The following is a 69,473-nucleotide window of genomic DNA, read 5'->3' on the forward strand; positions in this document are numbered from 1 at the left end:
CCCTCACGCTGAGCCCCGCCTGGCGCAGACCAGGCCCCGGAACCCTCCGCTGGCCGGCGGCTGGCGTGGGAGGCCGACGGGCTCTTTGTAGCTTGAAAAGCCCCGATGCGAGCGCAGCCGTCCTCACGTCCGATCCCGCGGGCCAGGGCGGCCGAGGCAGCGGTTCGTGCCCAGCGAGCCCGCGGGGACTTGGACACCCCGCTACGATTCCGGGCGACCCCGTGTGGACGGTGCGGTTTCAGGAGGAGCCCCCGGCAGGACCATCACCTCCCGACACTCCGCCGGCGGCCGGGAGGGAAGGAAGAGACGCACGCCAGGGCGCAGAGCATGAAGAACTTTAATAGCTGCGTCGGTCACTCGCCTGGTCCCGGGTTCCGGGAGGCGAGTTCTCCTGAAGCCACGGCCACCCGCCCGCGGTCCCGGCCGCGCCTCCTCCGGGCGCTGACTGGGAGGACAGCATGGAGGACAGCACGCACGTGCGGCTCCCGGGCCGCCCTCTCCTCCACGCGGACCATCGACGGCCTTCCTGGCACCAGGACGCTGAGCAGGTAGAGAGGCGACCCCGTTGACGCTCGAAGCAGGCACCGCCCAAGCGGCAAGAGGAAGGGCGCGGCGTGCACGCGGGCAGGAGGCGGGTCCCACGCGGGCATCGGTGTGGCCTGAAACACCCAGGAGGCGTCGGCCGCCCGCGTCCCGGCCGAGCCAGCAGCAGGGCGGCCCCGGCCCGGCCCAGGCACCGGTCGGGCGCGGAGGGTCTGTGAGGAGCACGCGCCGCTCCCGCTCCCGCCGGCTACGGGTCGATCTCCTCGGGGACCACGGTGAGCATGACGTCCTCGTTGCCCCTGCGGACGACCATGTTGAGGGTGCTCTCCTTGCGGATGACGTCGCTCACGTCGCTGGCGGAGGCCACGGGCTGCCCGTTGATGCTGATGATGACGTCCTGCTCCTTGAGGCCGCCGCTGCAACACGGGGACAGCGTGAGGGTCCCGCGCTCCAGCCGCACAGCACAGCCCCAGCTCTCTGTCCGCCCAGACGCCGCCACGGCCCCCATTCCCGCTCGCAGGCCCGGCCGCGTCCCAGCAATCCTCACGCGGACGCTGACGTGCGAATGGCACGTCCTTTTCATGCATCTTTTCAGCTACTAGTCTCCTTACAAATGTTTTCCGACATTTAAAAACGCAAAACCGACTGTTAGCCTACGGGTGGCCCAGACGCAGGCGGCCCACCAGGCCCCGGGCAGTGTGCTGGCCCGTCCGCACCTCCCTCTGGGCCCTGGGCGGTGAGGTGACACCCGCCGGCTGCCGGCTGAGCCGTTTCCTCAGCGGGACCCCTGCCCGGGGCCTCGGGACCCCCCACCCGCCCAGGAGGCTCCTAGCGAGTGGACAGCCCTCTCCACCCGACGCCGGCGTGAGGCCAGGGCTCCCGGCGGCAGGATGCCCCTTTCACGGCGGAGTCCTGAGCTGCTCCAGGTCGGACGGCCCGACCAGCAGGACAGACCAGGGACGGCCCCCATCCTGTCGGGGACCCTCACAGTCGCCTGAGCTGACAGGGCCCCGGAACCGCAGGAAGTCAGGGAAAGGGAGAACGCTCGGACTCACGCTTCCGCTGGCGTGTCGGGAATGACTTCGATGATGTACGCCCCCGAGAGCACGTCCGGGAAGTCCCGGTGGTGGTCCCTCAGCTCCTTGGCCTTGCTGCTGGGGGGAGGGGGGGTGGGGAGGGACCTCATAAGCGAGCGACACTGCTCCCCTCCCCACAGCCCCCCAAAACCTCCGCCCCAGACTCCTCCTCCGTCCCCGATTCTAACATAAAACCCCGGGAGTTCTGGCTCTGCTCCCAGCCGCCCGTCTACAAGACGCAAAGATTTACTGGGTAACAAACAGCAAGAGAGGTTTCATCAGTCCGTCAATCGTATTTATTTATTTTCTTTTCTTATTACTGATGTCAGAGAGAGAGAGAGAGGGAGAGGGAGAGAGAGAGAGAGAGAGAGAGAGAGAAACATCAATGATGAGAGAGACTCATGGACCGGCCGCCTCCTGCACGCCCCCTTCTGGGGATCAAGCCCACCACCCGGGCCTGTGCCCCTGACCGGAATCAAACCGTGACCTCCTGGTTCCTAGGTCGACGCTCAAGCCCTGAGTCACCCGGCCGGGCTCCACTGATTTGAGTCATGAACTGGCAGCCGCTGCCACTGGAGGAGTCGGCATGGTAAGCGGTCGGCTGGCTGGGAGCCTCGCCCTGCCACCTGCTCTGTGTGATCTGGGCCTCACTTTGCTCCAATGCGAAACAGGGACGATGCCTTGCCCCTCGGACACGGTGGTCGGGAGGCAGGTGGGGTCCTCTGGCTGCGGCACGAGGCCGTGCCTGGCACAGCGCGGGCCGGAGACACGCGGCGGCTGGCGTCACCGCGGCCAGATCAGTGCCGCCCACGTCCCAGCCTCGACGCCCACTGAGTCACTCGGCCCTCACCCCTCGCCCGGTGCCTGCGGCTGCCTCGCCCCGACAGCAGGAAACCGAGGCCACCTCGTCCCAAAGCCACACGCCGGCGGGAAGCAGCAGAGCCCGGCCAGAACCCCGGAGGCGGCCGGCTCACGCCTGCTCCCCGCGGGCGAGGCCGGACGGGTGCACCGTTCGTCGTGGCTGAGAAGGGACCGGCCTCCGTAACACGCATCTAACCTACAACGCGGGCGCACAACCCACGACTGTGAGCCAGTTCCAGCAGGAACATGTTGGCGCTCAGACGCGTTGACCCAGCGTCAGCCACACCCCTGGTCACGGGGACGCACGCGATGACGTCAGACCTTGTCACCGAGGGAGGCAAACCCCAGCCTGTCATGGGCCCGGCGGCCACGTGCCCCGACCTCCCCCGGCTCCGGGAAAACACACCTCGGGCGAGGGCTGCCCGCATTCCAGAGCCACAGCCACGGGCAGCTGGCGGCAGGGCGCCGGGCGGAGGGCACCTGGGCCCTCCCGGAATGGAATGTGGGTGGCGGCCCGGCCTGTGGGAGTGACCGGCGCCCGCCATCCAGGCTGCCTGCAAAACAAGGCGGAACTTTCCAGAAGGAAGGACCCGCTCAGACACAGAAACAAACTGAAAGGTGAAAGGAGGGGTCACCCGGCCGCCCTGGCTCAGTGGCTGAGCGTCGACCTAGGAACCAGGAGGTCGGGGTGCGATTCCCGGTCGGGGCACAGGCCCGGGCTGCAGGCTCCATCCCCCGTGGGGGGCGTGCAGGAGGCAGCCGGTCCGTGATTCTCTCTCATCATGGATGCTTCTCTCTCCCTCTCCCTTCCTCTCGGACATCAATAAAGACATATTTTTATAAGAGGGGCCCCTCCTCTCTCCTCAGGCGACACACGTCCCACCAGAGGCGGGGCCTCCTCGGCAGCGTGAGCCCCTCCTGCGGGGGCGCCGGCGGGCACGTCTGAGGCTCCGTCCTTACAAGCAAGACACACACCTCCCGGGACCCACCTGGACGTGAGCGAGAGCATCCGGATACCGATGTACTTCTTCTTGGTGACGGCTTTGCCTGGGGACAGCGGAGGGCAGCCCGTCAGCCCAGGCGACGGCTCGATCAGCCCTCCCCGCCCCCGTCTGCCGGACTCGCTTAGAAGACGTTTCGGCCTCGGGGTCTCCCCGCTGCCCCTCCCCTCACCCCCTGGCCGGCTCCTGCCTCATTTTCCGGGAAGCCCTGTTGCCATCGGAATCACATGGTTTGTGTGTTTCCTGTCCGCCTCCCCGCCCAGGTGGAAGGTGAGCATCACACCTTCAGGAACCCCTTGCTGGGCCCGAGCAGGTGGGCCCCCCATTTGTGGATGAATGACACCCCCAATCTCAGCAGAAATGGGACTAAATCCCACCGGCAGGGCCAAGGCCTCACAGGACACACGTGAGTGAGGAGCTGCATGGGGGGGGGGGGTCCCCTGGGATCCGGCCGGCACCCGTCACCCTCACGGACGCTCATGGGCCTTGGGCCGCGACCGCAAATCTCTGCGATCGAATCCCGGGGCTCAGGACACGCGCCCCGTCCCGTCCTGAGTAACAGCGCTGGGGTCCTCGGGGTCCTCAGGGTCCCATCCCTGCTGGGTCCCGGGGAGCGGCGCCTCAGGCCTGCACCTCGCCCCCCACCCCGGCCGTCCGCTCGCGTCACCTTTGGCCTGCCGGTCGTGGGACTCCGTGAGGAACTTTTTAATCTTGTCCGATGGGATCGCAAAGGCGATGCCGGCTGTCACCTTCAGGGTGTTGATGCCGATCACTTCGCCGTCCTGAAAGGCAGGACAGACATGGCCCACGGGCCCACAGGTTCCCCCGAAGATGCTCCCGGTGGAGGGGGGGCAGGTGGGGTTCATGGAAGACGTGGGGGTGGCAGGAGGGGCTCTGGGCCCACAGGTTCCCCCGAAGATGCTCCCAGTGGAGGGGGGGCAGGTGGGGTTCATGGAAGACGTGGGGGTGGCAGGAGGGGCTCCGGGCCCTGGGGGTGGGGGCAGGCGTCATCGGGCAGCGGAGTCTCGCTCAGCAAGGGGACCTGCACCCTCGGCCCCCCTCGGGGACCACCGGCGTGAAAACCGCCCCCGGTGCAGTTTCGGGACACAACCCTCGGAGCGCTGAGCGCATCCACACCCCTCTTCTCCATGGCCAGTCCCCTCAGGTGCCCGCTGGCGGGAGGGTGGGCTGGCCCCCCGTTTCCAGAAAATGCAGCTCAGGCAGCAGCCTTGGGGCCGACGGGGGCGGGGGTGAGGGGCACCATGGCCTCACTCCCCTCGCTTAGGTCATGGGAGAGGCCGTCACAGGGCACTCTGATGCCAGGTGAGCCGCCGTGGAGCCAACGCCGCTTGTGGGAATGGCCTGGGCCCTGGGGTAACGGGACCCCTCACGCCGGGCGACCACTGTTCCCGCACCATCCTTAGGGGCTGTTCACCTCGGGCTGGAGTGGGGAGCCGGCCCAGAGCACACACACCCCGCCTTGCCTCTTCCCGCAGCCGGAGAGGTCAGCCCCCAGCCACGGGCCTCGCCTGTGAGGGGTGAGGGGTGGCCCCTGGAGTGAGGGGTGAGCAGTGACCCCTGAAGTGAGGGGTGACCCCTGGAGTGAGGGGTGAGCAGTGACCCCTGGAGTGAGGGGTGAGGGGTGACCCCTGGAGTGAGGGGTGAGCAGTGACCCCTGGAGTGAGGGGTGACCCCTGGAGGGGGAAGTGAGCGGTGAATGAGGGGTGAGGGGTGAATGTGGGGTGAGGGGTGACCCCTGGAGTGAGGGGTGAGCAGTGACTCCTGTGAATGAGGGGTGAGCGGTGAACGAGGCAGGATCGTGTCGGGAAAGAAAGCGCAAACCACAACGCTGGAAACCGAAGGCCTTACCAGGTTCACCAGGGGGCCGCCCGAGTTCCCGTACTGCAAGCAAACACAGGAGGGTCAGAGCGTCCCCAAGGCCCCCCTCCCTCCCTGCCCGCGGGCGCCTGAGTGCGGCTGCTGTCGCCTGTGCCTGTCGCCCTGATGTTCTCCTGGGAAAGAGGGGCCTGAACCATTTCCGGGGAGTTTTAGATTCGCCATAATCGGGATTGTTTCCCTCAAAGCTCAGAGGCTGACTCTGAACTCCCTACCACACCCACACAACCTTCCCTCCGGGGTCTCAGCCTGCACAGCCCCGGCTGTGGGACCCCTGAACCCCGCCCGGCGAGTTCTAGTCCCACTGCTCCGTGCAGAGCGGGAGGGAGCTTGGGAATGAGCCCGAGGCCACCAGGCCGGAAACGCTGCGTTCCTTATTCACACACAGATGTGGGGGTTCCCTATTCACACAGATGTGGGGGTTCCCTATTCACACACAGATGTGGGGGCTCCTTATTCACACACAGATGTGGGGGTTCCTTATTCACACACAGATGTGGGGGTTCCTTATTCACACACAGATGTGGGGGCTCCTTATTCACACACAGATGTGGGGGTTCCTTATTCACACACAGATGTGGGGGTTCCTTATTCACACACAGATGTGGGGGCTCCCTATTCACACACAGATGTGGGGGCTCCCTATTCACACACAGATGTGGGGGTTCCTTATTCACACACAGATGTGGGGGTTCCCTATTCACACAGATGTGGGGGTTCCTTATTCACACACAGATGTGGGGGTTCCTTATTCACACACAGATGTGGGGGCTCCCTATTCACACACAGATGTGGGGGCTCCCTATTCACACACAGATGTGGAGGTTCCCTATTCACACACAGATGTGGGGGCTCCCTATTCACACACAGATGTGGGGGCTCCCTATTCACACACAGATGTGGGGGCTCCTTATTCACACACAGATGTGGGGGTTCCCTATTCACACACAGATGTGGGGGTTCCCTATTCACACACAGATGTGGGGGCTCCCTATTCACACAGAGATGTGGGGGCTCCCTATTCACACACAGATGTGGGGGCTCCCTATTCACACACAGGTGTGGGGGCTCCTTATTCACACACAGATGTGGGGGCTCCCTATTCACACACAGATGTGGGGGCTCCCTATTCACACACAGGTGTGGGGGCTCCCTATTCACACACAGGTGTTGGGGCTCCCTATTCACACACAGATGTGGGGGCTCCCTATTCACACACAGATGTGGGGGCTCCCTATTCACACACAGATGTGGGGGCTCCCTATTCACACACAGATGTGGGGGCTCCTTATTCACACACAGATGTGGGGCTCCCTATTCACACACAGATGTGGGGGCTCCCTATTCACACACAGGTGTGGGGGCTCCTTATTCACACACAGATGTGGGGGGACGTGGCTTCTACCAACGTCAGCCCTTCGGGGAGACACAGGAGGTGGGGAATGTGATTTAGAAAACATTTCACACGTGACAGTGAGGAGCAGCCCCGGCCTCATCAGACGCCGACTAGGGCAGGGGTACCGCTCAGGTGCGCCCCGCGGCACAGCGAGCCCCCCCACTCCCGGGCACTGCAGGGTCTATGCGGGGGAGGGGGACCTCTGGCGACAGAGCTTGGCCGATCTAAAGTCCCCTGCAGCCCGGCCGGCGTGGCTCAGGGATTGAGCGTCGACCTGTGAACCAGGAGGTCGGGGCTCGATTCCCGGTCAGGGCACAGGCCGGGGTTGCGGACTCGGTCCCCAGTGGGGGGCGTGCAGGAGGCAGCCGATCTGTGATTCTCTCTCATCAGTGATGCTTCTCTCTCTCCCTCTCCCTTCCGCTCTGACATCAATAAAAATATATTCTAAAAAATAAAAATAAAGTCTCCTTCCCAGCAGTCCCTGCGGGTGGCTAAGGGCCGAGCCTCCTGCTCCCGGGAAACCCTCGCAGGACACCTTGGGGCTCAGACCGCACCCTGGTTCCCAAGCCTGACCCCCGAGCCCCGCAGGACCCGCCGCCGGCTCACGTTGATGATGGCGTCCGTCTGGATGTAGTCCATGTCCGAGTTGCGCAGCCCCAGCTCCTTGCCGCCGCGCTGCGTGGTGCTGACGATGCCGGTGGTGACCGTGTTCTGCAGGGAGAACGGGCTCCCGATGGCGACCACGAACTCGCCCGGCCGCAGCTCCGAGGAGCGGCCCAGCAGCAGCACCGGCAGCTTCCCCTGGAACACAGGGCGGGCGTGGTGCTGCGTGCGGTCGCGGGGCCTCCCCGCCTCCGGCCTGCACACCGGCTCAGCCCGTCCCTCCCTGGCCCGGCCTTCCCTTCCCCACCCATGATCCTCCCCACCATGATCCTCCCCGCGCTGCCTCTGTGGAGAGCGCCGAGGCGCCGAGGCCAGGGAGCACCTGGCAGGGTCGCTGGCGGCACCTGGGGTCTCGGCCCATCTCGGAGCGCTCAGCGCGGACCCGCTCGGAAACCCTGGGACCAGGGGACGGAGGGAGACGCACTCCAGATGAGGGGCCACACTGCCTGGGGTCCCCCGAGAGCACACCCAGGGGAGGGCCAGGCTGGAGCTGCCCACAGGCACACGCTCCGGCCGGCAGGCAAGCAGCGAGGGCCAGGCGCACTGACCCGGTTTGGCGCCTCCTGTGCGAAGCACCCGCCTCCTGGTGAGGGGCGGGGGCGGGTGGGGCGGCCAGGACCCCCGGATGCCAAGACAAGGGGGGCTCTCTCCTGGTCGGGAAAGGCCCCTGATCAGCTCTGCTCCTGGCCGGGCAGGCTGAGCACAGCCGATCCGGATGCCCGTGAAGGCGGCACAGCCGGAGCCCCAACAGCTCCACACGGACAGAGTGAAGGCAGCTCAGGGCATCGGCTAAAGAGAGCTCGACTCCCATGAGGGGGCACTGGGCCCCCACCTCCCACCCCCCCACCCCCAGGGCCAAGGAGTCCTTTCCGCCTCTGTCCTCTGGGTGCAAGCGAGCAGCGGCCCCAAACCACGTGGGCCCAGGAAGCCACGCCCAGCCCGGCCGCGTGCCTGCGAGTCACCACCTGGGTCCTCACATCTGTCCACCCCCAGAAAGGCAGAAGCGAGGGGGTCCGGAGGGTGGGCTGGGGCAACCAGCTCTGATTCAGCATGTCCTCCGCCGGGACGGAGCAGACACCGGCTGACAGGCCCATTGAACAGACGGAGAAAGTGAGGCTCTGGGCACTGGATGGCGTGAGACAGAGGAGGGCGGACCCCTGGGCTGTGGCCTGGCCCCAGACCCTCTCCCTCCACACACAGCACCTCACCAAGACCTCCCACCCCAGCAAGGAGGGCGATGCCCGGGGAGCCGCTGGGCCAGCAGGTCAGAGAGGAGAGGAATGGGGGAGGGAGGACCCAAGACCTCACACTGAGCCCTGGCCGGTGTGGCTCAGTGGATAGAGCGCCCACCTGGGGACTGAAGGGCCCGGTTTTGATTCTGGTCAAGGGCATGTACCCCGATGGCAGCTCGATCCCCAGCCCTGCGAGATCCTGGCCTGAGCTCACAGCCACCGCGGACTCGGTGTTCTCATCTGGCCAATGGGCCCGAGCCGCACGCCCACCTCCCCGTCCGTCTGACGCTCCGGTGGCCTCAGGCTGAGCAGCTCTTTGGAGAGGGCCTGGCTCGTTTTAAGCATCGCGCTGGGCCAGGGAAGCCTCACGGGGGTATTGTTGTGAGTCCTGGGTCTGGCAGACCCAGCGGGGGAACCTCACCAGCTGAACTCCGGGCCAGCGCGGGCCACCCCACCTTGCACGGGAGAAGCCGGGCGGGGTCGCCTGAGGCCAGAGTGCACGGCGCTGCCGGGAGGGGCAGGCTGCAGCGCTCCCCAGCTCGGCTCCTCCGCACCAGGCACAGCCGCCAGCTCAGCCCGCCTGTTTGCCCTGGGCCCTCGCCAGCCAGCCCTGCCAGGAGTGACCTCATCCGCCGTCGCAGTGCGGCGGGCGGGAGCCGGTCGGTGATGGGAGGCCCACGGGGACACTCCTGCCCCCTCGGGGCCTGGGACAGCCTCGGGGCTGGGCCTGAGGGGTGAGCAGGGGGGAGGCTGGGCCTGAGGGGGGAGCAGGGGGGAGGCTGAGCCCGCCTGGCCGCCCACGATAACAGTTGCTTCTCACCAACTCAGTGCACGCGATCAGTGCACGCCATCAGGCTGAGCTACAGAAAGGTGGGCTGGGCCACTCCGCTCAGCCACAGGCTGGGGTCCCATCGGAAGGTGACGTGCCCCCCCTCCAACCCCCCGCCCAGGCTCCCGGGTCTCGGGGTGTGTAGGAGGCAGAGGGGCCTGCAGACAGCTCTGCTCAGTCTGAGCTCAGGCCCAGAGACGGGGAAGGAGGCAGACACGGAGGGAGGGGGGGTGCAGACGCAGTGAGGGCACAGAGGGGGGGCCCAGGGGCCTGCGTGCTGCTCAGGGGACTCGCCGAGGACAAGCGTGTGCCGTGCAGTGAGGTCATCCACACGCGGGCGGCCACACGGCTTGGACAAGGGGACACCGGCCATCCAGCCCACAGACCCCCAAGACCCCTCCTCCCTGAACAGAGGGGGACACACAGGGCACAGGGCACAGCCAGGCCTGTGGGCAGCGCTGAGGGCACAGGGCACAGCCGGGCCCGTGGGCAGCACTGATTCCCACCTGTGCAAGCTTTGCTCACACACATTTCACAGACTATGAAGGACCAACATCAGAAAAAGCAAATAGATACACAACAGGGGGCGGGTCTGACACGAAGCCTGAACTCAGGTGACAAAGCACTTCCATGACCACCTGGGGCCTGAGAGCCCGTTTCCCCCCATTTTACAGACGTGAACCCTGAGGCTCGCAGGAGGGGCTTCCCAGCTGAGACCTGCTCTCCTGCTCTCACCGCAGGCGGGAAGCTCTGCAAGGAGTGACTGGGCCGAGAGGTGGCGGGTGCACGGCTCTCCGGGACCTCAAGGCGCCTGAGGCCAGTTTTGGGGACCGGCTGGCCCCACGGCATCAGGCTCCCGTCTGCTCCAGACCCGAGTGCAGCCCATTCTGCACCTCCCCTCACCTCCGGCCTGTCTGCTCGGCGGCCATACGTTTGCTGGCCAAATGCCCGCACAGTCAGTGAGCGTCTGATTCCACAGCCGTCTAGACAGACGCTCCACGGGGGACGCGGGGAGATGAAACGCAGATACGGTGGGAAGCGCAAAGCCACGCCCGCCTTGACCTGCAGGCAGGAAACACCCCCTGCTCTTACCAGTCTAACCCTGCGCTGTGTCCCCGGGCTGGTTCCCGCGCCCCCACATCAAAGCACCCCAAGGCTCCCGGCTGCAGACGCGATCTGATCTCCTGAGACGGCCCAGCCACAGGCCAGCCCTTCCCACATCTCGCCATCTCGCCATCTCGCCATCTCGCCAGAGCCTCTCCAAGGCAGACAGCCTACCCTACCCCCCCACCCCACCCCGAGCTTGGCAGAAGGAGAGCAGGGGGCGGGGAGAATGAGGCCCGTGGCCTGTGCCTCACTCCGCTGCCCCAGCCACTACGGGGATGAAGACGCGATCCCTGCACAAGGCAGGGAGGCGGGCGAGCTCCGAGGCTCAGGGTCAGAGATGGAGCCCTCGGCCGCAACCAGAGAGCCGGCCGCTCAAGCTCAGCCCAAGTCCTTCTCGCACCCGGGACATCCCCATCCCCAAAGTCACGCCCAGCTCGTGAGGGGGAAGCCAGGAGGCCAGGACGCTGACATGCCTGCCGCCCGCAGTCCGCACGCTCACGAATGCTCAACGGCATCCCCACAACCCACCCAACGAGAGTGAGTAAAAAACATGACCCACCCGGCCGGCGTGGTCAGGGGCTGAGCGTCGACCTAGGAACCGGGAGGTCAGGGTGCGATTCCCGGTCGGGCACAGGCCCGGGTTGCAGGCTCCAACCCCAGTGTGGGGCGTGCAGGAGGCAGCCAGTTCATGATTCTCTCCCATCATGGAGGTTTCTCTCTCTCCCTCTCCCTTCCTCCCTGAAGTCAATAAAAATACATTCAAAAAAAGAAAGCACGAATCCCTAGACCTGAGGCCAGCCCACTGCCAGTGAGTTGATGGCGAAGGAGCCGGGAGGGTGCTAGGCCCTGGGTGTGGGCTCTGGACTCCCCACGCAGGCGTTCACGTACCTGCAGGCCGGGTGCTATCTGTGGCCGGGGAAGAGGCTGGTGCCTGCTGTATTAGGGCTCTGATGGCAGCCGGCCGGCCGGCGGCCCAGTTCCCAGGGACACTGCCAACAAGAGAGAACTTTCTCCACCCCCTTCACGGGGCATCTCCAAAGGGCCTGGCACAGTGAGCAGGAGATGGGTGAAGGCCACCCGTGCCCTCCAAGCTTCCTGTCCGATGAGTGGAGAGCCACACAGCCTCCGGCCCCGCAGTGAAGAGACAAAGTCCCAGTCCGGCCGGCGGGGCTCAGGGGCTGAGCGTCGACCTGGGAACCAGGAGGTCACAGTTTGATTCCTGGTCAGGGCACAGGCCTGGGCTCCAGGCTCCATCCCCAGTGGGGGGCGTGCAGGAGGCAGCTGATTAACGATTCCTCTCTAACATCAATCTCTCATCATGGATGTTTCTGACTCTCTCTCCCTCTCCCTTCCTCTCTGAAACCAATAAAAATATATTAAAAAAAAAGAGAGAGAGAGAGCTGAGGCCCCCGAGGGCCCAGCACATGCCTCCTGTGGTCACTGGCAGCCCGGGCGTGCGGCTGCCCTCGGCCCCCACTGGCGAGGGGAGTGTGGCCCCCTGACGCCTTCACCGGCTTGGGTGTAGCCTCCCTAGGAATGGGGTGCACGGGAGGGAACCTAGAACCAGCTCAGGGCTCTGCCCGCTGGGGTACCCAACTGTTCAGAAAGGGCTCCGGTGAGTCTGCTCGCTCATGCAGGTTTTGGGGGGCGGGGGGTGGGGAGCAGGGGCAAGAGGGGAAGTCTGCGTCAGAGGAAAGCCGCGGCCTCCACACCTCCGCCAGCTCAGCAAGACGCCAGGGGCCCGTCCGTGCAGAGCCACAGGGAACCCGGCCCTGTGTGACCCCTGCCTGGGGCTCTGACATTCCCTCGGCCCTTACAGCCAGCCCCTCGGGGACAGAGGGCTGAGCATCGTGCCTGGGCCCCTCACCAGGGACTGGGGGTCCCCCAGCTCGGCGGTGGCGTCCCCGGGACCAGGATGCTCTGCGCCTACGAGGTGCCAGGTGTTCCGTCCCAGCCCACGCTGCCCGCAGCCCAGTGCTCACACAGCTGGCCAGAGAGACAGCCACTCGGTGCCCGACCGTCCACAGGAACAGGTGACGGGGCAGAGGTGCCACCACCAGGGCGATGGGGACGCGAGGAAAACTCAGACGAGAGGCCAGGCAGAGGGAGCCAGTTCGACTCCTCCAGGGCCAGGCGGCTCCTGCAGGGCCAGGCGGCTCCTCCAGGGCCAGGCGGCTCCTCCAGGGCCAGGCGGCTCCTCCAGGGCCAGGCGGCTCCTCCAGGGCCAGGCGGCTCCTGCAGGGGTGGGACAAGCCCGGGCAGGGGAGTGCGGGGCAGGCCTGGGCGCACCACCTGCTGCGGGCTCTGCGGGCGGGGGTGCCGCTGGGTGAGTCACAGCTGCGGAACCTCCCGGGGAAGAGGCTGAGCTGAGCAATGGCCTGGCTGAGGCTGCTTCCGGCTGCTCCCCAAAACAGGCAAGGGGGGTGCAGATGAAGACAAAGTAGGCACACACAGAGGCACGCACACACACACAGAGGCACGCACACATGCACACGCAAAGGCACGCACACACATGCACACAGAGGCACGCACGCACACACAGAGGCACGCACACACGCACACGCAGAGGCATGCACACACATGCACACAGAGGCACGCACGCACGCGCACACAGAGGCACACACATGCACACAGAGGCACGCACGCACACACAGAGGCACGCACACACGCACACGCAGAGGCATGCACACACATGCACACAGAGGCACGCACGCACACGCAGAGGCACACACATGCACACAGAGGCACGCACGCACGCGCACACAGAGGCACGCACACACGCACACGCAGAGGCACGCACACACGCGCACACAGAGGCACGCACACATGCACACAGAGGCACACACGCACACACAGAGGCACGCACGCACACACGCACACGCAGAGGCACACACATGCACACAGAGGCACATATGCGCACACAGGCACACACACATGCAGAGGCACACACGCACGCACACAAAGAGGCACATGCACACAAGCATACACAGAGGTGTGCAAACATACACACAGAGGAATATGCACACACACAGATGTGTGCACGCTCTCACAGAGGCACACAGGCACACACACACACACATGCACAGAGGCATGCAAACATACACAGAGGTGCACACGCACACACAGAGGTGTGCACTCACACACACACTGACACCCCAGCCTCCTCACATCGGGGAGCACACTGCCCGGGGCAGCAGCACATCTGGACTTGACCCTGGTCCTGTATTAACTCGCCCCGTGACCTTGGGCACTCGGACTGCGCTGGGTCCCGGGCCCAGCACTTCCAACAGAAGGGAGCGAGCTGGTGCCGTCCACGGGCACCTGGCCTGACGATTAGGGTTCCTTCCAGGAGACCTGGTCCATTTCCAAGCAGCCCTCTTAGCAGACAGCCGTGGGGCTGTCGGCTCAAACCCGGCGCCAGCATCCATGTCAATCCTTCCTACGACTCGCAGCGGGGCCTCCGCTCCCAGTGCCAGCTCAGCTGGACACGGCCCAGGGGCCTGAGGGCAGCGCCGCCCACCGCTCAGCCTCCCGCCTAACAGCCCCGCGCTCCTCTCGCCGCGACCCCTCCCCGATGCGGGAGACAAGAGCCAGTGAAACTGGAGAAACATCGGCACCTTTTCTGTAACCGAATGAGGCAGCTCCGCTGCTTCCTCCCCGCCTTTGAAAAGGAGAAGGCGCTGCCGACAGCCATGTCGTGCTGCTGAGTCTGCAGGAGCCGCACCGCAGCGGCCGGGCACCGTCCAGGGCCGCTTCCGGGCAGCCGGGTGCCAGGCGGCTTCAAAGGCGGAGGCGGCAGCCCTGGCGGTGCCCCCCCACCCCAGTGAGTCAGCGCCTTCTGGGAACACTTAGGCGAACCTTTCATTTTCTAGAAAAAATACGCAGTGGGGGCAACAGCCCTCGCCCACACCCAGCAGGAGGCAGCGCCCCGAAGAGCGGACGGGCGCACCTGAGATGCGTGGGGGAGCAGGCGGTCCAGCCGGGAGGGGAGTGAGCCCCCGAGGCGGGGAAGCCAAGCACGTGGGGGGGGGGGGGTCCGGGTGAAGCGAGATCACCTGGAGCCGAGCCCCTGGGGCAGGACCAGCCACATGACTGACGGGGCTCAGGGCCAAATGAAAACATGGATGCCTGGTTCCTAAAGCACATACCAGGTGCCAATACAGGGACTAACATACAAGCTTTTGCCCGGCCGGTGTGGCCCGGTGGTTGAACCAGGAGGTCACGGTTCCATTCCGGGTCAGGGCACAGGCCCGGGTAGCAGGCTCCATCCCCCGTGTGGGGCGTGCGGGAGGCAGCTGGTCAGTGGTTCTCCCTCCTCACTGATGTCTCTCTCTCCCTCTCCCTTCCTCTCTGAAGTCAATAAAAAGGTCTATTTTTTAAAAAGAAGGAAGAACAGAGGTGGTTACCCAAACACAAAAGAGAGAAAGAGCCAATGAAAAAGGGAAGAGCCACCCTGGCCGTGGGCAGCACCACCTGCTCAGCCTCCTGGGAGCCACGCAGGACACGTCAGCGTTTCTAATGTTGCTCCGACCACAGAATGTCAACCACTGGACGCCGGAGCCGGTGGCCAGGGAGTGTTTACACCGGCGGCCCAAGGAGGCCACCGCTGTCTGCAGCGCGTGCGGCTGTCTCCCCCGCATCAGCCCCCGCGACCCTCACTGGACCTGCTGACTGCATCTTGGCTGTCGCTGCCACAACAGCGCTTGGCCGGTAAATATTTATTTAAAAAAAAAAAAAAATCAGCCCGGCCGGCGCGGCTCAGTGGCTGAGCGTCGACCTAGGAACCAGGAGGTCAGGGTTCGATCCCAGTCAGGGCACAGGCCCGGGTTGCGGGCTCCATCCCCAGCGGGGGGCGTGCAGGAGGCAGCCCTTCAATGATTCTCTCTCATCATGGATGTTTCTATCTCTCTCTTCCTCTCCCTTTGTCTCTGAAATCAATAAAAATATTAAATAATAATAATTTAAAAATCAAAGGATGGGAAAGTGACGAAACAGAAGAATGAACAAACCAGGTCTCAGAAGATCCACCCGGATCTTAAGAGTGGGGTTTGCCCAAAGGCCGGGGTCGGCCGAGCCAGGTGCTTGGGTCAGCGCCACTGACTCTGGGTGCAGCCTGGTTCCCTGACGTCGGGAAGGTGGGGTTCAGGGGTCAGGGAGCACGGGGGGCAGGGGACAGTGCCCAGGCCCCCCGGGGAGGGCTGTGGTCTCACTCGGCTCAGCGCTCAACACGCAGCCGCCGCTGGGCGTCCACTGCGGCCACACAGAGCTCGCGCCACAGGCAAAGGAGCTGCCAGGCTCCGTCATTCCTTTCATGTTTATGTTTTTAATCGTGAATATATGTAACCTCGGCCAGATAAGAAGTCCAGGTGGTCCATGACGGGGCCTAGTAAAGAAGTGAATGACTATTTATTCGTGACAAAGCGGGGACACAGAGCCCTGGCCAGTGTGGCTCAGTTATCTGGGCACCAGAAGGCTGCCGGCTCCGTCCGGCTCCGTCCGGCTCCATCCCCAGGTTGCGGGCTGGATCCCGGCAGGGGGCGTGCAGGAGGCAACCACTCAATGTTCTCTCCCACCGATGTTTCTTTCTCTCTCTCCCTCTCTCTCCCTCTCTCTCTAAAAATCAATTAAAAAATAAAAAACATATTTTTAAAAAGTGGGGACACAGAGGACATTACCCAGCGCCAATGGCTTCTCCGAGCCGCCTGGTAGCCGACGCAAAGAGGAAAACACCGGGAGTCACATGTTCTCGTTCTCGGGTCCTGGCGCCTTAATTAACGAAGGTCACTGGGTAACTGGCTCTGCTCTTGGAGCAATCAGCCCTCAGTTCACCAGCAGCCTGTTCTCCGTGGCCACAGCTCTGGGGGCCTGACTCTCCCTGCAGAGAGCGAGGCAAGCGGCCCCTCGCAAGCACTTTGCACTTCCAGACCCAGGAGGACGGAGCCCAGGAGGCCAGAGCCCAGGAGAGCGGAGCCCAGGAGAGCGGAGCCCAGAAGGCTGGAGCCCAGGAGGCCGGAGCCCAGGAGAGCGGAGCCCAGGAGAGCGGAGCCCAGGAGAGCGGAGCCCAGGAGGCCGGAGCCCAGGAGGCCGGAGCCCAGGAGACCGGAGCCCAGGAGAGCGGAGCCCAGGAGGCCGGAGCCCAGGAGGCCGGAGCCCAGGAGAGCGGAGCCCAGGAGGCTGGAGCCCAGGAGGCCGGAGCCCAGGAGGCCAGAGCCCAGGAGAGCGGAGCCCAGGAGGCTGGAGCCCAGGAGGCCGGAGCCCAGGAGAGCGGAGCCCAGGAGAGCGGAGCCCAGGAGAGCGGAGCCCAGGAGGCCGGAGCCCAGGAGACCGGAGCCCAGGAGAGCGGAGCCCAAGAGGCTGGAGGCCAGGAGAGCGCAGCCCAGGAGACCGGAGCCCAGGAGGCCGGAGCCCAGGAGAGCGGAGCCCAGGAGAGCGGAGCCCAGGAGGCTGGAGCCCAGGAGACCAGAGCCCAGGAGGCTGCAGCCCAGGAGACCAGAGCTTTGCCGAGGATGAGCAGGAACCCCAAAGGCCCAAAGCCGACGGGGTGCGGACAGTGCCCAGGAGCCAGCGAGGCGGGACCCTGGCCTGTGTCCAGGGCTCTCAGACTCCCGCGTGCACCTGGCCCACGGCCCAGGCCTCCGGGCTGCACGGAACAGGCCAGCTCAGCCGCCCACGTGCCCTCTGCCCCCCTCCTGCCCCGGCCTCGGCCTCCCCTCCGTTCGCTCCTCCTTCGCACCCGTCGTCGAGTTTGTGCCGATGCACCCGTTTCCCACAGGCCGCCAGCTCACGGCTTGGCCCCAGCACGTCACCCAGCGTTTGGCCGAAACAGACGCTCAATCCACCCTGAGAGAATCCGTGAGTGAAAGAACCAACGGCCAGACCTCAGAGGAGCATCAGGGTGTTTTTTTGGGGGGCGGGGGGGTAACCCTCACTTGAGAGAGGGTGGAAGGGAGTGGGAGAGCCAGAGAGAGAGAAACATCGAAGGGAGAGAGACACAACTGGTTGCCTCCCGCACGTGCCCCGCCCGAGGTATGTGCCCTTGACCTTAATCAAGCCCAGGACCCTTCAGTCCACGGGCTGAGCCAAACCGGGCAGGGCTAGGATTTAAAATTGGATAATAATTTGCAAAACATCTTTGAATTCACGTTTTGACAGAAGTGGGTAGATTCAGGCCTCGCTCCCTGCTTCCCCAACAAAACAAAAGCAGCGGCTGCGCAAAGCAGCACAGTCCCCCGGGAGTCACGGGCCACGGGCCTCCACCCTTGCAACTCAACTCTGCTGTACGCCTGTGTTTCAATAAAACTTTATTTACAAAAACAGACAGAGGGCCGGGTAAGGTCTGCAAATGCTCACGGGGCTCTGGCCCTCTGTTGCTCACTCACCAGGCTGTCACGTGGCACCAATGCCTGCCCCTCCGTGAGGCCGGGAGACACGCCCCAGGGCCACCTACCAACTCGGACCCGGACCCGAGACCTGGCCACCACTTCGCCAGAACCTTTAATAACAGCGTTGGTCCAGGGCCCTGGGGAGCGCGTGCCATGGGGAAGAGGCAAGACCATATTAAGAGAAAAGCGCAGCCAAAGAATTTCCTTCAATCAACTAAGTTCTTGACCAGGAGCCAGAGCACACACAAGGGAGGGCCCGGTCCGGTGGCTGGGAGCGGAGACGGCGCACATTCCAAAGGGCCTGGCACCGGGAGGGGCCGTCCTCCCCGGACAGAGGTCCCCTCCCCGCCATTGCGTCGGCCTTGCTGAGGAAAGGTGGTCCCAGCCCTGAGGACGTGGAGATCAATGTGGAGATGGAACGGCGTGGGGCGTGGGGCATCTTTAGCCAACCCTCCGGCAGGGCAGCCCCGGGCAGTCAGGGAGAGCGAGAGGGGAGGCCCTGTGAGCCAGCGCCCAGGGAGGGGACGCCCCGCAGGCCGGGAGAACCACAGGGAGGGGGGCTGTGCCCCGCAGGCCACGTCCAGGCCCGGGGCTGCAGGAGGGTGGGAGGCAGACGCCCCCCTCCCCCCCCCCAGCTGCGGAGCTGACTGTTATCTGAGTCCCTGAGGCCGAGCTGCGGCTTAGTCAGCGCCTTCTGACGCGCAGGCTGCCCGGGTGCTGGCGGGAGGCCCTGTGAGTCATGCCACTCCCTGCTCCGACATCTGGGGGGCCTCCCCCCCCCGAACTCAGGGCAGATTCCCACACACAGGAGCGGAGCCCCTGTGCCCAGGCCTGCACCTGCGGGTGAAGGGCCCGCCTCCGCCCCCCCACAGTGAACACAGCTCCGCCCCCAGCTCCCCCTCCTCTGACACTTCAAGCAGGTCTGGAGGTGGCATCTGGCCCAAAAGGTGGCCAAGGACTGACTGGGGCCTGGGGTGAGGGGCGAAGCCCCCCATAGCTTCCACAGGCTGCTGGCGGCAGGGATGGGCGCCCAGGGAACCCCACCCCCCACCCCCCTCCAGGGCCTCGCTACCCATGGCACAGCCAGGTGCCATCCACACCCAGGCAGCCCCGAGCAGAGAGCCGGCTGGGACACCTTCACCCCATCTGAGAATCCACAGGAGCCCGGTGCCCCCGCCTGCACCCGCTCCCTCCCGAGCAGCCGGCTCTCCCATGGGCGCCCAGGCGCTGCACACTCGGCCGCCTACCCCCTGACAGGTGTGTCCCTGGCTTGAGCGGGGAGATGAGCTTGAGGCAGCAAATAGCTAAGTCAGCACCAACAGGGTGAGAGGAGGCGGGCTAACAGACAGTGAGGGGTGCCTGTCCCCAGAGGGGCCTGGGGGTGGGAGGCGGGGGAGGGGTGGCTAAGCAGAGGGGGAGGGGCAGAGGAGGGCACCTCCAGCCAGACCGCAGGGCCCTGCAGGAGTTAAGCTCTCTGGGTGAGAACGGGATGTGTGTGGCAGACACACCGACCTCACCCTGCCGTCACCAGGGTGGGGGTGCGGGGGGGCCTTCCTCCTGTGTGTCTGCTGATCAACACGGCTGGCACACTTCCCCTCTTCTCTTTTTAAAATAATTTATTTTTATTGATTTCAGAGAGGAAGGGAGAGGGAGAGATAGGAGCATCCATGATGAGACAGAGTCATGGATGGGCTGCCTCCTGCACGCCCCCCACCGGGGAGGGCGCCCGCAGCCCGGGCCTGTGCTCCGACCGGAATCGCACGGTGACCTGGTTCAGAGGTCGACGCTCAGCCACTGTGGCTCCTCCTTATCCTCTTAGTACATCCCCCGACTTCCTGCCCGGCCTCCGGCCCAAAGCAAATGCCTCTCTTTAATCTGCCCCCTTCTCTCTCTCTCTCTCTCTCCTGCCCTTGGACGCGATGTAAACTCCGCACACACGTGGGGCGCTGAGCCCATGTGGAAACACTTTGCTCTGAGCTGAACTGGTTTACCCTCCAGCTGCTTCCTATTAAAGCGCTTGCAGGCCCCGTCCTTCCCTCCCCGGCCGCATCCCCACTCGGGAGCTGGCGCGGCCCCACCCGGGAAAGGGGCTCAGAGACCCCGGGACAGAGGGGAGCCTGCGGGGGACCCTCCTCCTCTGACTCTGGGGCCCGGGAGCCTCTCCCAGCGGTTAGTTCTCAGGGCTCAGCACTCAGCAGGGAGAAGCGGGAGACGAGTTATTTGGTCGCAAGCCCAGAATGCCTCCGGCCACCTCAGGCCAAGGGCGGAGGGGGGGTGGGGGGGGCGGGGAGAGATGGGCGGGGAGCCCCGAGAGTGGAAGGAAACGCAGGCAAACCGGCTCCCAGAGAGGGGGGCCTGGACAGCGTGGGGTCTGGGTGCCAGGGGACAGCCAGCTGCAGCCCCAGGGGAGGGTCTGCTTGGTCTGCCGGGCATGGGGGCTGGTGGGTGGGGGTGGGGAGAAGCCGGCCCCGAGGGCAAGGCTGGCGGGAAGGATGCTAAGGACACGTGGCAATGACAGCCATGTCGGAGGTCATTTCCGTCCCCCAAACATGGCGAGACCGCCCCGCAGGCACAGGGAGGGAGGGTCGGCCCAGGTGAGGAGCCCACGGCTGGGAGCTGGGCCTGTGGGAGGCGCTGTCTCGTCCCGGGTCGTCAGCAAAGGGCCCTGGAGGCTGTTTGGAACCCAGTGCAACCCTCGGCCCAGGGGTGCTGGCTCCGTCCTGCCTGCTCTGCGCCTCCCTGCCGGCTGTGCTGCCACCCATCTCGGCTGCTCGCTTTGGACCGCGCACTCGCCACGGCGACCGCACCCCCTAATAAACCAGCCACCCTCACGGCACGGACGGACGGACGGACCGTGGACCGAGGGAAGGAGACACGTCTGCCTTCTCCCGCTCCAGCTCCTACAGGCACAAACGCAGCCCGTGCTGGGAAGCGCCTGCAGTTTAATGCCCTTGCGTCTCTGAATCCACTGCGAAAGCCTCATTTCAGCTTCAGGCCCCTTTCCCTGGGCTGGGAACATCTCACACAGGGGCGCGGGGTACAGCTCAGTGGGAGAGCATGTGACTGCACATCTCAGCTGGCGGACGGAGGCTGGGAGCAGGAGGGGGATCAGGGGGGCAGGAGGGGGGCCGAGGGGCAGGAGGAGGGACAGGGGGCAGGAGGGGGAGGGGGGCAGGAGGAGGGCAGGGGGGCAGGATGAGCGGGACTAGGGGGCAGGAGCAGGTCCCATCGCTCTGCAAAGCTGGTCTGTCGGATCCCGACCTGCCTGGACAGGCCAGGGATGCCCCCTGCAAACACCCACTTGGCTCCAAATCTGAGACTATCTATCCCCAGCCGGAGGGAGCAGGGACGTGGTCCTCCCCACGTGTCCCCAACGGGAGCTGCTCAGTGGGGGCAGCCCCCGCAGCATCCAGGCTGCACCCTGCTGCGGGGAGCCCCCGGCTGGTGGCCCCCACGGGCTCGGTGGAGCCGCAAGTCTGGGTGCGCTACTCTGGCCGGTGAAACTCCCACCTCTGGGGCCCCTTCCTAACAGTGGTGTCCCCCACACGGGGCACCCAGCCTTCCTGCGGGCTGTTTAAAATCCAGCAGACCCGCCCGGCCAGCGTGGCTCAGTGGTTGAGCGTCGACCTATGAACCAGGAGGTCAGGGTTCGATTCCCGGTCAGGGCACAGGCCCAGGTTGCGGGCTCGATCCCCAGTGTGGGGCGTGCAGGAGGCAGCCAATCCATGATTCTCTCTCATCATGGATGTTTCTCTCTCTCTCCTTTCCTCTCTACAATCAATAAAAATATGCCTACATATGCATTTTAAAAACAAACCGAAACCTCTCTGATCTTATCGCCTGCTTATTGCAGAAGCCTCCACGAGCACACACACACACACGCACACGCACACACACGCACAAACACGCGCACACAAGCGCGCGCACGCGCACACATGCACAGGCGCGCGCGCACACGCGCACATGCACACGCACACACATGCACGCACACACACCCTGCCCCAGCGCTGCACTCAGCGTCCCCCACACCCTCCCGTGGCCCCGATCTGACGGCTCCGCCCAGCTTTGCGGCTCTCACGGGGAGCTTGGCGGCCCCTGGCCTCTCCAGGCGTGACGCGGGGTCGCCGGCCCAGGCCCTGCAGGTGGGAGACTGACCTCGTGGTCGACCTTGATGAGCGCGATGTCCGCCTTCTCGTCCACGTCCTTGATCTTGGCCTCGTAGGTGGCGCCGTCCTTCAGCTCCACCTTGACCCGGTGCTTGTTGGTCACCACGTGGGCGTTGGTCACGATCAGCCCGTCCTCGGACACGATGAACCCGGAGCCGCTGGCCACCGGCACCTCCCTCTTGGAAAAGGGGAGCCTGGAACCCAGAAGGCGCCCCGTCAGCCAGAGACACCGCGACGCCTCCTTCACACCCGCGCGAGGGGGCTCCCGGCAGCTCGCGGCCAGCAGCTGTCACTGCATCTGGGGCCGGGGAGCCTCAGAACCGCGCGTCCTGGCCGCGTGCTCAGTGGCTAGAGCGTCGCCCGAGCACCAAGGGCCGCAGGTCCGACTCCTGGGCCTGGTTGCAGGCTCCTCCCAGCCCCAGTCGGGGTGCACGTGCGCGGGAGGCGACCATTCCGTGTGACTCTTCCCATCAGTGTCTCTATGTCCTCTCTCCCTCCTGCCTCCCTTCCTGCCACTCTCTCTAAAAATCAATGAGAAAAACACCCTCAGGAGAGGATTAAAAAGGAAGGAAGGGAGGGAGAAGGAGACGGGACGTTAGGCCGACTTTTACCTGCAACAAAACAATGCCACTCGCCCTGGCCGGTGTGGCTCAGTAGGTAGAGCGTCAGCGGACTGAAGGGTCCTGGCTTCGATTCTGGTCAAGGGCACGTACCTCGGGTGCAGGCTCCGCCCCGGCCGGACCCTGGCCAGGGCGCGTGCAGGAGGCATCCAGTGGGTGTGTTCCTCTCACATGGCTGTTTCTTTCCCTCCCTCTCCCACTCTCTCTCTGAGAATCCGTGGGTGAGGATTAACCAAACAAAAACAATTCCACTTAGAAAATACCCACGGAGTCTCTTCAGAGCAGCGTTTCCTAAACCGTCCAGCCCAGGGGTGGGCAAACTTTTTGACTCGAGGGCCACAATGGGTTCTTAAACTGGACCGGAGGCCGGAACAAAAGCATGGATGGAGTGTTTGTGTGAACTAATATAAACTCAAAGTAAACATCATTACATAAAAGGGTACGGTCTTTTTTTTTTTTTAGTTTTATTCATTTCAAACGGGCGGATCCGGCCCGCGGGCCGTAGTTTGCCCACGGCTGGTCCAGAGAGCCAGGGATGTGAACAGTCAGGTGGGAAAGTGTCTCCAGGGAGAGCCACTCTCTGCCCCAGGAGTCCGTTCAGTGACTCGGGCCCTGGAACTGGCGGGACCAGCCCTGCACCCCGCGAAGGCGGCAGGTCCGGGGTCCGGGGTGGACGGGGAGGGGGGCGCTTGGGCCGCAGGAACGGGGGCTCTTACTTGCGGAACAGCTCGATGTGGACGACGGCGGGGGCGATCTTCTCCACCACGTCGGCGATGAAGTTGTATTTATGGCGCAAACTGTTGGGGTCTTCCTGCCCTGGGAACAGCGCAGAGGGAAGACACGTAAACACGCTGCCTGGGAACCCAGCTCAGCCCCGGCGCGGGGCCTCCCGGGACCGAGCCTCTATCGGGCTTCATGCTGGTGAGAGGCCCGATGAGCCGAGGGCCCGGTCGCGGGCATTGAGCCCCTTTACCTGCGGCAGGAATCCGCTTCCCGGCCGCGGGCATTGAGCCCCTTTACCTGCGGCAGGAATCCGCTTCCCGGCCACGGGCATTGAGCCCCTTTACCTGCGGCAGGAATCCGCTTCCCGGCCGCGGGCATTGAGCCCCTTTACCTGCGGCAGGAATCCGCTTCCCGGCCGCGGGCATTGAGCCCCTTTACCTGCGGCAGGAATCCGCTTCCCGGCCGCGGGCTCTGGGCCCTTTACCTGGGGCGGAGCCGCTCCCCTGCAGAGCGTGACCTCCTGAGGTGCATGAGGTGCAGAAAACACCTGCAGGTCCAGCAGGACAAACCCACACGCAGGCTCCGCAGCCGCCCTCACGGCTCCGTCTCAGCCCCTCCCATCCCTCGGTCCCGTGCCCTCCTCCTGGGGGCTGGGCAGGCAGGCGGTGGTCCCGGCTACACTCAGGGAAGCCAGGGCGCCCAGATGACGTCCCCGAGGACACGGAGCGCCCTTCACAGCGAGAGCTGACAACGGGGCATCGAGCACCCCCTGCGGAGCACCAGCTCCTGGCCCCTCGGACCTGCCGCCCTCCCCGTCCCGGTGGCTGTGGCTGAGGGGTGCGTCTCCCCGAGTCCTCCAGCGGGAGACACACACCAGGGGAGACATTCCTCCCCAACCCAGGCCCAGGCCCAGCCCGGGCCCAGCGCGGCTGTGAGCAGGCCTCTGGGTGTCCCCGGTTCCGCCTCCTGGGAGGGGCCAGGCGGGTCTCCCCCCAACCAGACCGGCGCCCCGGGAAGGCCCTGAGCCCTCGGAGAAGGCAGGTCACTGGAGCCCTGCACTGAGGACCGCTAACTCGCTTCCTCTTCCCAGCGAGGGCGCAAGTGCAAAAAACCCGGGTTTTTCCAGCTAAAAGGAGAACTGGCCGCTTTCTCACACGAACCAGGGGGAGTGGCTCCGGGGCAGCAGCACAGGGAGCAGGAAGGACAGTGGTCTGGACCTGGGAGGCCCCGGGTCCATCCTCGGTCGGCCGTGGCCTCCGGTGTTCCGTCTGTAAAATGGGCCAGCTGCCTCCGGCATGGGCGTCACAGTCTGTTCCAGCTCCAACATCCCGAGAGCGAACTAACCCCTCCCTCTCCCTGACCCCGACCTGCTTCAGCCCGCTAAGAGCGGGTGGCCTCTGAGATGGGCCGGGGCTCCCCAAATTCTGCAGATGAGTAAACAGAGAGGAGCGGCCGTGAGCGCATGCGCCACCGCGAAAAGCCCAGCAGACAGGCCTCTGTGGCGCAGCTTAGAAGGAAAGCAACCCCAGCCTGGCCACGTGGCTCAGTGGTGAGCGTCGACCTATGAACCAGGAGGTCACAGTTCGATTCCCGGTCGGGGCACAGGCCCGGGTTGTGGGCTGGATCCCCCGTGAGGGGCGTGCAGGAGGCAGCCGATCCATGGTTCTCTCTCATCACTGGTGTTTCTATCTCTCTCTCCCTCTCCCTTCCTCTCTGACGTCAATAAAAACACACATAAAAAGAAAAAATAAAGAAAGCAACCCATGACCTCATGGCCATCACGCGGAGGACCCGGGACGACGGGAAAGGTAAACGGAGCGGAGGCAACTGCGCATAAGGCACAGCAGCTCACTGCTCCCGGAGGGCACCAGCGGGCCGTCTCCTCGTGCAGCCGCGGGGTGAGGCCTGGAGTGTCCCTCAGGGCAGCTGGGCAGCGTGGGCCCTGCTCCGGGGCCTCCGAGGCGGCCCATCCACTGGAGGGAGCGGCCGTGGCCCCGTGGCCTTCGGACACCCTGGCGACCCTGCTGACCCCCACTGCCGGTCAATGTCCTCCTCCCAGAGGGTCAGCCGAGGGGAAGAGCGCCAACCTTGACCCACAGGGGCCAGTGACGGCTCCGCGGGGTTTCTGGACAGCGAGGCGCCGTCTGCAAGCGGCACGTGAGAGAGAGAAGCGAGGGCGCCCGAAACAGCTCTCAGGAGGGGACAGCTGGGGGCAGGCGACGCGGGTCGTCGGAACGGAAAGAGGTCTGCAAAGCCCGGACGCGGGGGGGCGTGGGTCACGGCTTCCAGAGACCGCGCTGCCCGCCCACCAGTAAATACCCTTCGCTGCCGGCGGCAAACACAACCACCGCCCTTCGTGCCAGCACTTCCCTCGCGGAACGCGTTGGTCCGTTGGCGGATTCCAGCCAGCGATGAACGGCTCCCTTTTCCTCCTTAGAATCGGCGAGTCCAGCACCAGCCCCACACGTCGCCTCCCTGGGCCCTCCCCCTGCAACTTCAGAGAGAGAACCTCCCAACAGCTTTCAACGGCGTCCTCACAGGGACACACACACACACACACACACACACACACACACACGCACAGACGCACACATGCACAGGCACACGCGTGCACACACACGCACACACGCACGCATGCCTACGCACACTCACATGCACAAGTACGCACAGCGTTGATACGTTTCCATAATTATTGTCAGAGCCCGGGAAGCGTGGCTCAGTGGTTGAGCGTCGACCTATGAACCAGGAGGTCACGGTTCGATTCCCAGGCAGGGCACAGGCCCGGGTTGCAGGCTCAGTCCCCGTGGGAGGCGTGCAGGAGGCAGCCGATCCATGATTCTCTCTCATCATGGATGTTTCTCTCTCTCCCTCTCCCTTCCTCTCTGAAATCAATAAAAATGTAGTGTTTTTTTTTTTTATTAAAACATTATTGTCAGAATTAGAATCGCAGGCACCTCCATGACTAAGTGCTTCCTGAGAAGAGCTGGGCACGGAGCTGAGTACCTGACGGACCAATCACATCGAGGAAACGCTGTGACAGTGAAAACGAGCATCGCAAGGCAGGGACCAGGGACCGAAGATTCAGCACAAGATCGGACGCAGCTTTAAACACGTCACCACGTGTGTCTCTTTCACCGTCAGCAAACGTGTCCCATGAAGATGAGGCGTGAGGCAGGAAGAAGAGAGAAGCACATCTTCACGGGCCTAATGCCTTGGTTCTCAAACTGGGCGCCGAGGCACCCCGGGGTACCACAGCGAGCGGACAGGGTATTTCGAGTTTCCTGGGGAGAGACGGTGACACTGGGTATCCTGGACGCCTTGAGGACTGGGTCTCGGCCGTTCACTGCCTTTCGAAGTCAGGCCTCAGGACAGTCCTTTGGACGAGACCGTATCTCCGTGAACCGGGGTTTCCGGTGGTCTCTGTGCTGCAAGCAAATACACAACCAACGCGGACATGGGAATGGGGTGGCGGCATCCGATCCGATTCCGAGATCCGAGAGGCCGGGTGGCACCAGCAGGCGGGCACATCCCATCCTTGAGTAACCGAGGTTATTAAATTTAGTGAAATAAATGCCTCAGACAATTTTCCTGCGAATGGCTACCAGAATGAGGGCGTAAGGACACGAGCACCTGTGACGTGCTGAGGCCTCGTTACTGGGTCAAGGGGGCTGCTAGGCAGTGCTCTGGCCTGAGGTCACGTGGCTCCGACTCCCCACGTCTATCCCAGGGCTCCCTGCTCGCCCTCCTCTCCCGAAACCCCCTCCCCAGGCCTCTCCGCCCACCTCGCACGCACAGGCTGCTCTTCCCGCCTGGCCACGCCGACAACTGTGCGTCAGCACAATGCTGGGCACCAAACAAGCCTTCCCTCTCCTGATTCCCGCGAGCCCAGGCGGGTCTCACCCGTCTGCAGAGACGGGAAAACAGCTCGGAGGAGAGGCACAGAGCTCAGAGCAGAGGGGGGGCCCCGAGTGTCCGGCTGCCCAGCCGGCGCTCTGCTTGGCGTCCGGGGCCTCCCTTCCAGGTCGCGGCCCAGCCTCCAGCCCCCGCAGCCCACGCGGTGGAGGGGGCAGCTCCCCACGTCCGGGCCTGGGAGCTCAGGGCCAGGACTCCCATTAACAAGCCACCCCTCTCTCACGGCGAGAACAATCGCGCAACCCAATTTCTCGCCGGAGCGGATGGGGAGAGCGGATTCGGAAAACAGGACGCAGTGTGTTCGAGGGGAGAGAGATGAATCCTCCTTTATTCAGCGGGAACTGCATGTTCCCAAAATTCAAATCAGCCTGCAGAGCAGACGGCCCGAACCCGAGGCACTGCAATGCCCTGTCCCAGTTCACAGGGCCCAGCGCACAGCAGGAGCTGGGCCCCTTGTTCCAAAATCAATTAGTAATTCCAGGACGGTCCCAGCAGAGGGTCACATGGGGCCCGGGGGCCACACCAGGGTTGCGCCCCCATCATGCCGGCCCTGCCTGCAGTCCTGACTCATTGGATCTAAAACACAGAGTGCAGCCCAGGCCGGTCTGGCTCGGTTGGATGGGCAGCGTCTGATGCACCGAAAGGTCACCGTTTTGATTCCAGGTCCGGGCACGTACCCAGCTGTGGGTTCGATCCCTGGTTGGAGTGGGTATGGGAGGCAGCCAATCGATGTTTCTCTCTCACATTGGTATTTCTCTCTCTCTTCCTCCCTCTCCCTCCCTTTCTCTCTAAAATCAACTTTAAAAAACATATTAAAAACAAAACAAAAACAAAACACAGCTCTAGCCATTTTGGCTCAGTGGACAGAGCATCGGCCTGCAGACCGAAGGGTCCCGGGTTCGATTCCGATCAAAGGCAGGTTCCTCGGCTGCAGCAACCAATCGATGTTTCTCTCACATCGATATTTCTCTGTCTCTCCCTCCCTCTCTCTTCCGCTCTCTCTAAAACTCAATGGAAACACATCACAGGTGAGGATTAAGCACAAACAAACACTAAAAAACCAGGTGCAGGTACGCGCTGAGATCGCTCTTGGTCAGAAGCTGATGGAGACGCTGCTGGCAGCTGGCCGAACCCAGGGCCCCGGGCAGCCTCCAGGGCGGACAGAGTGCCCGCAGGCAGGGAGGCAGGCACCCATCTCCCATGGGCACGGAGGGCCTGGCACAGAGGGGCCTGGGCATGGAGGGGCCTGGGCAGAGGGCCTGGCACAGAGGGGCCTGGGCACAGAGGGGCCTGGGCACAGAGGGCCTGGCACGGAGGGGCCTGCCAGCTGGTTCCCTGCAGCTGCAGAGAGAAGCACAGGAAGGAGAGGCATCACCTGGAAGGAGACAGGAAAGACGCAGCTTCCGTGTCAAAGTGCCCAAGGCCCTGGGACCGAGTCTCGTTCAAAGAAACTGGAGTCTCGAGGACCGACTGTCATGATTCCTAAGGCCCCACATTGAACGGGACGACTGTCCTCGCCGCTTTCTGCGCAGAAATAGTTACAGTGGAGGGTTCCGGGCCCATTTCTCTCCTCTTCAGGAGCCGAGGAGGAGGGGCCGCGCCTGGAGGCCCAGCCCGCGCACCTGGACATCCAGGCCTCTCCTTCCGGGATGGCCTCCCCAATGCTCGACGCTCGGAGTGGGAAAAGCTCGCCCTACACCAGACCTCAGGCTATGACTCCCCCCAGGCCCCATGTGCCCGAGCCAGTGACGTTCATGGGGCTGGGCCAGGGCCCGGCAGGTGCGGGAACAGCCGGCAGGTGAGGGCCAGAGGCAGAGGCTGACCCGAGGCTGAGGCCGCCATCCCACCCGATGAGCAACCAGCTGGCGGCCGGCTGCCCGTCAGTCACAGGCCCCGCTGCGGCCTCCACGCCCCGAGGCTGCGCTTCAAGGGGCCCGAGCGGAGCCTCTCCTCTCCTCTCCGTCTCCTCGGCCACAAGGGAAACAGGCCTGCGTGCACGGCCACGCTGAGCTGACCTACTTCGTGTGTCAGGAAAAGTTTCCACTCGGTTCCGCCACACGGAACCGAGGCTCCTGCAGGCCGGGCGTGTGGCTGGGACTGTCCTCAGGGAGCCGGCTGGCTGCTCAGGTCGCAAACACACGGCTCACTTTCCTCCTGATAGGCATCTGGCCTCCCAGCCCCTGGCGCTTCTCTTCCTGCCGCGCCCTCCCGTCCGCGAGGCCCGGGCGGCGGGAGCGAGGGCTCCATTACGAAGGGGTCTGGACATGGCCCCCCACCATCCTCGGCCCCCCCCCCCAGAGGCCCCTGGTGGAGGGGGGCAGCCTGGGGCTGGGGGCCAAGGGGCGAGAAGGTAGAGGGGCATGACCTGCGGCGAAGCCAGCCCTCCCTCCGGGACCTCAACACCCCTTCCTGGGACGGACAGGCCCTGCGGGCAGGACATGGCGAGGACACAGTTGGCCCGAGGGCACTGGGAAGCCACTGGGAAGCCACAGTCCACCCAACACAGCGTCCGGACCAGAAAGTCCCCAACTTCCGACCAGAAACCAGAGGCAGGCTGCCCTCGGGCCACCAGGGGCGGAACCAGGAGGCAGTGACTGACAGCTGGGAAGCCCCAACAGTGGGGGTTGAACCACAGCCTCCAGGTGGCCCTGGAGTCAAAGAAGCCTCCAGAAGCCTGCGAGCCCGAGACCACCGGCTCCGGCTCTGTCCGGCTCTGCCTCCTCCTCCCGGGGCCTGGGGCAGTGTCACTTCTCAGAGCTTCACCTGCTTCCTCAGCTGGAAAATGGGAGACGCCCCCCTCCCCCCCATCCAGGAGGGCGATGGAGAGAATGAGGCAGCCTGGCCGGCGGGGCTCAGGGGCTGAGCGTTGACCTAGGAGCCAGGAGGTCAGGGCTCCATTCCCGGTCAGGGCACGGGCCCCGGTTGCAGGCTCATCCCCACTAGGGGGTGTGCAGGAGGCGGTCAATTGATGTTTCTATCTCTCCATCCCTCTCCCTTCCTCTCTCTCTAAAAATTCAATAAAAATATATTTTAAAAAAAAAAAAAAGAACAAGACAGGCCCATGACGCAGCCAGCACCAGGCACGCCGCCCAGAAGCACCCAGAGAGACAGCTCTTCCGCCCGTTCTGTGCAAGGCTGTCCTGGAGCCCTAGACCCTGAGCCCTGTGCCCTCAGGCCTCCGGCCGGCGGAGCCTGTGCCAGGGAAAGGCCTGCGGCTGCCGAACGCTGACCCTCCGCCCTCCGTGCCCAGCTGGCAGCCACCTGCCAGGGCAGCCTCGACCGGCAGAGCCCGCCCGTCCCCCCGCCCCACCGCACGGCGCCTGCCACTCGGAATGCTGGCCCCGAAGAGAGGGCTGCCCCAGCCACGGCGCGAGCCGACAGCTGCTGGACGATCGCTGGAACCGTCCTGGGGCCACCTGACGGGGCTCGCGGGCGGGTCGCGCCAAACCCTGGGAAAGACCAGCTCAGCACACAGGCCGGCTGCCTCCTCCAGACCCGATTGCACAACCCGTTACCAGCCCCCGAGGCCTCAGCCTTGCACAAGGCGCTGACTCACTCTTCGCACTTGGAAACGCTCAGGGTTCCAGGCACAGCTGCGCGCCCTCCGGGACCAGCATGCGGGGGGACGTGACCGCCTCCGGGTGAGGGCCAGCTGCTGCCAGAGCGCGGGGAAGTCTTCGCACAAAATATGCTTATTTGACAACTTGTCCAGGAATCTGACCTCCTCGAGCATCTGTGGCCGCCCACGCTGTTTCTCTTCCCTGGGGCGTGACAGCTCTCTCCTCGGGAGGACTGTCCAAGGCGGGGACACCCAGCAGGCCCGGTTCCCACGGTCTCGGGGCTCCCGCTCCGTCTCCTGGGTCTCACGGACGGCAGGGAAAGCCCAGGCAGCCCAGACTCGGGTCTTCATTCAAGACAAGTCACAGCCCGGCCGGCGTGGCTCCGTGGCTGAGCGCCGGCCTATGAACCAGGAGGTCACGGAGCGATTCCCAGTCGGGGCACAGGCCCGGGTTGCCGGCTTCATCCCCTGTGGGGGGCGTGCAGGAGGCAGCCGGTCCGTGGTTCTCTCTCATCCTTGATGTTTCTCTCTCTCTCCCTTCCTCTCTCTGAAGTCAATAAAAACTTATTCAAAACGATATACTCTTTTAAAAAGCAATTGAAATGGCTGCACATCTGTTTCTCCCCCCTTTTCCTTTCTCCCTTCCGAGCGGCAGGGAAGGAGACATGTAAGGACTCCGGAGGGACCTCGCTCCTGGACCCCGGGCGGCAGCGAGGCCCCGGCTCACGGAGCTGGCACGTCACCGCTGTGCTCCCCCAGGGGCCCCAGCAGCCACACACGCTGAACGAAGCCCGAGGCCGCATGCATTGAATGACAGCCTTGGCTTTACCCATCCATCGTTTTAAAAAGGAAATGAGCTTTTAAAGCAGCCAGCCCGGCCTCACCCCCTCACCCCGCTGCCCTGCCAAGGCCTGAGAGGTCGGCGACCAGTCACCTGAGCAGGTGAGAGCCAGGACGTGCCAGTGCCAGAGCCACACCAGCCGCCGGCCCCGCCCAGCGGCCTTCCCAGGAACCCTCAGCCCTGCCCAGTCCAATTCCTTCTTCGAATCGAGCCCGGCCACAGCCATTCATTCACTGAGAATAAAGCTCCTGGGAAGTCTGATGTCTCGGTCCCAGGCACGAACGGCGACCAGATCCCACAGCTCCGGCCGGCGGCTGGCACAGAGTCCGGCCCACAGGCCTGCCGTCGCGTCCAACCAGTGAGCTCATGGCCCCCACAATCGCTCCCAGAAGGCAGTTATTTTTTTATGTATTTGTATTGATTTCAGAGAAGAAAGGAGAGAGAAACTTCAGTGATGAGAGAGACTCGCATCGGCTGCCTCCTGCACGCCCCCCACTAGGGATGGAGACCACAACCCGGGCTGTGCCCTGACCAGGAACCCACCGTGACCTCCTGGCTTATAGTGGCCGCTCAGCCCCTGAGCCACGCTGGCCAGGCAGATGCTCTCTTTTGAAGGGTGACACAGTCCACCACCCAGAGGCCCCCCATGCCTCCCGAACGCTGCCGCCAGCCCAGGCACCTCCCTGTGGCAGGCCCCGCCTCCCTGTCCTCACGCCCTGCTCCTGACACCCCCTCCGGATCCCAGAAACCCTGGGCCCCTCGTGTCTTGGAGACTCCGTCCTCATCCCCATGCAGCTCCTCCCACCCCAGGACTCTGTCCAGTGGCTCCTCCTCCAGAGGCCTCCCCCGCCTCACACACACACACACACACACACACACACACACACACCCTCCGGCCAAGCCGGAGCCCCACCAGCGGCCAGCTCGCCTCCCCTCGGTGCCGGCAATGACCGCCGCACTGAATGAACCCTTGGCTCGGGCTCCTGCCCTGGGGGCACCTCCGGGAGGCCGAGGGCTGTGTGTTAGCGTGTTAGCCGCACACGGGTGATAAGCTGAGCCTTCCACTAGGAAAAGACTGGATGGCTGTGTCTCTCAGGCACCTGTTTCCTCATTCATTCATTCATTCCTTCCTTCACTCATTCATTCCTTCCTTCATTCCTTCCTTCACTCATTCATTCCTTCCTTCATTTGTTGGTCATCCATGCACAGGTGCCTCCTCTGAGCCGGGCAGACGGACGGACACACAGGGTGCCGGGCAAACCGCGTGCAGAGCTCCCCACACATTCTCAGGAAGCGGGAGGGTGAACACAGGCGCACCCCCTCCTCCAGGCCACTCGCCTGCCCCCGGGAGCCTGCTGCGGCCTCAGGCCAGCGGGAGAGGGCCTGCCTCCCCCACACGCCGACCGTGGCACTGCCAGGCCTGAGCGGCTAAAGGACTCCACCTCCCTGGCCATCAGCCAGGTGCCCGAAGGGCCAGTTACTCAGACCGGGCGCAGCGAGACCGCCAGCAGGCACGGCTGGGCAGCGCTGACAAAAACAGGCCATGGGCTTTCTAAGTCACCGCCTCCCACCCAGATGCCACAGGCGCGTCCCCTGCCAGGCGCGTCCCCTGCCAGGCTTCCTGAGAGCGGCTCTGGTTCCGGAACATCCGCATACACAGCGCAGCCCGACCTCTCCGCCCGGGGCTCTGCGCCCGCCGCCTCCTCAATGCCCTGGTCCTGCGCCACCCTAAGCTGGGTTCTGCTGGGGCTGCTGCCTGCCCAGCTGGGATGCACTCCCAGCCTTCTGCAAACTTCCTCCATCCGGCCCGACGCCCTCCCAGCTCTGGGCTGAGCACCGGCGGGCGCCCCCTGCGGAAGGCTGTCTGGGTTCGAATCCAGCTGGTGGCCTCGGGCAAGGAGTTCAACCTCAGTCCTCCTGGGGCACCTCGCAGACGCCTCCTCCTCCTGAGGCCGGGGGCCACCTGAGGGCCACGCGCGACCCCCCGGCACAAGGACGGGCACGGGGTGGGCACCCCAGGCGTGCGCTTCCTGCCATCGGTCCCTGCAGGTCCCTGCGCTGAGGGTGGGCACCGGCCCCCACGGTCCTCCTGCACGGCTGGACCTTCCTCTCCGCAAACCACACGGCCGCCCAGTCGGTTCCATTCCCGCCGAAACCCAGCCGAGCCCTGCGGCCCCTGGCCCCCGGCCTGCACTGCCCGCGGGGAGGCAGCCTGTGGCTGCGGCGGGGACAGGGCTGCCCCGACCAGGCTGCACCGGCACAGGGGACTCCCATTGCTTTCCACATGGTCTCTGTCTGGAGGGAAGCCTCGCTCTGGAAGGGAGAGAGAGAGAGAGAGAGAGAGAGAGAGAGAGAGAGAGAGAGATTCTCTGCCCTTGGCCCCCCACCCCCAGGAGCTGCTTGTTGACAGGAAGATGTGTGAACAGGACACTCTCCTCTCCAGCCCGCACCTCGCCGCCCCTTCCCATTTCCTGGCCCAGAAGCCGGGAGGCCGGCGGGCGGGCAGCTCGGGCAGCACCGGGGGAGCCCTGGGCGCCGCGATGAAGTGAACGTGGGACGCATGGGGGGGGGGGGGGCGGGCAGAGAAGTCGAAGGGAGAAGCGCCGGAAACGAGCCAGGGCTCCCCGCCCCAGGCCCCTCTCCTGTCGGATCCCCCTTCCTGCCCGGCCCGTCCGGGTCGCCGGTGCTGCGTGCCTCCCCCGGGGCACCCACAGCCGCCCTGCAGGCGGGACCCCGGCCCCCGGACTCCGACCGAGCGCGGAACCCACACAGCCGGTTCGGCGGAGGGGGGCGCCCTGCCCTGCCCCCAGCGAGGGGGCCCTGTCCGCCCGCCGCGCGCCCTGCCCCTGGGGTGCCCGTCGGTCCGCGGGGCGGGGAGGGGGCGGGCGGGCGCGGTACCTGGGCCGCAGGCGCCGCGCTGCAGGACGATGACCGGCGGCCGCTGCAGGCTCTCGGCGCGGCGGCTGGCGGCGCGCAGGCGGCACAGGTTGGCGTAGGTGTTGGCGTCGCTGCCGCACACGGGCTCGGCGCTGGCGCACACGCAGAGGCCGGGCTGCGCGCGCCGCCGCACCGTGGCCGAGGCGGGCACCCCGAAGGGCACCACGCACTGCAGCCCCTCGCCGCACGGGCCCTCCTGCGGGCCGCACTCGGCGCCCTCGGGCGCGCCGCACACCTCGCAGCAGCCGCAGGCGTCGCGGACGCGGCCGGCCTCGCAGGGTCCCGGCGGCGGCGGGCAGCGCGCGGGCTCGCAGCGCTCGGGGCACCCGGCGGGGGCGGCCGGCGAGCGGGCGGCCCGGGGCAGCTGCGCCCACACGGGCGCCGCGAGCAGCAGCAGCAGCGGCGGGAGCAGCGGGGCGCGCGCGGGCTGCATGGCGGCTCCGGCTCCGGCTCCGACGGCGGCGGCGGGAGAGGCTGAGAGCGGCGCCTGCGGACGCGAGGGACGGCGGTGCGAGTGCGCGGCCCGGCCCACTGGTGCGCGGCGAGGAGCCGCCTGGGGACGGGCAGGGCGCCCGGGGCGGGGGCGGGGGGGGGGGCCGGCCGGGGGCGGGGGCTGGACGGGACCGCCCGCGGGGGGGGGTGCGGAGGGGCGGGCCGCTCCCCGGGCCCGGCTCCGGGTCTGCGGGTCCCACTTACTCTCCTTTGCGGGTCGCCCACCGCGACTCGCCGGAAACTAGAAGGAGAATCTGCAAAGCTCACCCTGAGCCCCGCGCGGAGCCTCCGGAGGTTCCCGCAAAAGGCCCAGCGGGACCGCCTGCCCCGGGGCGGGGCGGGGCGGGGCGGGAGGTGGCGGCGCGGCTGGGGCCGGGGCTGGGTCGCGGGGCCGAGGCTGGGGCGCCGGGCCGGGGCTGGGCGCAGAGCCGGGGCCGGGGCGCGGGGCTGGGGCGCGGGGCCGGGGTTGGGGCGCGGGGCTGGGCGCGGAGCCGGGGTTGGGGCGCGGGACCGGGGCGCGGGGCTGGGGCGCCGGGCCGGGGCTGGGCGCAGAGCCGGGGCCGGGGCGCGGGGCTGGGCGCGGAGCCGGGGTTGGGGCGCGGGACCGGGGCGCGGGGCTGGGGCGCGGGGCCGGGGTTGGGGCGCGGGGCCGGGGTTGGGGCGCGGGGCCGAGGCCGGGCGCGGGGCCGGGCCGGCGGCTCGGAGGCGGCGAGCACCCTCCGGAGCACCGTGCAGAGGGCGGCGCCGCGGGCCTGGCAGGGAGCTCACCGGCCCTCCGTTAACTGAGTGACAGCCTAGAGGAGCGATTAGAGTTTCATCACGTGCGTCCGATTCCTTCTCCAGCAGAGCCAACAGGAAGGAGGTGGGAGACGCTGGGGGGGGGGGGGGGGACTGGGGGGCAGAGGGCTGGGCTGGTGAGTCTTCACCCTCGAGATGATTTATAAACGCTGTTGTTTTTAAATAAAATGGCTCGCCTTTGCTCTTCTACTTGAGTATCTGGTGCATCTTTGGGAACAGACGGGAGTCACTGGGGGGCAGAGGTGACCTTGGAGGAGGGTCCCCAAACGGGGCACCCCCAGGCCGCATGGGGCAGGTGGGCCAAGCTCCAGGCGCCGGAGTCCCATGAAGAACAGGAAATCGGTGGGAACCTGGCCGGGGCCTGTGGTCGATCTTTCCGCCCTAACATCTCCGCACCTAGAAATAGTGCTGCTTGTTTTAATAGATTTGTATGGATTTCAGAGAGGAAGGGGGAGGGAGAGAGAAACATCAATGATGAGAGAGAATCGGGGATCGGCTGCCTCCTGCACACCCCCTACTGGGGATCCAGCCCGGAACCGGGCATGTGCCCTGACCTGGAATGAACCCTGACCTTCTAGTTCATAGGTCAGCGCTCACCACTGAGCCACGCGGCTGGGCTCCACCCTGTTTCTGTGCAGCTGGACTGAGTGAGGCCTGAGCGCTGGCAGCCCTCACGCGGCTCAGGTGCTGCTGACCGCTGGCCTGGACACCCCTCTGGGTAACAAGGAACAAGCGTGTCCCCGACGGGTCCTGTCCCTTCTCTGCTCCCACTCTGGGTGGTGCCTGGGGGAGAGGCCAGGCTCCCGGGCGCCTGCAGAGACCCCCAGGGCAAGTCTGGGGGAGGGGTGGGAGCTGGGGGCCGGTGGGTGGGACAGAGACCCCACTGTTCGCCTCCCTGAGCATGGAGGGACGCCGTGTTCACCGGGGCAGGGACGTGGTCAGACCCTGCCGGTCCCTCCTCGGCCTCAGCCGTCCGGATGGAGACGGTGCCGCGCTGGGGCAGGGGCGTGACCAGTGATGCGGGTGCTGTCCCCGGCCCAGCGGCTGCCATCGGCTCAGGCAGGGGGAGGAGTCTTTCCTTAAGTCCCACCGAGGTGCCCGGGGCTGGGACACCCGAGATCTCTGCTCCCAAAGCCGATGGCCTCAGGACGGGCATCCTCTCCCGGTCACTGCCTCCCCTGCTGTCCATGAGCCTCGCCCGCCCGTGAGCTCTGTGAACCGCTGACACCCAGACGTTGGGCGAACTGGACTCGGTTCCGTAAATGACAGAATCCGGTCGGCGCCGGTGTTCTGATTGGGTCACTTCACTGCGGCTGCGTGAGAGGGTGGGCGGGGGTGTTGTTTAAAGAAGATGCTGAAGAATTTAGAGGTCCACGTCCTCCGCGTTTCCTTTCACTCTTGAACGTTCCCGAGGTTGCGAGTGACGGAGCAGGTGTGGTTCGGATGTAGGGACACGGGGTTCAGGGTAATGAGAGTTTGGTACTGGCTGCGCAACTTTTCTCTAAACCTAAACTGATTTCAAAGTTAAAAGCAAAAAACTTTTTAAAAGGAAAAATTAGGCCTGGCCAGCGTGGCTCATTGGTTGAGCGTTGTCCTTGCACCAAAGTGTCGCCGATTCGATTCTCGGTTGGGGCGTGTACGGGAGGCAACTGATCAGTTTCTCTCTCCCTCACTCCCTCTCTCTCTAAAAAATAATCAATTAAAACATTTTTAATAATTAGTATTTTTTAAAGGAAAAAAATACCCTATCAACGAATCAAAAGCTTAGAGGAGCCGAGGAGGCCCCCGGGGCCACGTGATCCGTCGTCGACAAAGCAGGACCACAAGGAGACAGCACTTCACCCCAGGTCTCTGGCCGGAACCGCAGACCAGGGAGAAGCAGAGGTGACAGGATGGGGAGGACGGAACACGGTGCGGCCACTTGAACAGCCGTCTGGCCAGTCCTCAAATACAATCCCCATGTGACCCCGCAGTCCGCGCCTCGGCACATGCCCGCGAGACGCCAAACACGTGACCACACAGAACCATGCTCAGATGCTCACAGCAGTATCCCCCCCCCCAGGCGGCAGTGCCCCCACGTCCAGCGGCCGTGCCCCCACGTCCAGCCGCAGTGCCCTATCTGTGCAGCGACGGTTACTCAGCCGGGAAAGCGGGTGACCTGCTGGTAGTGCCCCAGCGTGGCGACCTCGGAAACATCACCTCAGAGGAAGAAGCCAGGCACAAAGACCCAGACCCATGACGCCATTCACATGAAATGTCTGGGCCGGGGAAAGGAGAGAGAGAGAGAGAGAGAGAGAGAGAGAGAGAGAGAGAGAGAGAGAGAGAGAGAGAGAGAGATGGAGAGGAAGAGAGATGGAGAGGGAGAGAGAGAGATGGAGAGGGAGGGAGGGAGAGGGGGAGAGGGAGAGAGAGAGAGAGAGAGAGAGGAGAGAGAGAGAGAGAGAGAGAGAGAGAGAGAGAGAGAGAGGAGACTGGTGGCTGCTTAGGGCGGGGGTGAGGGCAGAGAGGCAGTCGCTACAGGGTAGGGCTCTTTCTAAGGTGATGAAATGTCTGAAATTGGTTGCGGTGGTGGGCGCAGGTGTGTGAGTACACTGAAAACCTTCGCGTGTGTGCATTTCCACAGTGAATTGCACGGTCTCTGAATTACATCTCAATTAAAACAAAACAAACCAACAAACCCCTAGGCGGTGCCAGGGTTCCAGGGACCCGAGCCAAGGCTGAGCCCACTGGCGGCCGCTGCCTTGCCGTGACAACATGTGGATGTGTTTACACGCCTGTTATTCCCCGGCCAGGGTGACTCCTCAGAGACCCAGACCCCGGCTGGGAATTCCATCCGCAACTCCCAGCCCTTCAGCCAGCCCGTCTGTTCCGATGAACTCTGGTCGGTCGCGGGCCAGGGGCTGGGCGTGGCCTGGAGCCTGGAGCCTGACTGGCCCGCTGTGCCCCCCCCCCCCCGCCAGCCCCACGGCGGGCACCGGGCACTGGCCGCCTCTTGGTCCAGGTAGGGCCTTGCAGCGGGAGCAGGCACAGCTTTCAGGTTAATCCACGTTTATCTTGATTTTTATTTCCTTTCTTCCCTGAAATTGGTCCAGGGCGCCAGGCGCTCTCCCGGAGGAGAGGGGTAGGGTGTGGTCTCTGCCTCTGCTGCCCACGGCGATGGCTGGGCGCCAGGGCTGCAGTAGCTGACGGGCCTCTGGTCCAGAGCCAGCACCAGCAGGGGTCACGCTGGGCGGGGCTGGCTGGCTTAGAGGTGGTTCTGGGCCTGGGGCTGAATCCCCGGAGGCCTGGGCGTTATCTCAGACTGAAACTGTCTCTGTGACCCACAGGCCCCAGGCTCCTCCCCAGATGACCGGGTGCTGATTAGAACTGTGGCCCTGAGGCTGGACCCCTAAGTGCAGGGAAGAGGGAGGTGGCTGAGTCAGGGTGCCGGGTGGGGCCAGGCTGAGTCACAAGAAAGGAGGAAAGGTCACGGTCAAGACGTGAGCAGCGATGAGCACTGCAGAGCCGCTGGTCCGCGGGCAGCCCTTGGCCGCGGTGGGGAACTGGATGCGGCCTTGCTCCTGCTGGGGAAACGCTGGCCGGGCCCCAGCGACGCGTCTGCGGCAGCAGCTAATGCCTGTTCCACCCGCAGCTTAAGGACAAGATGGACCCAGGCCAACTGTGGTGTCAGCACAAATCCCAGGACAAGGGAAGCCAGGCCCGAGTGGGTTCGAGTCAGCCCCTCCCCGGGCTCGGGGACCCAAGGCCACGGCGGGGAAGCTGCAGCGCCAGGACCCGGTCCCAGGGCCTGAGGCCACGGGGGGACCACGGAGGGGACCATGGAGGGGACCACGGAGGGAGCTGGGGTTGGAAAACTGCCTCAGGGCTTGAGGGCCAAGGGGCCACGTGCTCACCGGACTGACTCAGGGGAGGCCTACGTGAGGCCTTGCAAAGCGGAGACCTAAAGTGGCTGCAAAGAGGGCCCGACAGGAAAACCTCTCATTAAAGGGCCGTCTGTGGTGGAGAGTCACGTCCGCGGCCGGTGTCCTCCCTGGCAAGGTCAGTCTCGCCCGCACTGAGCCTGTGTCTGCGTCTGAGATAACGCCCGTGAAACGGTCACCTGTGCTTCCTTCTCTGGACCCTCAGGGCACAAATGGCGCCAGGGCGGAGGCACAGGCGCCCTCGTGGTTCAGTTCCCGTGCTCACTGCTGACTGCTAGCCATCGGCACCCACCGGAGTAGAGAAGCTGCGTCCGCGTTTTCCCTTTCCGCCATCTCAGAGCTTCCCCCCTTCGCTTTCTCCCGCCTCCCTCAGCTGTCACCAGTGGGTTTCGTTAACCCCCTGGCGTCTCCCCTTTAGATGTAAAGGTTAAAAGGGGAAACCCGCGTTCCCCGGAGCACTGCTTACACTGAGATCCTGCTTCCCGCAGTCGTCCACCATTCGGCTCAAATAAACTCACAAAATTCTTCCCAGGTTTGAATGCCTCCTCCCTGAACAGAGTCCACTCAGGGGCTCACTACCTGATGTTTTCCATGTGAAAATAATTTGCAGGGAGACGAAGAAACAGGGCGGAATGGAAACGTTCTCAGAAATTATAAGTGACAATATCGACAGAGATAAAAAGAACTTTTCCCCAGGAGCCAGAGACCAGGCACTTGGGGAGTCAGGGGGCTTCCTGGAGGCGGGGCTGGGCCGTGACCTCTGAGTCCCCGGAGGCCAGGAATTCCCAAAAGGATGGGGGGCGGACAGGGGCTCCCTGCCCCCACGGTGAGCCGCGTTCTTGCTTCCAAGGGAACACAGGCCACTCAGCGGTTCTCCTTTCTCCGCAGTCACTGCTGCAGGACAGGCCCGGGCACTCCGTGTCCCTTGCAGCACCAGCCATGTGACAAAACCTGAACGTTAATGCCAGGAGGGCTCTTGCTGGAAAAGGGGACACGCCCTCCCGGCCAGACAGTGGCGGCCACAGAACTCCCCAGCCTGCAGCACGGCTGGGGCTCAGCTGAAATTGTTTATGCGGAGTGGGCACCTCTCCGGGCCCCCCCACCCCCCACCCCCCACCCCCCACCCCCCACCCCCCATACGTGCCTGTCCGTCTAGAACAGCGGTTCTCAACCTGTGGGTCGTGACCCCTTTGGCGGTCGAACGACCCTTTCACAGGGGTCGCCTAAGACCATCCTGCATATCAGAGATTTACATGACGATTCATCACAGTAGCAACATGACAGTGATGAAGTAGCAACGAAAATAATTGTATGGTTGGGTCACAACATGAGGAGCTGTATTTAAAGGGCCAGAAGGTGGAGAACCACTGGTTTAGAAGGCTATCAAGCCCTGGCTGGTGTTGCTCAGTAGATAGAACGTCGCCTGTGGACTGAAGGATCCCGGGTTCGATTCCCCATCAGGGTACGTGCCCAGGTGGAGGACTCGATTCCCAGCGTGGGGCGAGCATGAGGCAGCCGATCCATGATTCTCTCTCATCTTTGAGGCCTCTCTCTCTCCCTTTCCATTCCTCTCCAAAGTCAATAAAAATATATTTTTTAAAAAAGAACTACTTAACAAAAACAAAAGAGATGCTGACCTCGGCCACCACTCCCCACCATGACGCGCTTCTCGTCACAAATGACGCTGGACCGACCGCCCCGCGTGTCCTCCTCTGAGTTTGCAAGGCCGCCAGGGCCGGCAGCCTCCTCGGAGCTGGTCAGGCGTGGTGTGTGGCCCCGTTCCGTCCACGCTGACCACGCTGACCACGCAGGCCAAGAGCGTGGCCTCGGCCGCCCACAGCAGCGGCTGCCACACTGTGCCCCACGCAGGAGTGGCCGTCCCCCTCCCACCCCCGGGCCTCACGTGGCTTCCCGCCTTGTTTACGCCTCCGGAGTCCATGGAGAGTAGACTGGGCTGCTGCCCTGCCTAACTTTTCCCGCATCTTGAAGATGTTGCTCCTTAAAGGGCCGGCGTGGAGGGAGCCGAAGCTCACACTGAGCTCCAGTCCAAGGAGCCGGCGAGAGGCCGGGCAGGGAGAGAGCTGGGGCGTCGGGCTGTGTTGGGGGGAAGCAGAGGGGGGGCGGGGGGGGGAAGGTAGCCCCTCGGAGAGAGCGGCTTCTTCAGGGGACGGCCCGGCTTGGGGCGGGAGGCGCGGGGGAGGGCAGGGCGGCGGGAAGCCTGACCCAGCGCCGAGCGGCCCTGGACGGAGCAGGCGTCAGTCACGGCAGCGCTGGATCCCAGGTTCTTGCTAAGAAACCGCATGCTGCGCCCCGAGTTCCGGTTCTTCAAAGACTCGGAAGACGGTGGACGAAAAGGGGCGACACGCTGAGCTGGGAGCTCAGGGGAGGCCGGCGGCCCTGCCAACCAGAGCCCTCTGGGGCCGCGGAGGGTGGTGCGGAATGAAAGCTTCATTAACTAGGAGCTCGGGGGTAGTCACGTCCCAGGCCGGTGTCCCAGACCGAGATCGGCATCTACCTGAACTGAGTGTTGTCTTTCTCATCTAAGGTAAGCCCGGCGGAGGGCCGGGGTCACGGGAACGGCCCTTCTCCCGGCCCCTCGGGCACAGCAAGTGGCAGGAGGGAGCCCACACGTCCGATCCCTCCTGTTCTTGTCGTGTTACCTGGACTGTGGGCTGTGCTGCGCCCACCTGTGTAAGGAAGCACGTGCCCAGCATGTCACTCACCCAATCCCAGCGGCCCCCTGGGCTTTCTGCGCCTCCGCGTCTACCAGCGATGGGTTTCCTGTGCCCCCTTCTGTCTCCTCCTCTGACTGTGACGTGTGAAAAGCTGCATCCTCGGGGCAATCACTGTCCCCGTCCCTGGATCCTGCTTCCCGGCCATGGCCCACCGTTTGGCTCCAATAAACGCACACATTTTACAGGTGTGAATGGTTTGTACTTTATCACCATCAGGTGAGCACAGGCTGTGGCTGCCTGGGCAGGAGTGGCCACGTGACCAGGCGGGAGCATAATTCCGATTCCTTTCCAAAAGCTGAAGAAAACCGCCCAGCCTCCTTCGGCGAAGCTGGAACAAAACCACAAGAGCGACAAAGACGCGAACCCCCAGAACCGAAAGTACAGGCCTGCCCCCTTGATGCAGGAACCCCAATAAAATCACAGCAAACACCCAGCAGCAACGTAAAAAGCAGCCGGCGTTTTTCCCAGAAACCGCACGACAGTTAAATATTAGAAAATAAATGAGCCCGATTCGCCGGCGGGGACGGTTCCCACAGACACCGCGTTCCCGGGACCAGCACCTGCGCCCGGGCGGCTCACCTGCGCGCCTGCCCTGCTCCCCACAGCAGCGCCCCCCGGGACCAGGTCCCCCTCCCGGGACGCCGGGGCCTCCTGCTGCGGGGCTGACCGCATCCCTTGCTCCTCCGCACCCCCCTCTTCCCAGCAGGCTCAGCACCGTCCCCCCACGCACCGCTCAGGGCCGTGTCCTCTGCTGGGACCGAGGTGGGGGCCATCCCCACTGCTGCGCCCCCCACCCCACCGCACCCTCCGCAACGGCCCCCCACGGGCACCCACGCAGACACCGCCCACTCGGGCCCGAGGCCACGCCCTCTGCAGGTGCTGGTGGTTCCAGCACCCCCCCACCTCCCGCATCCCCAGTCCTGGACGGGTGGGTCATCCCCGCACCAAATGCCCCGCCTTCCGCCTTTGGAGATGTTGCTTCTGCTGCGGCCACTGCCCCTTCTCTGCTCCCACCGCTGCTGCTGACCCCTGGAGTGCTGGCCCGTGTGGCTCAGTGGTGAGCGTCCACCTAGGAACCAGATCACCGTTGGATTCCGTTCAGGACACAGGCCCGCGTAGCAGGCTCCATCCCCAGTAGGGGACGTGCAGGAGGGCCCGATCTAGGATTCTCTCTCATCATGGATGTTTCTCTCTCCCTCTCCTTTCCTCTCTCTTTGAAGTCAATACAAATACATATATTTTAGAGACAGCTGTTTGCCCCACCAGTCCACCCCACCTGCTCCTGCGAGGACACCAGTGGCTCCTCATCCCCAGACCCACGGCGCCTCTCCGTCGGCCTCCTTGAGGAGGAGCTGCAGGTGAGGCGTCTCCTCACCCTCCTCCTCTTCCCTCCTCACGCGGCTCCACATCCCACTCTCTCCCCGCCCTGCGAACCGGGTGAGTGCCACGGGGACCCAGGCCACAAGCAGGGTGTGTGGGAAGGTCACAGAGGAATGGCCGCCCCTGGACCAGAGGACCCGTTTGGAAAGAACAGCAGCCCTGGCCGGTGGGCTCCGCGGACAGAGCGCTGGACAACGGGTCCCGGTTCCTCGGTTGCGGCTCCTCCCTGCCCGGGCCCTGGTCGGGGTGCGTGCAGGAGGCAACCGATCGATGTTTCTCTCACATGGATGTTTCTGTTTCCCTCTCTCTTCCACTCTCTCTAAAATCAATGGGAAGCTATCCTCGGGGGAGGATTTAAAGAAAGCATCGTAAATAAGGCTCCTCGGGGAGCAGACTCCACGCACTGTGAAGTCCTGGCGAGTCCCCGCCCCCCCACACCTGCAGGAAAACCAGTGACCGTGTAAAAGTCAGCTTGGAAGAGGGGGAAGCAATGCACCTTAAGGGAACAATTTAGAAATTTCTGGGACAATTTGGACCCTTCAAATTCTAAAGGAACATTCTACAAACGTATTGTCATGTCGTGGTGTTTGCTCACAAGCCTCCAGCAGCGCTTCCCAGCCTTGCCCTCCCTCCCTCCCGGGCCCTCGGACCTCGCCGTCTCCACGTGTCATTTCCAGGCCACTGTAGTTTCCCAGGCTTGATTTTATCACGTGTTGCACTTTCTTTTTTTTTCTAATGTATTTTTACTAGAGGCCCAGTGCACGAATTCATGCACAGGTGGGGTCCCTCGGCCCGGCCAGCGATCTGGGTCGATGGGGGCCCGTCTCGCCCAGTCCCAATTGGGGCCAATGGGGGTGGGAGGTTGGCTGTGGGAGCACACTGACCACCAGGGGGTAGCTCCTGCATTGAGCCCCCTGGTGGTCAGTGTGCATCATTGTGACCGGTTGTTCGGGCATAACAGTCGCTTAGGCTTTTATATGTATAGATTGCTTTCAGAGAGGAAGGGAGAAGGAGAGATAGAAACATCAATGATGAGAATCATGGATCAGCTGCCTCCTGCACACCCACACTGGGGATCGAGCCTGCAACCCGGGCATGTGCCCTGACCAGGAATCGAACCGTGACCTCCTGGTTCATAGGTTGACACTCAACCATCAAATCACGCTGGCCAGCAACGTGTTGCACTTTGCATCTCTGCAAATTCTGGTCGGGTCTTCATCGTCTTAGGTTTCCTGTGTGCTGTGCACTGTAATCTGAAGGTGCAGATTTCGACCCGGACACCAGGCAACAAGAACGGTCTCCACAGTCAGTTCCAGGGCAGGACTCAGGCACCATGAGGCTGTTTTAATTCTGTCCTTGGGCTGGCAGCCTTGGCTTACATAACGTCACATGTCGGAGCCTACAGTCTCTCAGGGAGGTTGTGATCACACTGGCTATTACTGCTCCTCAAATATTAACACTTTGTATGCAGGAAACGTATTTATACGTTTTACGTTGACTGGTAGCGTTGACTGGTAGTAGAGCGCGGGACACGTATGAATACGTTTTTTATAGACTAGCGGTAGAATGTGGATAACGTATAAATACGTAAACTAAAGTTATCGTAATCTTACTGAACGTTGCCATTTGCGCAAAAAATTAGCAAAAATGGCCCGTGCCACCTGTTAGCGCGTGATAAAAACTACCCGCAAACAATGTGTTAAACTTAATATATGTACAGAAATCTATCCCTTTGAAATACAAACACTGTTCTGGAAAACGAAAGCAGACTGAACGAAAATTCAGCTCGTTTAGTAATCTGGAGAAAATGCATGTAAACAAAGGGTCGATTGCAGGACTTCTGCTGAGGTGGTAATACCAGGATGGACCAGCGCCCAGCTTTGGTATAAAACAGGTGGGATTTTAAACATCATGAGACTTGGGGCAAGTGACTCCGTTTATTTCCAAGGCTGTGGAACGGGCGGTGGGGGGCCCACAGGAGGGCAGCACTGGGGACCCTCGTGCTGACGGATGCCCGGGATCCTGACGGGATCCGCGTCAATGTGCTGGTGCTATTTTACTCGCTTCTCAGTGTTATCCTTGGGAAAACGGACTACAGGCCATACACGAGCTCTGAGGTTTCCTCGTAACTACTGAACTGAGTACAATTATCTCAAAAAAGAACTTAAAGAAGTCATTTGCATATCTTCTCCAATCTTCTATGAGCAAAATAAAGTGAAAGACTCCACAGCTGCTTTTTTTAAATTTTTATTTCTTTAAAAATATTTTTGTTGATTTCAGAGAGGGAGAGGGAAAGATAGAAACATCAATGATGAGATCATTGGTAGGCTGCCTCCTGCACACATTCCCCCGCCTCAACCCCTGCCAGGACCGACCCAGAACCCGGGCATGTGCCCTGGCTGGGAATCGAACCCTGACCTCCTGGCTCATAGGTTGATGCATGGCCCAATTGCTTTAAATTTAGCGATGACACAACCAGAAGGTGGCACCATTACCACATGACTAAGGGCATCATTCATTTTAAACATCTATAATAATAGAAGGGTAATATGCTAATTAGACTGGACGTCTTCTGGACGTCCCTCCTGATGAAGCCGGGGCCAGAGGGAAGCCAGCCGGGTCTTGGGTGCCTGCCGAAGGGAAGCCGGTGCCGGCAGCTGGGGGAAGGAAGGCCTACTCTTGCACAAATTTTCATGCATCGGGCTTCTAGTCCTATCTAATAAAAGGCAAAAAAGGGTAATTGACCGTACCTTCGCTACGCTTCCCATTGGCTAATCAGGGCGATATGCAAATTAACTGCCAAGAAAGATGGCGGTTAATCGCCAACAAAGATGGCGGTTAATTTGCATACGTAGGCGCCAAGCAATGGAGCGAAGCTGGCTGGCCCCGGGCAGGAGCAGCGAACGAAGGCCAGCGTGGCGAGAGAAGAGCAAAGAGGGAAGCCCGCCGCGCCAGCCTCCGCCACGCCCCCGGGCCCGCGTGCGGCCAGCAGCAAGGAGCTAAGCCCCTCGCCCGCCGCACCGGCCCCTCCCGGCGAAGAGCGAAGGCCTGGGTTCCGGGCGCCGGAGGAAGACGGGTGCCAGCAGCCAGAGGAAGGGGCCCCTCAGGGGCGCCAGACTGCGAGAGGCACAGGCCGGGCTGAGGGACCCACCCGAGCGCACAGATTTTTGTGCACTGGGCCTCTAGTCCTATACAATAAAAGGCTAATATGCAAACCGACAAGAACAACTGGTTGCTATGACGTGCACTGACCACCAGGGGGGCAGACACTCAATGCAGGAGCTGCCCCCTGGTGGTCAGTGTGCTCTGTGGGAGCGCCGCTCAGCCAGAAGCCAGACTCAAGGCTAGCGAACGGAGCAGCAGTGGCGGGAGCCTCTCCCGCCTCCGCAGCAGCACTAAGGATGTCCAACTGCTGGCTTAGGCCCGCTCCCCGTGGGCCTAAACCCACTGTCAGACATCCCCCGAGGGCTCCTGGACTGCGAGAGGGTGTAGGCCGGGCTGAGGGACACCCCCTAATTTCCCCCCCCCCGCCACCCGAGTGCACATTTGTACATCAGGCCTCTAGTGTCATAATAATGGAATACTATGATTTGATCAATGAAAATTCAATGCTAACCCCAACTCAGCCATATTTTCAATCCATGTCCTGCGTGAAGCTTGGAAGAAATGCAATTTTCAAAAATCATTTGAAAACAACACAAATGCCTTTGGGTCTGCGTAGCACAGGCTGTAACTAGAACACAGACCCTCTGAGTGTGCTTTCCACAGGGCCTGTGTGGGCTGGCAAACCTGCCCAAGACCAGGAAGACTCCCGGCCACCCTGGGACCCGGCCGGCAGCACCGCCCTCTGTACAGGCACTTCCTGCCTGGCGGCTGGCCCGGGCTCTGACCAAGGTCCCTGGGAAAATTCCCAACAGCAGCTGCAGTGAGAGAGGCTGAGGGAGGGACTCTTCTTTTGTAAAAGCAGCAAAGTCCAGAACATTCTCATTTTTTAAAAATCCTACACACTTCCTAGGCAGGGAGAGGAGGCTGCACCAGGTCATGGAGACGCCCACAGGTGTCGGTGGGAGATGCCGGCCACAGAGCAAACCCTGTCCGTCGCTGACCGGGTGTCTGTCCCGCCTGGCGCCGGGCGGGGCCCCGACGAGCCGTCCACAGCCCCTGGGCATCCGAGCCCGCTGCATCAGCCCTCCCGTCACGTCCAGCCTCCCCACCCAGCCTGCACAGCAAGCCCCCGGCTGCCACCCCAGCTCTGAAGCCGACATGTAACTTTCTAAGGAGAACACGTTTTACTTTACAAAACAAGCGGGCTTTTCCCCACACAGACGTGTTTTTCATGTGCAATGTCTTTGGAGGGTCGCCAAGCAGCCTGCCCTGAAGTCCACATTCGTCAGTTACCCACACCCACTCGTGCAGCCCTGTTCACTGTTGACAGAACACAACCAGACCACGTGAGAAGCGAGTTGGGATTAGTTCTGAGCGGTTTATTCTCGTTGTTACAGTGTCCCACCACGGGATTATAAAGACGCGTGTATAGGTAAATGCTGGGAGGCACACGCGTGTCCCCATTCTGAAAGAAGGCATGTTACATGTACAGAAAAATGCTGCAAACAGTAAGGTGTTCAAAGGAATTTCTGACTGTTCAGATGTGACATGTTTACAAAGAAAGCATGTTTTAAAATAATTAAATAATTTTCATATTATTATAAAAGTATTGAGATAAATATCAGAAGACCCCAAAATCACAAGAATGTTTTCCTATGCTATTGAGTCAAAGGGTAGTTCCATTAAAAGTCCCAAAATAGAGAGTATTTTGTCACTATGGAAAACATCAAATTACCAAAATATGTGAAATAAACATGCGATGCAGAAGCGGTACCAAGACCCGTCCAAGGCTCCCAGCCCCGCCGTCCCCGGCACAATGAATAAGAAGTGAGAGAGACTCCCCACCTCTCCTCCCATCACTTCCAGATGAAGCTGCGGAGAAGGAAAACCCTAAACAAACACTGAAGACGTGAGCTTATGAGTAGGAAGCTGGCGGTGCGCTCCTCACGCGCCGGGCGCTAGGCAACGCTGGGCAGTAGTGTCGGGGACAGCGACCTCTTTCTCAGACAAGAACTCATCTTAGAAAATGAGGACAGGTATGAATTCAAAACAAAACAGTACTGTGAAATGGTGAAACATCACAAAATAGCAGCATGTGAATTCAAGAGTCTTTTCTGAAAGCAAATGTTTAAGACTGAACTGCAGAGCGGCACTTGCTCCGACTGGTCTGTTATCAGCACCTCGGACGCAGGGCTTTTTAGAGGTGCTGATACTCATGTTTACATTTATGACTCCCCAAGACAATGTGGACTCGCATTTGTGTTTTGAAGCATAAATATTGCACAGGCAGTTACACATCAGCATCCGGTATCTCTAACATAAAATGCCACCTTACTCAACACGACGTGTAAAGCCAGTCAGGCAGGACTGGGCAGTGATGGGATGTCGCGCAGGCACTTGAATCGAGGCTGAGTGACAGGCAGCCACAGCGCGTGGGAGGTGTCTCTGCATGTGAACCTGGGTCTCTGACGGACCCCACAAACAAGTAAGAACTTTGTACAAACTTTCATGGGAAAACCGGGTCTCCAGAAACTTCACACCAAATAATTTCCACTGATACAGCAATGACGACTGCCGCCTTACTTAACCTTTTAACATTTAACAAATGTCCAATAGACAGGTTTTAAAATCTACTTTGCCCTTTTCTCCACCCAGTACAGCCCACAGCCCAGGAACACCCTCTGTGAATCACGCTCACCGTGAGACCCAGGGCACCAAGCCTGTCCTGTCAGACCGCCCACGTTCTGGGACAGATCACAGCACCAGACATCGGGGCTCAGGTGTCTGTCTGGCAATTTCCATTCAATAATATTAACCAGTAACAATGTGTCAATATTCATCGTCTAAGAGGAAGTCATAGTAGCAATTTTTTTAAACGACCAAAATAACTGATAAGCATTTTTAATGTTTTAAATGGATAAACACGTAACGATCAAGTTCATTAGGCGGAACATCACACACACGTTTTCCTCACCCACTGAGACCGCACGACACGTGGGAGCGCCGAGACAAGGCTCCGCTTCTGTCCTTCCTTTAAAAAGGCGCCACTGCACTCGCCACGCCCAGGCCCCTGGTTTACCAGCTGAGGAGGAGCACATCCGAGGCCGTGGGACAGGCTGTGGAGACCTGTCACCCTGTCATCTTTGGCTGAAGCCTCAGGAGAGGGAGGGGCTGGCATGGCGGCCGCCGAGCATTCAGCTTACACGTCACTGACGGGCAGGCTCGCGTCGTCCAAGTCCAAGTCCATGGGGCCGCGCTGCCCCTCCGGAGGGCCGTTCCTGCCGGGAGGGGTGGGCAGGGCGCGTCCGCTCACTTGGGAAGCTGGTGCTCTTGGAGGGACAGTCTGGACCTTGAGGCTCCCTGGCTTGACCTTGGTAAGAGATTCACAAAATCCTCGCTTCTCCAGGGTAAAGCTTGAGACCAAAGAGCTGCTGCGAGCGGCGGTGGGATGCGCGGTGGAGGTGCGGGGCGCGGGCTGGGGCTCGGGGCCGCCGGGCTGCTCCTGGAAGGGAGTGGGGGTCAGACACGGTCAGTCAGACACGGTCAGTCACACACGACACGGTCAGTAGCTCATGTGAGGCTTTATCCTCTGAGAAACAAGCAAAACACACACACACACACACACAGCAGAAGCGTGAGCCATGCAGCAAGCGTGTGCACGTTCTCCACAGCCAGGCGTGTGCAGGAGCGTGTGAAGCAGTGGCGGCCGCCCTCACTAAGGAGCCGGCCTGTCCCGCGTGGTGCTGGGAGCCGACCCCGAAGACGCAGCGAGCCTGCGAGGGGCACGGGTCCAGGCGCCCGCTCAGCTGCGCTCACGGCGGCCGGCTTTGCTGCTTCGTTTCGTTTGCGGTCAGTCAGCACCAGGAGGTCGGCCACACGTTCTACGTGCCCAGCGCGCCTGAATGCCACTGCCACACGAGCAGGCTCGTTGCTTTCTCTGTAACTGCATGTTTGGTTTTGAATGCCATGCATTCATCTGGCTTACGATCGTCAGGGAACATGGGTACAGACTGAGCCGCTGGGACAGCTATGAAGTGGCTCAGGGGTGACGGCTGATTTCAATTCGCGTCTAACGGTCTCAGACCTGCAGGTGCCTCGCCCGCAGCTCCTAGCGCTGCGCGCACCATGACACCAGTGGCTCCGGGAACAAAGGGCGGCCAATTCCCCACGTGACCGATGCCCACGGGAGGCGGACGGTCGCCTGAGACTCAGTGCCATGCAAACTACAGCAGAGTCCGTCCGACGCCCGGGCATGCACGACTGCACACGTGAGAACGAGGATGCGCGTCGAGTGGTGTCATATAAAAAGGTCAAAACAGAAAACATGGAAACAAACTGGCAGGCCAGCCAGTGGGTTTTAGGCAACAGCGTCTACGGCCTCCAGTCAGTCAGTCGTTTCTCGCTGTTACTTTTCCTGCGACTCCGACCTGAGGGCTGTTAGTGTCAACAGGTTACGGCAACTGCGGGAGGCAGTTTGTTAGCTCGACTTTCTAGGACGGACGGGTGAGTAGGGAGTGAGAAGGCACGTGCGTGCGCGCCCACATACGTGCCGCATCCCCCCGTCCTGGGTGTGTACCTCTGAATACAAGGGTTCGACAGCCGCCTGGCCTGCCGCATCTGGAACACAGTGCAAAGCTAGGGTTAGAGTCGACCTACCCAGAGAGGAGCTGAGTCAGCGGACAGTCCGCGGCCCGCCACCAGCACAGACACGCCCTCCCGCTCTCCTCTCCCCACAGGCAGCACGCTCGCAGAGCTCCGTGACCCTGGGAGGTCACAGGGACAGGTGGTGACCAAGCAACATCGGGAAAGGGACTCTGATCGTCCGGAAAGGATGGGGAGAAGGCGTGACTAAGAAGCGAGAAAGGTGGATCTGTATGGACTGGTCTGTGGTTACTAAAAGCAGGAAACCAGTAAAAGGCAACGTTACAGCCTGGCCGGCGTGGCTCAGTGGCTGAGCTACTGACCAGGTTCGATTCCTCGTCAGGGCATATGCCCAGGTTGCGGGCTCGATCCCCAGTGGGGGATTTGCAGGAGGCAGCCGATCCATGATTCTCTCTCATCATTGATGTTTCTATCTCTCTCTCCCTCTCCCTTCCTCCCTGAAATCAATAAAAATATATATATATATATATATATATATATATATTTTTTTTTTAAAAAGGGCGTTACCACCAGGGAAATGCTGAAAGTGCCAAAAACCTCGCCTCACGCTGGGTCTAGATAACAGGCGATCATGTTACTTATCGGCCTACGTTCTGCAGACCTGAGTGGCACCTCGCTATGTCTGCACTCCTCAGCACAACTGGTATTTTCACATCAGACACCAGCGACCAAGGTGCTCTAAAGGTAAATCTTATTCCTGTGCTGTGCCTGAACGTGGTGAATTAAATTTAACAACATTTTTTCTTACTATTTCTCAGCATGTTCAGCTGCTTTAATTTTCCCGTGGTACCACCAAAAGGTAATTAAGATTGTAAACACAAGCAGCCTTTCACATTCGCGGGCAGAAACCCTGACGGCCCGTGAGCTGAAACCCTGCCTGCGAGCCATCAGCGCATGAGGCTGCCACCGCGCGGTGGTCTCGGCACAGGTGAGCCCACAGACCCTAACCGACCTCTCAGGAAGCTGAACGCAGTGGCTGAAGGCTTCCGTGGCCAGGCCCCACCTGCACTAAGACCTGGCTGGTTGTACCAAACCCAGACCGACCAGCGAGGACCTCACACAGGCAGGGAGCGCTCCTTCTCATCCCTGCCACGCCTGTGAGACCGACAGTGCAGGGAGCTCCGTGTCCGTCCACTACGGGAAGCACGACATTAGAAATGCACGACTTCTCCGCAGGTCCCATTGGTGTGAAGTCACCATGCAGATACATCTCGTACGGAAAGAAACCAGAGGGTTCGGGGAGAGGAAGCCTGACAGGATGGGGAACCGAGGGGCACAGGACACGTACAGAAGACGCCGACCGGCCAGGCCCGCGCTGCGCCACGATGGCCCCGGACACGGCTTTGATCCAGCTGTGCATCTCTTCGGGGCTGTCGGCCTGAGGGAGAAAGGGCGCATTCAGTCCACTTTCCACACCGGCTCCTGCATCTGAGACCCGACCTACGCTCTCGGGAGTAAACAGCTTCAACAACAAATCATTCCAAGGCAACGACTTCAAACTCCTTAGAAATCATTTTACACCAGGCACTGCTGGGGGAGCGGTGTTCTGGGGTAACTCAGAGCAGTGCCGAGACCCGAAGAGCAGTGATGGCCGCCACAGCCCAGGGCATCGACCTTGATGGGACCGTGGCTTCCAGCGTGGATGACAGACCTCCTGTGACTCACCCAACTACACTGGCCCCAGGAGGGGCACGGAGATACTGTCCTTCACTTCTAGAGTCTGCAATCTACAAGGTCAACAATTTTAAAGAATCAAGATAATATTTTTGAAACAAGGCTATTAAATACTTTTTAAAAGAAAAACTTCAAAATAGGCAAAAGTAAATCATACACCTTCATTCACTGCAAATAGGAGGACATGTCGAGAAATCCATTTGGCAAAATAAAGAGGTTTAAAGAGGTCTGTGCCCTGAAGAGTTACTCTAGAGCTAGAAACTCATCCTGAAGAAATGTATTTGTTTAATCCTCCCCTGAGGACATGTGTATTGATTTTTAGAGAAACATCCATGTGATAAGCCTCCATCAGTTGTCCCCCATACCCGCCCCGAGCAGGGATCGAACCCACAGCCCTTTTGGGGTATGGACGACGCTCTAACTGAGCCATCCGGCCAGGACGCAGGATACTCCTCTTGTTATACAAATATGTGCCTTAAGAAAGGCAGTGGGGGAAAAAAAGAATGCTTGCCTGGTTGTGGGATTCTGTGTTTTATAAATCACCCTTTTCTTCCTATTTTTCTATAATTTCTAAGTTTTCTGCAATAAGCCTATGTAAGTTTTATAAAACAAAAACAAATGTTTTTTAAAAACTCCAATCTGATTAATACAATGAGTAAAAAGTATGTTTTAAACTTAAATGCAGATGCCGTCAGTGAAACCTAAGCTCTACTGCCTGCTGTTATCATGTACCAACGTGACAAAATTACCAGACACGATGGAACTGAAATTCCAAAATATGTGCAAAATAATCCAAGGTCAAAGTACACACGTAGCTTCTAAGTAAAGTAGATTTCCCTTCCTCCAAATACTACTTAATTCTATTCAACTAACTCACAGCAAGGAGCACCCTCGCTTGCTGAACATATGACCTACCAATAATTTCACATGTAACACTTGGTGAACTGTGGTTGTCAGGTTGATGGGGGACAAAAGGGGACGTATGTCACACTTTCAACAATAATGATTAAAAAGAATAACTGCAGTTGTCGTTATGTTTTGCTTATTCTCATAACCTGCAAGTCCCTCTAAAATTATTGATTCCCACGAAGAGGATCTATAACCTTCAAGTAAGTATCTTACCTGCACATAGAAAGTCCGAGATGACGTTACAATTTCAAAGAGGTTGTCCCTCATCATTATGTCACTGTTAACACAAAAAATTTCCAAGTTTTAAACAGCAGTTGTTTGATAGGTTTTTTCATTTAGTTACCCAATGCCAAATATCTACCTATAATAATGAAAGAGTAATACGCTGAATGACCTTCTGGACATCATTCCGGACGAAGCTGTGACGGCAGGGGCAGGCAGTTAGGGGCGATCAGGCAGGCAGAGGGATTAGGGGAGATGAGGCAGGCAGGCAGAAGGATTAGGGGAGATCAGGCAGGCAGGCAAGTGGTTTGGGGCGATCAGGCAGGCAGAAGGATTAGGGGAGATCAGGCAGGCAGGCAAGTGGCTTGGGGCGATCAGGCAGGCAGAGGGATTAGGGGAGATGAGGCAGGCAGGCAGAAGGATTAGGGGAGATCAGGCAGGCAGGCAAGTGGTTTGGGGCGATCAGGCAGGCAGGTGAGCGGTTAGGGGCGATATGGCAGGCAGGTGAGTGGTTGGGGGCGATCAGGCAGGCAGGCAGGCGAGCTATTAGGAGCCAGCGGTCCCAGATTGCAAGATGGATGTCCGACTGCCAGTTTAGGTCCAATCCCACAGAGAGCAGTTGGACATCCCCCGAGGAGTCCCGGATTGCAAGAAGGTGCAGGCCAAATTTCATGCACTGGGCCTCTAGTGTATCAACAAGAAAGGTATGAGGTAAAATACTGATTTAACAAAACCAAGCTATCCATTTTTTCAACTTCTTGAAAAAAATGAAGTTTATATAGTTATATGTATATTTTATTGTGTATTTATTTTTATTGATTTCAGAGAGGAAGAGAAAGGGAGAGAAAGATAGAAACATCAATAATGAGAGAATCATCGACTGGCTGCCTCCTGCACACCCCCACTGAGGATGGAGCCCACATCCTGATCAGAATCAAATCCGGAACCCTTCAGTTCACAGGCTGAAACTCCATCCACTAAGTCAACCAGCCAGGGAATTATCTGTGTGTTTTAGATAAGGTACAGAACACTACTTTAAAATTCAAAGTTTGAAACATGAAGAAATCAGTTTGCACTGCACAATTACATTGCCTCACACAGCTGTTCTGCATCAACCTTGAAATACTAATGCTAATCACCAATGTGCCGAATATGACAGAAGTTGTTCACATTAAAGTTTTTCCTTTTCATTAATAAGCTTAAGGATTGTTTCCTAATTTTTAGTTTTCAAACAAAAAAACCCTCAATACTTTAATCCGAGGGTTTTGAAAGGTCTAGCATATCCCAACTGTAAATTGAAAATGACACAAATACAGAAAAACACCATCTTGCAAGCACAGCCCTCCGCCTGCAGCCCTGCTGTGCGCAGCGACAGCCAGCACCGCAGCGCGCTCACCTCTGCTTGCACTCCTGGACTCTGTGCACCTCCTTCAGGGGGATCACACGTAGGGGCTCCTTCTCCTGGCGGGAAAGAGCAGACAGACAGACACACACCTGACGTCTCCTCCTAAAAGCCTCCTCAGGGCCGTCTGACCTGGTGGCCTGCGCCAAACGATGCTTCTGGAATCAGCAGCATCAGAATAGCCCCGTCCTCCCCGTCAGTACCAGGTAGTGAGTGTGCGAGGACGGACTCTCTCATATGGACGCATTATTTTAACAAGCCAATGCATCGAACTAGGTGCCAGGGCACACGCTAGATGTTAAAGGTCAGCTCCCTGGAATTTCCCACCACCCTACCCACAGGCGCTAGTACTCACCTGAGGGACCTGAGGGTTAGATATGTAAGTGCCCAACCCAAGGTGACAACACCAGACCGAAGCCACAGACACCGGCCATCACGGCCCTAACAGTGTCCACCCCACTCTACGCTCCATCAAGACGAGGACTGCAGGTCGCTGACTAGGACAGCATGACCCGACCTGCTATTTTACGAGCACCGAGGGAAAACGCAACCGACAGCCGAACAGTTTTAAAATCACCAATCTTTAAGGTTTTACAAAATAGTTCATTTTAAAATAACTTCAGATTATAACCGCTTCTGTATACCCTGCACCCTGTAGAGACGTGGTACCCCTCAAAGGTCCCAGCAAACAGGAAGAGGGGGGCCAGGGGAGTGAAGCACAGAACTGCAGTCAGTGTCCCATCAGGCTATTGCAGAACGTGGGTCACGTGCCAAGAATCCTGTATAATAAAGAGCTCGTGTGCTAATCAGACCGAACAGCAGAAAGACCATCTGGATGAAGCCAGGGCTGCGAGGGCCGGGCCACTCGCACGAACTCTGTGCATGGGGCCTCTAGTGCAGCGGTTCTCAACCTGTGGGTCGCGAACAATGAAAATACATCCTGCATATCAGATATTTACATGACGATTCATAACAGTAGCAACATTACAGTAAGGAAGTAGCAACGAAAATAATTTTATGGTTGGGGGTCACCACAGCATGAGGAACTGTATTAAAGGGCCGCGGCATTAGGAAGGTTGAGAACCACTGCTCTAGTGTTTTAAATAAGGATGCCACTCAAACTGAGGAAAGAGGGCATTCTAATCTTTGATTCCACCTTCAGACAGAACAAAACCATCTCGTAAGAAGAAACTAAGTGATCTGCTCCCAGAAGCAAACATGGAGAGAGGGCAGGGCAGACGGCAGGACCAGAGGCTGACGCTGACGCTGAGACGCAATCCCTTCCGCCGCCTCCCACCTCCCGCCTCCAGGCCCTTCGGGAAACCTGCAGACGGAGGGGTCTGGTGTCTCCAACTCCTTGGAGGTGAAATGTCTCTGAAGACGCAACCTTTTCCTTAAGATCCACCCAGAAGCACGACCACCAGAGGCCAGGGAACAGGACTGGGCAGCACAGACACTGCGTGCAGGAACCACCACAGGGCACGAGCCGCCAACACGGAAGCGCGCGCAGGACCAAGCGGCATACCAGCTCGGACTTGAAGTAGCCGATCGTGTTCTCGTCCAGTTGGAAATACCGCCTCTTCCAGTTCTTCATCTAGAGGGGAGCACAGACATGAGACTCTGCCTCCAGGACGCGGACGCTCACCGCCCCCGACTGCGGAGGCGAACCCCCACGGGCCCTCCCTGGGGGAGACGCAGCTTCCCTGCTGTCGCCGTCAGGCCTTGAACTCCTAACTCCAGCCCGGTGCTGGCCTTCAGCTCTATCACATGATTGTCTAATGCAGCTTCGTAATGTCAATGCTCTAAAAGTTAAAAAAAAAAGGCACTTCCCCATCCTCCCACCCCCCGCCCCCACAAAACAAATGCTCCCAGGAGGTCAAGAGTGAGAACAGGAAACAGTATGAAACCACACCAGGCGTCTCTCCGCGGGCATTTACACTCACGAGCAGACAATCAACACCAATAAAGGGAACCTTTGTACATGTTTTTGCCAATGACGTAGTTTTGGGAACGCACTTTGGCATTTCTATGAGTTGGCATTTGGGACTTCAGAGTAAAACCAAAAAGGAGCATCTGCCGACAGCCCTCCACACCAGCGAGCACAGCCTGAGGGCTCTGACCTCCCTGCAGACGGCGCAGGTGAGGCTGGCCGCACCTCGGCTCCCTGAACCTCAGCTTCCCTGAACCGAGCGGTCAGACAGTGGGGACCGGACACCCCACTGAGCTGTGGGGACGGGACACCCCGCTGAGCTGTGGGGACGGGACACCCCGCTGAGCTGTGGGGACCGGACACCCCGCTGAGCTGTGGGGACCGGACACCCCGCTGAGGTGTGGGGACCGGACACCCCACTGAGCTGTGGGGACGGGACACCCAACTGAGCTGTGGGGACGGGACACCCCGCTGAGCTGTGGGGACCGGACACCCCGCTGAGCTGTGGGGACGGGACACCCCGCTGAGCTGTGGGGACCGGACACCCCGCTGAGCTGTGGGGACGGGACACCCCGCTGAGCTGCGCTGCAGTGAGGAGACCTCGAGGAGCCTGCGGGAGTGTCAGTGTTTCTTCACTCAGAGAATTCGTCTTTTTTGTTTGAAAACATTCTTTTCTTACGAAATTCTAAAGATTTAGCTCACACGGACAGAACGGCCCCCCTATAGCAAGGTGCTGCGAAGGCGAGAAACACAGGGTGCGTGGCTCTCTCCACGCGGCTCTGCTGGGAGCCGGCTGGGCTGACCCACACCTTGCACACCTAGGAGGTGGGCTGAGGATGTGATTTTCCTTCCCAGGAAACCAAGAGGCTGAGAGGTTAAGGGCCAAGGCCACAGAGTGTCCGGCTGAGGCCAGCCCAGCATCAAGCGGGTGCTGAGGGGCTCCCACACCCACACCCCACATGACCCTCTCCCCAGGGGGGTCAACAGAACGCTTCCCGGAATAAAGGCAACTGCTGGAAAGTTCACCTGAAAGCGACGGCCGGTCCGTGGACTAAGCATCATTGCCCAGCTGCTCACGGAGCACGACCGTAAGAGCCTGAGTGAAGAGGCCCGAGAACAGCCCCCCTCACCCCCTCAGCCCCCACTCCTCAGCTGCGCTCTCGCTTCGGGTCCTGGTGCAAAACAAAGCCTTGTAGCCGAGGCCGCTCACACCCACACCCCACTGTGCGCGCGTTCGCCCCGGACTCACCACGGCTCCCTGTTTGACACAATACCCGGCTTTGATGACGGCGCTGTCGGGGGGCGGTTTCGGGGGGAAGTAGGGGAGATGGCTGGGTGACCTTTTCAGGTGGTTTCTGTCAGCGCTCTCGCCACAGTCGCTGGCTTCTTCTTTCTGAAGTGAAGCAGAAGAGAAAGCCCTTTCCTGGTGCTCAGCTCCCAGCACAGGACGCAGCGCGGACGCTCCGGAAGCCACACGCCGGGCGCTGGGAGCACCGGGACCGTCAGCACATGCCTCCCCGCGTGCGCTGGGCCGAAGCTCACACACAACAGACGGGGGTGAACTGTGATGGGAAACACGCTAAACTCTACAAAAGGGGGAAAGCAGACTTGCAGGCCGTGTTGTCGTCCTAGCAGACTCTCCGGCTCCATCTCAGCTGCACGAGGACACAGATTTGGAGTGAAGTGTTGGAGCTGATTTACGGTCCTAGACCAGGGGTGGGCAAACTTTTTGACTCGAGGGCCACAATGGGTTCTTAAACTGGACCGGGGGGCCGGAACAAAAGCATGGATGGAGTGTTTGTGTGAACTAATATAAATTCAAAGTAAACATCATTCCATAAAAGGGTACGGTCTTTTTTTTTTAGTTTTATTCATTTCAAACGGGCCGGACCCGGAACCTCGGGCCGTAGTTTGCCCACGGCTGTCCTAGACCGTAACTGTCCGTCACGGACCGGCCACGCCTGTCTGCTGCTCTTGGTCTGCAGCAGGCCTGCAGCCAGTGCTTCCGTGTGAGGCAGGGGCAGTGGGGGTTAACTTGTTACTTTGAAATAAGTGTATAGTCACAGGAAGTTACCAAGGCACCGGTTAATAATGCGGATTTTTTCCACTAGATGGAGTTACACGTATGTTGATATATAGGCGATCTGATATGTATGCTATTTTGTTGTGTTGACAGCAAGCTTCAAAACTTCGTATGTCAAATTTTCTGAAGGTGTTATCATATATTTAGGTTTAAAAATGTTGAATTTCATGCCAAAAAAAGAGCATTTGCGGGAAGTTTTAATTCATTACTTTATTTTGCAGAAAAGTGCTGCTGAAAATTATCATATACTTCGGAAAGCTTATGGTGAACATGCTCCATCTCAAGATCCTTGTGAGCGCGGGTTCAAAAGCTTTAAAAGTGATGATTTCCATGTGAAAGACGAAGAACGTCCAGGTCAATGTGAACCGCGCTTTGATCGTAAAATGGCCAGAATGTTCCAGAAGACACGGCAAAGTCATTCTGCTTCATGATGACGCACCATCAGACACTTCAAACCCAGTTAAAGACGCGTTAAATTAAAAGATCCTGCCTGGGAAGTATGAACCCACCACCCATATTCACCAGACCTTGCTCCTTCAGATGGCCACTTGTTCCGATCGATGGCACACGCACTTTCTGAACAGCACTTCAACACGTGCGAAGACGTGGGAAATTGGGTCTGTGAATGGTTTGCCTCAAAACAAGGAAAGTTCTATTGGGACGGTATTCACAAATTACCTGAAAGATGGGGAAATGCGTAGCTAGCGATGGACGTTAGTTTGAACAAAGCACTTTTGATGTTTCTCTTGAAATTATCGTGTCTTCTTTTATTACAAAATCCGCATTATTAACTGGTGCACCTGGTCCTTTAAAAATGTACAGGAGGGCCCCCACTGGTGTGGCTCAGGGGCTGAGCGTCGACCCGTGCACCAAGAGGTCACCAGTTCGATTCCCGGTCAGGGCACTTGCCCAGTTGCAGGCTTGATTCCCAGTAGGGGGCATGCAGGAGGCAGCCGATCAATGTTCTGGCTCATTGATGTTTCCAGCTCTCTCTCCCTCTCCCTTCCTTTCTAAAAGCAATCTATAATAATAAAAGGATAATAGGCTAATTGGGCCAGACATCCTTCCGGATGACCTTCCAGACAAAGCTGGGGCTGCAAGGGAAGCCTGGGTCCCAGGTGCCAGAGGGAAGCCGGTGCCAGCCGCAGGTGGCAGGAAGGCCTACTCTTGCACGAATTTCGTGCATCGTGCCTCTAGTGAAAATATATATGTACTTTAAAATGTACAGGAGGTCCTAGCACCCTTCAAGCCAGTGCCCCCAAACAGGAAACCTGTTAACTGCAAAGCATGATCAAACCTGACACTGGAATTCACGGGACTGACATGCACTCATCTGTGTGTGCGTGCAGCGTCCTATGCATCTAGCCACCACCACCGTACAGCACCTGCCATCACAGCTCCCTTGAGCCCCTCTCTCCAGCTCCTTGGCAACCACGACTTTGTTCTCCATCTTCCTATTCTACCATTTAGAGAATATGATGCCAGTGGAGTCAGGAGGGCCTGTGAAAGTGGCTTTCTTAACCCAGCACAATTCTCTGGGGATGCAGCCAGGCTGCTCCTTGGACCAGCAGCCCCCCCCCCCTCTTCCTGCTGAGCCGTCTCCTGGTCTGACCGCTGTTTAACCACTCGCCTGCTAAACAGCATCGGCGTTAGGTCCAACTTGGGGCTCTTAGGAATAAAGCTGTTAGGAACACGCACGTACAGGTTTCTGTGTAAACATGCCTAGCAGTATAAATGCTGGGCCATATATTAACTGCAAGTTTATTTTTATGAATATCTGCCAAACTCTTTTTCAAAGTGGTCATCCTACTTCACATTCCCACCAGCAATGTGAGTAACAACCTCTCCTCATCCTCGTCGGCGTTATCCTAACTTTGGAAACTAGAGACAAAAACGCAAGCTTTCTGTGTTCACGGCCACAGGACTACTCAGGAGCCGTGCTGCTGACAACACTGACATCCACCTCCGCAAGGAGCCAGCACAGCAGAGCATCCGTCTACCTGCGTCGGCGTGATGATGGGCACCCCGCCCACAATGTCAGTTCTGTAGGACACCTGCTTCTTCCCACAGTCCCCCGGGCGGCTCGGGTTCTCAGAATGAGGCTGTGAGTCTGACTGCTTTGGTACCTAAAATAGGAAGGGAAAGGAATGACTTTACAACCAGCATTACAGATGACACGCTTTTGTCACAGAATTTCCAGCTTCGTCTATTTCCATAAAGCCAGCACAGGTAAGCATTGTTGATAGTGTGGACTCTGTAGGGCTCATATGGCCCTTTCTGTATAACAGCCACCACTGACAGAGCGCTCATGAGGGCAGGACTCTCGCCCACGTATCTCGTCTCACCGTCCAGCCAATCCTCTCCCGAGGGTGGGTTCCCGGCAGCCCCAGACAGGGCTCCAAGGCCCAGGGAGACACTCGCTTCCAGCGGAGTCAGCGGGACTGTCGCCCACACTCAGCCACCACACTGCACCTGCTCCCCCGAGCACATAACGCCGTGCGGCCCTGTGCTGCCACCTCTTCCTCCCTCCACCCCCCCAGGACCCTGCCACAGGGACGGTGGCGTATTCATCGTCTCCGGCTTTAGGGCAGAGCTACTGCTGGAAAATACTGAGCACTCAATGCATGCTGAAAGACTGACTCAATGGACCAATCTAAAAGCAGGAGAGAATAAAATACTTAAATTAAACGTTAAAATGTTCCAAATAGCTTAAAACTTTTAGGAATTTCACTTTATTTTTATATGTTTTTATTGATTTTAGAGAGAGAGGAAGTGAAAGGGAGAAACATCAATGAGACAGAAACATTAACATTGACTGGCTGCCTCCTACACGCCCCCTACAGGGGATCGAGCCCACAACCCAGGCACGTGCCCTGACGGGAATCGAACCAGCGACCTCTTGGTGCATGGGTCGATGCTCAGCCACTGAGTCACACTGGCCGGGGAAAACGTCTTAGGAACTTTAAAAAGCCTTAAGGAATTCCAATAGCTGCATCAGTGATAAACCCACACGAATAAGCAACAACTGTCAATACAGGAATTCCCTATGTGGACGAGCACCTCCCTGAAGGGGAAACAAAGGCATGGCAACTGCTTGACAACTTGCAGACCGACCACGAGGTAACTCAGCAGAGGCCCTGAGGCACAAACCGCCAGTGTGGTCGGCTCGGCCGGGTGACCAGACCGTCTCTGAGGGACTCCAGCAGGCTGACAGGAGGGGGGGAAGCGGACGCGAAGGCCTTTCAAGAGCACGTGCTGCTGAGCCGGTTAGGACGCCGCTTTCTGGAAGCGCACAAAGGTGAAACAGCTTCTGCTTCTGCAGAGCAGACGCGCGCGTGGGCGTCTCTCACGTGGTGGCAGCTGCCTGGCGAGAGGCCAAAGCCCGGGCCTTGCCTCTGAGAGCGGCTGTCGTGTGTCAGCTCCGTCCCGAGTGGGACGTGAATACGCATCGAACGTATGCAGGCTTTCAGGGCAGTGTTTCTGGAGAATCCGCTGTCTGGGGTAAAACACCTGCCCTTCAGGAAAAACACAGGCCCCACAGGAAACCCTCCTTCCGTGCAGGCCTACTATGTGCTTCTCCGCCAGCGGGTCAGGAGAGGGGAGGGGGATCACCAGGGATCAGGCCCCGCTTCCTCGCTGACCATCACCAGCCTGAGGACAGAGCAGGGCCAGGGCTGGGCTGCAGCGTGGGGCTCCTTCACAGCGTGTGGCTCACAGCTCCACTCACCAGCTAAGCAGCCTGTGAAAGTTACTCTACCCTTCCGTATTTCACTTCATTTATAAAATTGACCGGGGTGACACTGGTCAGCATGAGCATACTCAGGTAATAGCAGAACCTAGCGAGGGAACATTTTAAAAAATAAAAGAAGGGGGAATTTGCTGGGAGCCGGTCCATCCTTGCTGTTTCAAGGGACCTGGCATATATGGCATACTGTTCTTAATATGTTTGCTCACCTTCTTGGCACTATGTGTTTTAACCAAGGTCACCTCTCTGAGAAAGGTTGTTTCCCCAGATAGGGATTTTCCCCTGAAGTTAGGGAGGGAATAAAACCCCTTAACTAAGTGCCAGGCGGGTAATTAATCACTTTAACTACGAACAATCACGCTTAAGCTACATAATCTTTACTCCCTGGAATGGAGATAAGAAACGCCCCAACCTTTGGAATACAGATTGATAGGATTGGAATCAACTGGTATAAATACAGATGTAACAAGACAACAGGACTCAGAACCTAGACACAGAACCTAGACACAGAACCTACACAGAACCTAGAGACAGAAGAACTTCGCTGGAGAGAACATGGCAAAAGATCCTGGACAGAAACTGGAGACAGAGCCTAGAGACAGAACCTAGCGAGAGAACCTGGCTGAAGAACCTAGAGACAGAACCTGGCTACAGAACCTGGATAGAACATGGCAAGAGAACCTGACTAGAACCTGGTGACTGAACCTGACTGGAGAACCTAGCAAGAGAACATGGACACAGAACCTGGCTGGAGATCCTAACCAGAACTTTGCTGGAGATCCAGACCAGAACTTGGCTGGAGATCCTGGCTAGAGATCCTGGCTAGGCTGCTGATCAACTGAACGCTGTCTCCATGTCATTCCTTCTTCACCAACTCCGTCCACACCTTTGGGGACCCCTGGACCTGCTGGGGTTGGACCCCGGCACAGGTGTGGGTCTCTGTGTGCCCCCCAGCACACCCTCTCCCATCACCTGAGGTACGGAACCCTCAGGGCAGGGCCGGGCGCGGCGATATCCCAGCAAGCTCACGTCCACAGAAGACCAAAAAGAGAAGCCGCTCGGAAGCGAAGCTGCGCACAGAACAGGGTGTGAGGTCGCCAGTGCCGGCCCGCAGGGGGCAAGCGGGTGCGGCCAGCGGTTCAGAGCCCGAGAGACTGGCGAGGCCCGTGGGCACCCGCTGGCCGCCAGCGCTCTTCCGACCCGTCCCCACGCCGGTGCTCAGTCCCAAGCCCTTCACCACCCTCCCCCCACAGCAGCCCGCCAGGGGGGGATGGGAAAACGACTCCGACTACCTGGGTGGTGGCAGGAAGACTCTTGCTCTGGGAGACCCCCCCACAGCAGCCCGCCAGGGGGGGACGGAATCCGACTCCGACTTCCTGGGTGGTGGCAGGAAGACCCTTGCTCTGGGAGAGACCCCCCCACAGCAGCCCGCCGGGGGGGACGGAATCCGACTCCGACTACCTGGGTGGTGGCAGGAAGACTCTTGCTCTGGGAGACCCCCCCACAGCAGCCCGCCAGGGGGGGACGGAATCCGACTCCGACTTCCTGGGTGGTGGCAGGAAGACCCTTGCTCTGGGAGAGACCCCCCCACAGCAGCCCGCCGGGGGGGGACGGAATCCGACTCCGACTACCTGGGTGGTGGCAGGAAGACTCTTGCTCTGGGAGAGACCCCCCCCCCACAGACCCTCCAGGCAGAACCTTCCATGCATTTCCCCAGAAACATCGCCGCCAGCCGTGCTGAAACCCACAGGGACGGACGGCGAAAGCAGCTTCCCGGGCCGGTCCAAGGGCACAGTCACCATGGACAGGAGATGCGTTCACATCCCAAACCCGACCCCTTCCATAAACTGTGAGGACAACCTACTGGCAATTCAGTTATTACCCAGGAGGTGTGTTTTCACAATGTACAATTACCCCCAGACATTAAAGCTTTAAAATACAAATACTTACTGTAATTTTTATAGCTTTGTTCAACACATTGACCCATTCCACGAGGTCCTGCTGATCATTAGCTTGTAGGAAATATTTCCTCATCCCTGCGTTCATAACTGTTGAGAGAAAAAATAAACTACAATACATGAAATTCTGCACTTGTTACCTCCGAGTTTATGTTTGTAGCAGATGAAACACCATGCTAGGTTCAATCCTGTGACCACATGTAGCACTGCTATTACTACTCAATAACAAGGGTAAAATTCTTATTTTTAATGGCCACGTCTTTCATTAAACAAAAATACAATATATTCGACCCACCCCTAATGATGGACATGTAGGCTATTCCAATTTTTGAAATTATAGAAACTATCCCAATAAAACATGCATTTCATATACATACATTTCTCCTTAGGCTAGCGTTTCTATAGGATAAGTTTCTGAACGTAAACATGTTGGAGCAAAGGGAATTCGTATTAAAAATCCTTATAGATATTGGCAAGCTGTCTTCCCAAAAGGCTGACTCCCTTTACGTTCCCGCCAAGGGCACGCAGAGACCCTCCCACCGAAGGCTCCTCCCGGCCACTGGCCCCCAGCGCCCATGGGGAGGGCCCCGCTCTCAGCTCCTCGGCTGGGCCACTGGCCGGGACCTGCACAGCGTTTCCTAGACGCCCTGTGGCTCAGGCGTGCTCCGCCCACAGGAGGCCCTGACGGGAGAGTGAGGAGACGGACGCCCCAGCAGCTGCAGCAGCACACAACCAGCTGGTCAGTTCCATGTCCACCTCCGGCTCCACGGTGGCCCCTCCGCCCAAGGCCCTGGGGACCCCGCCTCTCCAGGGATGTCTCCCCAGCCAGGGGGTGGCAGCTGCACTTTCCACTCCATGGGTCACTCAAGCATCAGTGGAGATGAGAGGCTCCAAGGAGCTCTCACCAGCGACATCGCTCCCGCTCAGACCCTGCTTCTTACTGGAGGCACGTGGCTGCGCCAGACGCTTTCCCTCACTGTCCCAGCACCGCCTGCCTCTCCAGCAGGACAGAGGGCTTACCGCCAGCCCTGCCCCCGCATACCTTTACTCTCCTGTGGACAGCACCTCCTGATGACAGCTGCCACTCCTACTCAGGCCCCTCCCATCACAGACACGCTGAGGGCACCAAGCTCCCAGCCCTCACCAGCACCCACTGTTCCCACGGATCCCAGCGTCTCCACTCTCCACCTGCCAGCTCCGCCCGGCCCGGGCCGTCACCAGAACATTCCACTGTTGGTCTCCACCATTTCCCACTGCCCGACCTGATTGCTCTCCTGATTGCTCTCTGTGATCCTCACCTCTTTGCCTGAAGCAAAGCTACCCGACACCTCTCCCCCCACCCCACCTGTGCAGCCCCCAGACCCTGTACTCCCCTAACGTTTCTCACCCTTCCTCTCCCCGCTGTCGCCACCCTCATCCAGGCCCATCTGTAAGGGTAACAGTTTGAAAGCTACTTAACTCATCTATCAACATCAAAACTCTTATTCATACAAAAAAAAATTAAAAAATCTACCTTTGCCTTATGCCTACTCTCCAGATGCTAATTTCTTACCTATCCTTTAAAAATAACCACTTGTCAACAATCTATCAGGCCCGACTCCTGCCCACATGCTCACCTCAGTCTCTCCCCTCCCTCCAGCTTCACAAGCGCTCCCCCCCTGCGCCCCGCCCCCCTGCGCCTGCCCAGGAGGTGCCCACCTCTTCTCCCAGTGGCAAAGGATGGTCAGGTGAGCGGCCACCACCCCAGGGCCCCCACAGTCAGTGTGACTCCCCTGGCTCCCGAGATGCCCAATGAGAACCTGAAGCTTTACAGGCCTTTCCTCTCCCTCCTGATGTCACAGACACAGGCACCGGGCATGGGCCTGCCTGGCGACAGCCTGCCTGGGCGACAGCCTGCCTGGGCGGCTCCAAGGGCAGCAGCTGCTTCTCGTTCCTCTGGCAGCCCCGGTGCCAAGCATAGCGGACACCTACCAGACATTCCTCAGTGCCCGATAACAAGGTCATCAGCTCCCCTCTGAGCCCACAGGGGGAGGGGTACTGGGCGAGACACCGGAGAGCGGAGAGCGGGCGGAGTGGGGAGAGCGGGGCTGGGGGGCGGGAGCAGCAGCTCTCCTGCCTCCCCGGGAGGTGGTCCTGGGGAACCTGCCCTCAGGAGTGCTGCGCAGTTCGGCGATGCTCTCTTTACCAGAGGAGGCAGTGGCACCAGTTTAACCTAAAACAGCGGCCATGGAAGCCCTGGCTACTCACCAAAACAGAACTCCGCCTTTGGCCTCAGCTTGGTTGCGTCGCTCACCTACCGAGAAAGAGAGGAATCACACCCCGTGCCAGGCCAGCGCGCTTCCCGCTTCCCTCCGCATCACCGCCAGCACAGAGATCGGAGGAAACTCTAGGGGAGCTGGAAGGACGCTGTTTACACGTGGCTGCGGGCTCCCTTCCTGAGCTGCTAACAAATGACGCTTCCATGTTCTCCGTGAGCAAACTTTTCTCCCAAAGGAAATGTGAAGAATTGAAAGCAAACCTTTCAGTTTTATGTCACACATATATTTACTTGTAGCATTTTCCAAAATACCTCTACAAAACGATGACTTCTTCCCAAAACTGTGTATTTCTAAATTAGCTGTGAACTCTAAGAGATGATGGTGGGGGAATGTATGCTAAGGAAGTCCGACAACCCAGCAGGCATGAATCTGCGACGAGGAAGTAAACACTGGCCTGGATCTGCTCTGGTACATGAGGGCAGCGGTCGCCAGCCGGTGGTCCGCGGGCACTGGTGGTCCGCGAGGTCCGAAAGGTTGGCGCCCGCTGCAGTGGAGCATCCGGGGGTCAGGGGCCTCATTACTAATGCAGCGCAGGCTCCTTTCGGAAGGTGAAGCCACCAGACGGCCCCCCTCGCTGCCATCCCTGCTAACACAGCTGCTGGAAGCCCATCCACGCCTACAGCCTGCTGGGCCCAGTGCGGGGACCACACCTGCAGCACGGGTCCGACCTTCGAAGCCGGGACTCCAAGTGGTCTCAGCGAGAACGTCACAGCTGAGTCACACGCCATGTGTTCCAGGAGTCGGTTCTGGGAAGTGGCGTGGCTACAGTGAGTCCTGACTGCAGCACTCACACTCGCGTAAGCCGGGGACAGAGGTGAAAGTTAACTACACAGAGAAAGTGACGTTTTCAGAGGGAAGCAACGGAGAAAGGGGAAGCAGCTGGCCAGGCCGCCTGCTCGCTTAGTTAATAGCTCATTTTTACAAAGAGCTCCCATCTTCCCACCTGAAACCAACACAAAGTTATACTGAATGGAAACTGTAATTGAAAAAAATAAAAATGAAAAGAAAGCAATCCTTGATTAAAACCAAGTACAAATAAAGTGCCAATATAAAGAATGAATGAATCAATCAATCAATCAATAAATAAATGCACACTTTACCTTGGAAAAAATTTTAGAAATAAAAAGAGCTCCCGTTTGTAAAAAGACCAGGCAATAAGCAACTGTAAAGACACAAGCAGACGGCAATGGCTCCCTCAGCTGCCGACTCCCGAAAAAGAGGCTTTTCCACCCGACCTCACTGAGTGGAAGTGCTGGCGGCATTTACGCCACAGTGCACGCATGTGCACCACAGGCAGCCAAGCCACTGGGGACCTACCACTCCCTGCACCATGGGATTCCATGCTTCCTGTTCACAGTCTGCTAGAATTTAAGCTGCCAGCTACCCTGAAGTATTT

The 69,473-nt window shown here is 60.3% G+C and overlaps 2 protein-coding genes across 7 annotated transcripts in view; both read right to left on the minus strand.

Annotated features, from left to right (window-relative positions):
- Positions 1-320: 320 nt before the first annotated feature.
- HTRA1 (HtrA serine peptidase 1) lies at positions 321-35,238 on the minus strand. Of its 2 annotated transcripts, none has more exons than XM_081105154.1 (9): positions 34,706-35,238; positions 23,489-23,588; positions 22,142-22,346; positions 7,380-7,574; positions 5,351-5,383; positions 4,149-4,263; positions 3,470-3,527; positions 1,599-1,697; positions 321-959 (listed from the first exon to the last, which is right to left on the minus strand). In XM_081105154.1, the coding sequence occupies exons 1-9, from the start codon at positions 35,175-35,177 to the stop codon at positions 791-793; spliced, it is 1,446 nt and encodes a 481-aa protein (XP_080961280.1). In that variant the 5' UTR covers positions 35,178-35,238; the 3' UTR covers positions 321-790. The 2 variants fall into 2 exon arrangements, with proteins under 2 accessions (XP_080961280.1, XP_080961281.1); XM_081105155.1 differs by having other exon boundaries at positions 1,599-1,694; positions 34,706-35,226.
- A 13,289-nt stretch (positions 35,239-48,527) lies between these two features.
- PLEKHA1 (pleckstrin homology domain containing A1) overlaps positions 48,528-69,473 on the minus strand; it is a 36,450-nt gene continuing 15,504 nt past the window's right edge. The window contains exons 4-14 of one of the 5 annotated variants that reach the window (XR_013996753.1): positions 68,007-68,052; positions 65,752-65,849; positions 62,057-62,182; positions 59,223-59,366; positions 57,569-57,637; positions 56,038-56,102; positions 54,781-54,838; positions 54,633-54,696; positions 53,125-53,214; positions 51,751-51,791; positions 50,048-50,676 (exon numbers count right to left, since the gene is read on the minus strand). Coding sequence is in view for 3 of the 5 variants with exons in the window: in XM_081105156.1 (XP_080961282.1) it covers positions 50,484-50,676; positions 51,751-51,791; positions 53,125-53,214; positions 54,633-54,696; positions 56,038-56,102; positions 57,368-57,637; positions 59,223-59,366; positions 62,057-62,182; positions 65,752-65,849; positions 68,007-68,052 (1,137 nt within the window). In the remaining 2 variants the exon portion in view is untranslated. Of the gene's footprint in view, positions 50,677-51,750; positions 51,792-53,124; positions 53,215-54,632; positions 54,697-54,780; positions 54,839-56,037; positions 56,103-57,367; positions 57,638-59,222; positions 59,367-62,056; positions 62,183-65,751; positions 65,850-68,006; positions 68,053-69,473 lie in introns of all 5 variants that reach the window. The other 4 variants (XR_013996754.1, XM_081105156.1, XM_081105158.1 and 1 more) reach the window with 4 other exon arrangements.

Source organism: Myotis nattereri, assembly GCF_964212035.1.
Source record: "Myotis nattereri genome assembly, chromosome: 13".
Classification (NCBI taxonomy): Eukaryota; Metazoa; Chordata; class Mammalia; order Chiroptera; family Vespertilionidae; genus Myotis; species Myotis nattereri.

Coding starts and splice junctions, on each gene's coding strand:
- HTRA1 (XM_081105154.1), bottom strand. CDS start 35,177: ATGCAGCCCGCGCGCGCCCCGCTGCTCCCGCCGCTGCTGCTGCTGCTC. Junction 5,384..7,379: donor AGACGGACGCCATCATCAAC/GTGAGCCGGCGG, acceptor GTTTGCTTGCAG/TACGGGAACTCGGGCGGCCC. Junction 960..1,598: donor CCCGACACGCCAGCGGAAGC/GTGAGTCCGAGC, acceptor CCCGTGTTGCAG/CGGCGGCCTCAAGGAGCAGG.